This window comes from Nematolebias whitei, chromosome 20 (genome assembly GCF_014905685.2).
Source record: "Nematolebias whitei isolate Nwh7 chromosome 20, NemWhi1, whole genome shotgun sequence".
In the NCBI taxonomy this organism is placed as follows: Eukaryota; Metazoa; Chordata; class Actinopteri; order Cyprinodontiformes; family Rivulidae; genus Nematolebias; species Nematolebias whitei.
This window is the reverse complement of record NC_056517.1, coordinates 33,735,387-33,807,475: the sequence shown is the minus strand read 5'-3', so window position 1 is coordinate 33,807,475 and position 72,089 is coordinate 33,735,387. Positions and strand designations below refer to the sequence as shown.

General features: G+C 40.3%; 1 protein-coding gene across 1 annotated transcript; it reads right to left on the bottom strand.

Annotated features, from left to right (window-relative positions):
- Positions 1-24,373: 24,373 nt before the first annotated feature.
- On the bottom strand, positions 24,374-71,034 carry abca4a (ATP-binding cassette, sub-family A (ABC1), member 4a). The gene is made up of 51 exons (XM_037694156.1): positions 70,970-71,034; positions 70,678-70,792; positions 70,451-70,544; positions 69,187-69,328; positions 68,929-69,068; positions 66,666-66,793; positions 66,024-66,221; positions 60,263-60,352; positions 58,275-58,509; positions 58,059-58,198; positions 53,518-53,634; positions 52,173-52,370; positions 48,861-49,066; positions 48,606-48,782; positions 47,931-48,153; positions 46,890-47,111; positions 45,982-46,186; positions 45,810-45,887; positions 45,098-45,304; positions 44,545-44,722; positions 44,330-44,461; positions 42,440-42,579; positions 42,196-42,333; positions 41,878-42,056; positions 40,531-40,633; positions 40,087-40,292; positions 38,201-38,255; positions 37,990-38,070; positions 35,597-35,754; positions 35,350-35,474; positions 35,167-35,265; positions 34,898-35,087; positions 32,682-32,776; positions 32,564-32,596; positions 31,764-31,869; positions 31,602-31,676; positions 31,346-31,515; positions 31,064-31,241; positions 30,864-30,979; positions 30,639-30,786; positions 30,430-30,553; positions 30,195-30,324; positions 29,984-30,104; positions 29,364-29,426; positions 29,167-29,273; positions 28,770-28,911; positions 27,579-27,713; positions 27,370-27,473; positions 26,736-26,828; positions 26,397-26,646; positions 24,374-24,493 (listed from the first exon to the last, which is right to left on the bottom strand). Exons 2-51 carry the CDS (start codon positions 70,741-70,743, stop codon positions 24,374-24,376), a joined length of 6,960 nt encoding a protein of 2,319 aa, XP_037550084.1. The 5' UTR covers positions 70,744-70,792; positions 70,970-71,034.
- Between the last annotated feature and the right edge of the window lie 1,055 nt (positions 71,035-72,089).

Here is a 72,089-nt window from a genome sequence, read left to right as displayed (position 1 = left end):
ACACAGAAAGGTTTAAACACATTGTTGGTCACCTGCTGCTGACAAAGGTTTAAACTAAAAAAAAAAACATTAGGTTCAAAATGTGATTTATTAAGTGAACTAGCAAATGTTCAAAGGGATGATAGCAATACTAAATACAGCCCACTACTTACCAGGTAAGTACCATGTACAGACCTGTACCATCAAAGTACCTGGAACAAAAGGGGTGAATACCAGGTAAGTACAGAGACATACCAAGTAAGTACTAGGTAACAAGCTGGTAAATACCAAGAGAGCATCAATACTAACTCTTTAAGTAATAAGGAAGTACCTGGTATGCACCCGGAAGTGTCCAGTAAGTACACTCTGTACTTTTCTTGTATCTTGTAAGTACTGGCTACTTACCTAGTATTTACTAAGTATGTGTCTCGCACATGCCTAATATGTACCTGGTAAAACCTAGCTTTGCAGCCTTTCTGCATCTAGTACATAATAAGTACACACCATAGGCGAATACCAGTATGTACCCAGCAGCTGCTAGGAAAGGCATGGTATATAACGATTAAGTGCCCACATGATATATTTTTCATTCAACCTTTATTTATACAGGTTAGTCTCATTGAGCCACGAAGACTCATTTACAAGAGGGACCTGTTAGGTACCAGGTATAGACCTGGTTTTTATTTATTATTATTGTTAAGTCAGGTCATCTGGACAGATTCTTCTTGGTTGAAGAGTACCTACTGGATACATACCCAGTTTTTACTAGATATGTACCAGGTACAAACTGAGGACGTACCCAATATAAATCGGGTAAGTACCAGATAAGTACCCCGTACTTAACAACAAAATACTAGGTGAATACTAGGTACGGTAACTACCTGGAGAGTGCCAGTACATACCTGGTAGGTACTAAAGAAGTACCTGGTGTTTAATGAGTAAGTACAAAGTAAGTACCAAGTGAGTACCACTACATACCCGGAAAGTACTAGGAAGGTACCATGTATGCACCGGCTAAGTGCCCAGCAGTTGTAGTACAAAATGGGTACCAGGGATGTTTAATACTTACTGGGTACTTAGTATTACCAGGATGTATTATGCATTTCTACAAAAGTGTGTGTGTAAAAATAAAGACGGCAAAACTACCTCCAACTGAAAAAACAACAACTTCAAAGTTGTGCCACAACTCAAACTTTGTTTATTAGTCATGTTGTACTTCACAAAAACCCAAACTGAGGAATGGAATGAAACAGGAAGTAGCCTACAGATGACTGCTGTTCCATGCAGAAGTAATCCCAGTTCCTGTTTTCTCAAGTAAACGGTCACTTTAAGTACTACACATAATCCTAAATTAAAAACCTGAACTCTCTTTAACTAGGAACGGAGTGTAAGGTAATTCTGTGGAGCTGACCTGGGGTCAAAGGTCACATTCCAGTGTGGCTCATTTACCGTAAGTGTCTTAGCCTGTGGTGGAATTTACATCAGCTTTATGAACAATCCGACAGAATTATTAATTTAAAGGGTGGGGGATTAATCACCGACCGTTGTGGTTTAAGGTCAGACGATTTATTTTTAATTTGAGTTGCAGCTCTGCCTCGTTCGCAGCAGAGGCTACGCTCACGCTAAGTGCTGGAATTTTCTGTTTGAGACCCTCATTTCTGCAACGGTAATGTACCGAAGCTGCAAATGAGATTTTGAGAACCTGCAGAGTTTAATTTGTTTTTTAATCACCCGCCATCGTGAATGGCGTGCGTCGTGATGTCCTGTGTCTGTGGGTTCGTTTGAATTGAAGTATTATTGAAAATGTGAGCAATAAGGTTTTGCCTCTGTGTGTGTGTTTGTGTCTGTTAGCAAAATATCTAATGAACCAGTGGATGGATTTCAATGAAACTCTCAAGGTGATTATTGGAGGCTGCTTCAAGATGGTCACCACAGCTCTTCAATCTTAGCAAACACAAAAATGGCTACGACTGAGTCAGTTTCACAGATGTTGAGCTAAAGTTTGGTGTGATAGTAGCTGAGAGTTGTTCATAACTCGCGTCTGAGCACTGACAGATCAAGTCAAATATTTGTTTAAAACTTTCCCGTGAAATAAGGTGTGCGATGCATATTCTTTCAAAAAATACTATTTGCTGTATTAAAAAATTAAGTACCATAGTCGTAGCTGGAAAAGGGCGGACTGCCATCTCTGGGTTGGGAGTGAAGTTCTGCTTCAAGTGGAGGAGTTCAAGTATCTCAGGGTTTTGTTCACAGGCGAGGGAAGAATGCAGTGACATTGACAGATGCAATGGGACAGCTTCAGCAGTATTGTGGACTTTGTGCCGGTCCATTGGGGTGAAGAGGGAGTTGAGCTGCAAGGAGAAGCTCTGTTCACTGGGCAGTCTACATTCCTACTCTCACCTGTGGTCACAAACTCTGGGTAGTGACTGAAAGACCGAGATCTTGGAAACAGACTCCAAATGAGTTTTCTCTGTAGGGTAGAGGAAGAGTGAGAAGTCCAGTTATCCAGGAGAGACTCAGAGTAGAGCTGCTGATGTGGATCAGGCATCTGGTAAGGATGCCCCCTGGAAGCCTCTCTATAGGGAGGTTTTCTGGCATGTTCAATGAGGAGAACATGCTAGGGAGACGAATGGTACTCTTTCTTGGGGGTCATCAAGTAAAGCTAATGGATGGATAGATGGATGGATGGATGGATGGATGGATGGATGGATGGATGGATGGATGGATTAAACCCCTTGCATTTTATGAATGAATGCATATTCTCTGCCACCTTTCATGCAGAGTTTTAGACTCCAATCATTCTGAAGTCAAGGCTTTACAATAACGTGGTCTCACACAGTATCAGGCTCAGAATAGAGGATACGATTGACTCTCAGCTACTACCACATCACGGGTGTTCAGGAATTGTAACATTGACTGAGTTGTAGCCCTTTTGTTGATTACTGTCTGAAAAGTTGTAATAACAAAACAGACCACTTTTGCAAATGCTACATTCTCTCTTCATGTCTGATGATCTTTTTTTAATTAATTGTTTTATTATTATTATTATTGTGGTGCTCTATTTTAAGTGCTGTATCTTTGCCACAGTAAGCTCAAGTGGAGATGTGGCCTCGCTGACGGAGACCGTTCAAACAAGGGTGTGGCTGAAAGATGAGGACGAGGTCAGAACGGCTAATCGTTATCTGAAAGGGCCATTCGCCTCCTTCAGTGGGAGTCCTCCCCTCCCGGATCTTTATGGAGCACGATAAAGACCAAAGACTGCTCCTCGTCAGAAAATCTATATGCTCTGGATTTAAACAACCCAGAGACTCTGGCATTTTAAGGGTCAGCCATAAAAGAAACGGAACATCTGAGATGGAGGGCAATCCTTACTTCTCTGTTTTATGGCTGCTTATCGTCGTCCAACAGGCCTTACAGTCTGTAAAGAACACTCAGCCAGGAGGCAGGAGAATATTCAGGATGAGCAGTAAGAAGTAAATTATACCAAACATTTAGCAGCATTTTGATTTACCTCCGTTTGTTGTTTACATCTGACTGAACTGACGAGCTAACGGCTGGTCTGAGCAAGGCTGAGACTAAAGAGGACTGCTGCAATCCTAAATCAACTCCAAGCTCTAAAATCCATTCTCTTCATCAATGATTTCACATCACATGATTATTTATATGGATTTTATGTGTGTTTTGTTTTTTCCAGCTTAGATAGTGGGAGCAGCAGCTAGCTGTAGCACTTCCTGTGCAACCTGAACACATCATCGTATTTCTGCCTGAATAGCCATGTGAGGAAAAACTGTCTGCAATGTAATTTTCAAAACAGTGTTTAAAATATATATATTTTTTATTGCTTCACTTTAGAAAAACCCAGTTTTAAAATCAAAATATGCAGTTTAATTAAAATAGATAAAAAAATACATGTAAAACTTTATGCCTAAGCCACCAAGTGGTTTTGGTAGAAACAAAAATTATTTTTTTTTTTTTATTTTTTTTTTTTTTTTGTTCCACTTTGGAGTAAGCTGTTTGGGGGGAGAATCAGTTTTGTGTTGTGTGTTTCCTTGACTGATGAAGCCTTCTGGATGGAAGGTGAAACATTTCAGGAAAAAAAAAAGAAACTGTCCAGATGACCTGACTGAAAATTGTTGGATTGTATACCTGGATTATTGAGCATGGACTTTTTTGGTTTTAAAACAAATAAATCAAAAAAAAAAAATGAATGAAAAGGGTGCAGAAAGAAGAAAAAGATTCTTATAATATCTTCCCCTTATTAAAAAATAATAATAATAACTACCAACAAACAACAACCTACATTTGAACAATCTTCAAACTGAAAACAAAAAACATCTGGTATCCTTCACCAGGTACTAAACCTTTCCAACAACTTTAACTGAATCATCTTTTTAAACATATAAATTGTTTTAGAAATATTTATGGTGATATCGAGGTAATTCCATAATCCTATTCCCTGAATTACAACGCAGCTCCTTCAGACCAGTTCTAAACGGAGGTTATACAAACATTTCCATTCTCTTAAGGTAATAATGACTCTCTTTTTTAACAAATTTTAATTGAATATTTGGGGGTAATATTTTTATGAGCTTTATACACGACTTGTAAAGTACTATATTCAACCAAATCATAACATTTAATAGTTTCAATTGATGAAATACAAAGTAATATATTGGGTGACCATAGCACTTCCTACTAATAATTCTTATAGCTCCTTTTTGTAAAATAAAAATGGGATTTGTAATTGTTTTGAATGCTTTTCCCCAAACTTCAATACAATAGATTAAATATGGAACAATCATTACATCATACAATATATACAAAGCTTGTCATTCAAAAACTCTTTTACTTTATACAGTAATGCAATTGATTTTGCTATTTTTATTCTTAAGTAATTTACATGAGATTTCCATTTCAGCTTCTCATCAATAACGACACCCCAAAATTTTATTTTATTAACTCTATGAATTTCAATACTGTCAATTTTAAATGGGACTTCGGTCATTTTCTTTCTATTACTAAATATAATTTAGTTTTTTTTTTGTTCAAATTTAATGATACTGATAATGATAATGAATTATTGAGCATGCATCAGGAAATTTAACGATAACTCATTAAGTTGGAACCAAGTTTGTATTTTTACGAATTCTGCTTGTATCATCTTTAACATCCGTTCAATATCTTCACCCAAACAAAAAAAAAAAAAAACGTGGTATCATCTCAAATTCAAACACACTTCAAAAGCCCTGACGCATCAACCAGATAATTCGCATACAAAATAAACAACTTTTGTCCCAACACAGAGCCCTGAGGAACTCCACATCCATTAACACAAATTTTGACATCTTTGACAGCTTTTACGCGTTCGGTTTAGATTGTTTTTGGAGATTTTACTACAGACTGTTAAATCTAGAGCGTGATGATGTCATGCACTCTAATGTTTGAACTGTCTAAATGTTATAAAAATAAGTTTAAAAAAAAAATAACCTCCAGAGACTTCACAGTTCTCATCGTTTATGCATCAAAACGTGGATACTTCTGTCGTCTTCCATCGAGCGTGTCTCTGCTGTAGGTTTGATAAATGTTTCCAATGAACATGGAGATATTTGTCTTGGGCAAATGTACATGGGTGGTATAATGTTTGCTTAAATTTGTATTTTTTTCATTTGTATTTCAAAGTACAATAGTAGCAGGTTTTAGACTTTTTTGAGTCATTCCTTTTAACTAATTTGATGGATTATGAAAAAGCATACAAAAAACCCCGAATGAAAATCACTGACTGAGTATAAAGCATAAGAAATGGATCATTCTGGGATGTTTATTTTAATATAATATTTAGTAAATAAGTTGTTTTTGTAATAAATTGCTTACAATACCTCTTGGAGAGGTTGCTTATGAATAATTTTACAAACTACATCTGAAAACCAGGGTCTTTATATCTTCTTCTTTTGGCTGTTCCCTCTTCAAGGTTCTCCACAGCGAGTCCACCATCTCACTCTGGACCACTCTGAGCCCACACCGGTCCAAGAGGACCTTTGGTTGGATTCTGCAGAGCAGAGATTCGGGTTTCCCTTCCATCTTTCTTGAATCAAGCTGCATACACCTTAACAATCTTCAGGGGTTCATAATAAACTCCTCTGTGTAGACTCGCAGAGCAACAGCTGCACGAGGACAGCAGGTTATGATCAAATGTACCGGAGTGAGCGTTGCATCATTACGGATTCAGTCCATCTCGTTCCGAGTCTGCAGCAAACCCCAAACAGAACATGCGACAGTATGTGTTCCCGCTCTCCTCTCATTAGTTTCCACCATTAACGAAGGGATTAATATCTGAAGCACCAGGGACGAGTGTTCATTTGGAAGTCCTGCTGCTCTGCTCGGTAAAAAAAATAAAAAAAAAGATGGTTCAGGAAGGGGTTCCTCACTCTGCTGGATAACGATCACTTCTGGGACGCTCTCGGATCATTTGGCTCCAGGCGAGGTCACCTCCATTTTACGTAGCTGGAGTTTAAATCTGACTTCGCTGGGAGAGCAGCGGTCTCTGCTTCACCTCTGCTGTCAGACTCGCTTTATTTCTGGGATGATGTTGTCAGGAAGATGTCTTGATGAGACATCAAAGCACGCTAACTTTTATTTGAGGGATTGTCAAGACGCCTGAACCATCGTTTGTTACATGCAGTGTTTCCCCTCGCTTGACGGGGCGGGGGGTGGTGGACACCTTTGTGTTGCGTATTAGCTTAGCACCACGTTAGTGCGGGCAGTTGTTGACCGGGGTGGTGGGGGTTAGGATGCGTGAGAGAAGTGAAGCGCTACATTTGTAGCATTTTAGCTATCACATCTCTATTGTGCGCCACTAGCTAAACACTAGATTAGTACCGGAAGTTGCATGTTGCCATGCTGTAGATAAACATCCATGTTTAACAACTCGTCAAAATACACCAGAACGCAGGAAATGGCATCTACTTTATTCAAAAAATTCTGGAGGAGGCCCCCCCACCACCACCACCAGTGCGTCCCCCCACATTACAAATGTTTCTGACGCCACTGGAGGAGGTCCAACTCCAAATTCTTCAACTTCACTTGAGATCAACAGTCGGACACAATTGGGTCCAGCAGGGCAACGATCAGAACTTCTGACTGGATAGTTTGGATTAACATCAAGCTCCTTGAACGGCCTCCTCAAACCTTCAACTTCAACCCGATTGCAAGTTGGTGGACTCCCAGGTCAAAGGATTTTACCAACTCTGCCAAGAAGAAGAAAAGTGGTCAAGTAGAGACAAAAACCCTGTGAACACTCACCCAGGGACAATTTACCAAATATTAGTGAGGGTGTATGGATAAACTGGAGCCCACATGGATCAAAACTCATGTGTTCACTTCTTTGTTGTTTATAAGAACCATCAAAACCATATGCTGCATAATCATTCAAGCCTAATAAAAATCATGTTAAAATAAATCACTAAAAGACCCAAATTAAAGATATTCATGTCCATGAGGAGTGGATGAAACCTTTGACCAGAACTGTAGAGATTTTTACCTTTTATGAAGGAATGAAACTTTCCTTTCTTCCATCCTCATACAGCGTGAACTGTTAAAGCTTTGATGTTACCAAAAATAAAACTCCACTTCTCCGCAGGAGTTTAAATTCAACACCACGTCATGTTTGGAGCGCCGGTCTCAAACACTTTGACAGTTGTTGAACGCAGTTTGATGAACGCTCATCCCAAGGAGATATCAAGGTCCTCTCATCTTTTGAAAAAAGGTAAATCAATGCTGTGTGTGTTCTGTGTCTGAGGAGCTTGCTGAATAAACCGTGGACGGGCTGTTTTCCTGCGCGGTGAGGGACTTTGAAACAGTCCTGGCTCGTGGAGCAGCCTCGGGCGATCCTCGCTGTCGGCCCCAGAGGAGAAACCTTACTGACACCGGACACCCGGTCGTTTCCAATCAGACGCCCACATTGTAAAACCTGATGAGTATAACTAACTTTTGCTGCAGCGACAAAGGAGCGCTAACAATTAGCATGCTAATCAGCGCTGCCAACCCGAGCTCCACTTTTTGAAAACATTAGCAACATTGTCTCGGCTCAGCAGAATTTCAAAAGCGTTTCTTTTGGTCAGCGGCTCCTGAGCAGGAAGCACACTCAAACCAGATTTATGGATTTTTCCAATGACGTGAAACAGATTTTAAAGCAACTTGTCCTTTTTTTGAAGACGTGACGAAATCTGAAGTAACCTTAAGTTGTCTAAATCTTCTTTATAAAGTAGTAGAGTGTATTTTTTTATCAAGAGAAAAATCCATCCATTATTTTTTACTCATGCGGGGTCACTGGTGCTCATGTCCAGCCAGCACTGTGCAAGAGGCGGGGGACACCCTGGACATGTCTCCAGTCCATCACAGGGACATGCAAAGACAAACAAGACAAACAACCATTACCTGGAGAAAACCTGCGCATGCATGGAGAGAACATGCAAACTCCATCCAGAAAGCCCCCCCACCACCACCACCACCACCACTGGGATTTGATCTGGCGACCTTCTCGCTGAAAGGCGGCAGCTCTACCAACTGTGCCACCCAGAGAAAGTGAATTTCAAAATAATGTAAACAAACAACGTCGATGTCGCCCCGTTGTTGAGGTGTTTGAACAGTGAATGTTTGTAGTTTTGGAGATGGGTGTTTTTCTGGACTGGAGTTGAACTGGGACTGCAAGGAAACTTTAATGTTTTTTGGTGCAAGATACAGTATTCAGGTCTGGGCAGCACGGTGGCGCAACTGGTAGAGTTGATGCCTCTCAGCGAACAGGTCCCTGGTTCAAATCCCGGTCCTGGGGGCCTTTCTGAGTGGAGTTTGCATGTTCTTTCCGTGCATGCGTGGGTTTTCTCCAGGTACTCCAGTTTCCTCCCACAGATCATAAACATGCATGTTAGACTGATTGGTAACTCTAAATTGTCTCTAGGTGTGAGTGAGAGAGTGAATGATTGTTTTGTTTGTCTTGTTTGTCTCTATGTCTCCCTGTGATGGACTGGAGACCTGTCCAGGGTGTACCCCGTCCCTCGCACAGTGATTGCTGGACATGGGCACCAGTGACCCCCGTGACCCAAAATGGAAGAAGTGGGTAAAAGATCATGGATGGATGGATAGATATTTAGGTCTCTCTTGTACATGAGTCCCCGAGGCTCAATGGGATTAACCTGTATAAATAAAGGTTGAATGAAAAAGTGTGGGAGTTCCAGTTTCGTGCCTGTCTTTGGTCACCAGAGGGCGCCATACTTCCACACCTGCATACAATGTGTCCTGATGAGGCTCCAGGCGTAGAGGAGGCAGTTGATGACTCTCCTTCGACACTGGAGCATTAGCCTGCTTATGGTTCGTGCTCTTAGCCCTCTGTGTGCCTCTAAGCCTTGTGATTGACCTTTCTCCTGTGACCTTTCCAGTGAACCTCCTGAGACCTACCTGAATATTTGGATCTCCTAGTGAACCCCTGTAAACCCATGTGCCCTTCACCTCGCTCTCCTGAGCACATTGGATCTTCTCATGGTTGTACAGGATTTTGGAACCTGACAACTTTTTTCATGCTAAGAAAAAAAAAAAAAAACGCCCACTGGTTTAATAAAGACAGAGGTCAGCAAGTTGGATCTGAAATATTTTGCTTTTTATATTTTATAACAGATTGCCTCGTGTTTATCGGACTTGTGTCTGAACGAGCCGTTCTTAACCGGTTCTTAATCAGCCGGTCAACTTTAATTTCTCCGGCGCTCCAATACAGATGTTTATCCGTAATTTGTAAGTTTGTGTCTCTTCTCCATTCATTGTCCGCTAATAGAATACTGAAGTTCTCCATCTTGTTTTTCTGTCTCTTATCTGATGTTTGCCTCTCTACCTTTCAGTCTTTATAGAAACCTGCCTCTGTGGCGCTCTCAGCTGCCTGACTCCATGTAATCCACAGTTTTCTGCGTGTTCTTTCACTTTTCCTACATTTGTCTCAGCTGTTCCACCTCTCTGCCTCTGACCTTTACCAAACACTGCTGGTTATTACCTAGAAGGTCACTTCCATTTCCTGCTTTGGAATTGAAGCTCTCCCCCCCCCCCCCCCCCCTTGAAGTTTAACACCTAGATTTTTCTCCCAGTTGGCTCTTTGGTAACGAGGCAGAGAGAAAACAAAATCATCTTTTGCTTGTAAGCATGCACAATAAGCTCCTCAAGGTCAAGGTCTCGGACTTGATTGATTCCCACAGCCTCCCTGAGCACTGAGACACATTTTGCATCACAAATACAAAAATATGAACAGATGTATGTTTGGAAATATGTCATCGTTTCAGAGGCGGGTTGGAGAATACAGACGGGCGCAAGGAGATCAAAAGCGAAACAAACTTTATTTTAAAGAAAAACAAAAAGCAGTTGAGGCAGCACAACTTACAGATTCTAAGAAGCAGCACGAGGAAACGAGGCAAGAAAACCAATATGCAACTAAACATGCACATAGAAAGTTCCTGGAGAAACTTTGACGGGGACTGCCATGCTGCTGCCAATTTAAACTTTTGATTTCATGGTACTAAGTATTGGGGTTTGCTCTCAGCTACCATGATTCTAAATTTCAGCTCAGTGTGTCCAAAAATCAATAAGTTAAAGTTGTTGTTTTTTTTTAAATGGCCATCTTGGCTTTCTGATTTGGATTCAGTACGTGATGGGGAACGTTCTCAGCTATAACCTCACCAAATTTCAGCTCTATGTGTAAAAATAGCTGAGTTGAAGCCATTTAAATGTAGCTTTGGCTGCCATCTTGAATTTTTGATTTGAATTCAACATTTAATGGGCATTGTTCTCAGCTACTAACACATCAAATTTCAATTTTTTTTCAGCTGCTCTCTTCTTCAGGGGTTTCCAAAGCGAACTAACTCGCATGAAGACTTGGAGATTATTTTTATGCCCCGTGTCCTTCCAGAGGCAACCACAGAGCACCGAGCTACCACAGCCCTCTGTGTGGAGCAGAGAGCTGCTATCTAAGGTTCCGGGGGAGCAGATGGTGGGGGTTAAGGGCCTTGTTCAAGGGCCCAGAGTGGAGCAAATGAGGGTGGAGGCAGGTGTGGGTGCCTCACCTATCCCACCCACATTTTGATGTTGTCGGTACCGGGAGTTGAACCAGCCATCTTACTATCACAGGCCCACCTTCTCCAACCTCTGCACCACCACTCCCACAACACACCAAATTTCAGCTTAATATCTCTAAATTGCTGATTTATATTTTTCCTTTTTAGCTCAGGCGGCCATCTTGGATATTTGATTTGCATTAGGAATGTATCTATTCTCCGGTTTGGATCTAACTGTAATCATGCTGATGCTGCATGCTCAGTGCATGCAGCTGAGCTCTGCAGGGTTACCAGATAAACATAATTAATCGTTTGTCCCTCCTTTTCCGTGCACAGTTTCACCAAACAAAACACACACCTCATCTTACAACACCCACACTCAGCACAGATGACAGTTAGGGTCAAAATACTTTAATTTTAAAGCAACAGTAGGCAACAATAGTCTATCATTTTCTATCTGGCAACCCTGCCTGGCATGGAAACCAAAGTGTTACCATGTAAATGGGCTCTATTTTTGTTTATTCGCCCCAAAAAATGTTGATAAAACTAATTTCCAGAGGTCATTCTCATGTAAACTGGGCCCGAGGGAAACAAAGGCTGGTGGCACGAAACAAAACACAAGCAACAGAACTGAACACATAGACCATAATAATAAAAATTTAAATACTAACTGATAGCTGTAGTTTAACTCCAGCGTACGCGGGTGTTTTTGCTAAAAGCAGATGTTGTAAAACGCATGGCAGAGTGAAAAATGAGTGCTGGGAGCCACACATCTGCATCCTCCTGTAAAAAAAAAAAAAAAAAAGAGGAATTTGCGGCTGATTGGGATGAGACTCATCAATCTGCACCTGCAGCTGAGCAAACACATTAAAACCAGACAGGACTACTTACTGATCTAACTGAATCATTAATGTTTTAGTTGAACAAATAAATGAATTTATTATTATCAAAATGGTTGAAAATATGCATGAGGTGATGCATAAGACAAAACCTTTTATATTTGAGAAGCTCAAACCATTTTCAGCTCATTTTTAAATATTAGTTATATTTTTTTGTTAAGTATTCTGCTTTCACAGCCTTTAATTTTGTTAGTAATTAATCAAAATATATAGTATAAGCTGTAAATTAGAGTCTAAGAAGGATTTTGTCACTTTATGTGTTTAAATTAGATCAAACATTTAACCTTGATATCAACAAGCATTTTGCTAACCACTAACTCCGTTTTGTAATCCAGGACAACAACACAACAACTTGTTTGTTTATTTGGATTTTTCAAAAACAGAAAAAGGAACAAAATTGATGAAACTAAATACAGGGGCGATTCTAGAATCTGACCTTTAGGGGTGCTCGGCCCCCAGTTCTGACAGTGGCTCTTGGCTTGAACAATGCAGTGGCCATTGGTGTCAGAAGCATTTGAAATGGGGGGGGGGGGGGAGTCCTCTCCCAGAAATTTTGAATAAAGTAGATGCCATTTCCTGCATTCTGGTGTATTTTAATGGGTCGTTAAACAGCTATGTTTACCTACATGAGTAAACGCTTAATTCAACAACTATTTTAGTGAGCAACAAGAAGTAACCTGACCAACAGCTCTCCTTGTGTGAATAGAGCACGCTCCACTTCTCTCATGCACCCTAATACCGCCTTTCCACCCCGGGTCGACAACTGCCGACAACTGTATTGTGGTGCGCAATACAGACACACAAGCTACTGGACTGATTGACAGGTGGCATAGAGGATCAGACTCGTGCAAAAAAAGAAACAGATTTTACTGGCCTGTTTAACAGTGTCATCATTTATTCCATATTTATTCAAAATTTATTCAATATTTTGGTGAATCTAAGGTTAGAGAACTGAGTTTCCTTACAAAATCCTAATGACGGTTTTATTGTTCACGGGTGCTGAGTTAAAATTTAGGGGTGCTTGTCATCCTCAAAAAGAGGCTAAAATCGCCACTGACTAAATACATGTTTAACCCTTACTACTTACCAAATGTTACTGCAGGATCCAAGTCATAGGGTATGTACTTAATCTAACAGTTCTGATCTTTTAAAGTGGAGTTCTGTGGAAATGTCACGAACAATGAGAACGTATTTGAAGTCAACGAAATTTGAAAAACGTGTATAAATTTAAGAGAAATACTGTTGCTGAAGAATAAAAAAAGAGACTAGATCAAAAGAAATGTTAAAGCTGTGGCCAGAGGCTCAATAAGATCGTCATGGTAACCACATACAGCCGCCTGTCTCTCAATGACCACCTTAGTATGGAGAGGCAGACAGAAACGGACTGAAAAGTAAGCCTCAGACGAGCAGTTGCTGTGTAAACCTTGCAGGCGTGACAAACAAATTCTTCAACTATAAGTGTCAGACGACCCTGATTATCACAGATGTGAAGTTTTATCTTTCTACTGTGTTTTCTGTAGGAGACATGACATCCTTTCACTTCCTGTTTTGGGAGCTTGGGTGTGTGCACTCTTGAGGGATTCGAAAGAAAACCATAAGTCCTGTAACAAACTGGGTAAAAAAAGACAAAAATACTTATGGTTTGATGTATAACTTGGATGTGTCTAAAAGGGTTATGGGAATAAAGCACTTAAAAACGTGGGACAATTTAGATAATAGCGTGTGCTGTCGTCAACTGCAAATTGGGAAATTTTGTAAAAATTGTTAAACCTAAACTGTGATTGTGTAACAACTGTTTAGCTGTGACAGATGAAAACAGAGAACGTGTGTTTGGCATGACTGGGAAAGTGCTGACTATAGGCCTGTCACAATAAGCAATAAAGCAATTAATCGCATGATAAATGAAAATTATCAACCTCATTTTCATTTATCGCAGCACGGTGGCGCAACTGGTAGAGCTGCTGCCTCTCAGTGAGCAGGTCCCTGGTTCAAACCCCGGTCCAGGGGCCTTTCTGGGTGGAGTTTGCATGTTCTCTCCGTGCATGCGTGGGTTTTCTCCGGGTACTCCCGTTTCCTCCCACAGACCAAAAACATGCATGTTAGGCTGATTGGTAACTCTAAATTGTTCCTAGGTGAGAGTGAATGGTCGTTTGTCTTGTTTGTCTCTATGTGTCCCTGTGATGGACTTGCGACCTGTCCAGGGTGTACCCAGCCCTTCGCACAGTGATTGCTGGACATGGGCACCGGTGACCCCCGTGACCCAAAAATGGAATAAGCGGGTAAAGAAAATGGATGGATGGATTTTCATTTATCGACTTTATCGTTTCTTCGTGTCTCTCTCTTTCTACTGAAGACACTGGATGACAAAAGGCTCAACTCCGGTGCTCTTCACTGACCCCTCCCTTTCTCTTTTCTCATTAAAATCCATTTTAAATGTCCAAAATCCCGTTTTCATTCGTTAAAAGCAACTAAGCTGAGAAGCTAGAAGTGACAGGCCTAGCTGACTAATGAAAGCACAAGGAACAGAACTGAACACAATAATCACAGGAAACAAACACAAAATAACAAAAACTAACACTAAACACAAGGAGAACTGCCACGACATGACTAAAGACCCTGATCCTGACACAGTTATTGTCCGCTCGTGTGTTTGCACACCTCCCAAATGAAACCAGTTCCCACAGCTCACTGTGCAATTTCTCCTATTGTTCCCAACCTGTACACGAAGGAGGTAGAAAAGAGCCTTGGCGTCATTTTCAGGGACACCACCGAATCATTGGTTCAGGTATGTTGATGACACCTGGGTTAAAATGAATTCAGTTAAATTTAATTCAGTTTTTTATATAGTGCAAAATCACAAAATCTGACTACACGCAACATTTGGCTTCATGATGAAAAACAAGAGTCAAGAATTGTCAGGTTCAAATAGTTGAGTCCTAAACGACAAAAAAGGCAAGAATTCATTGCTCTTTAAGAAAAAGGCCCAAGCTAAAGGAGAGCAAACAGCCTGGAGACTTTGTTCGACCCAATAAAACCTTTATTATATCAGCCGGAGCGTCGGGCCACTCCACCATCTGTCCACACCGTGAAGACGACGCTCTGAGAGTAAAACTAATGAAAACAATGATGTGAGGGGTGCAGCGGCACATCGTAACGTGCTGAGTGATTACTCACAAACTGATGGTAATATAGCTCTGACAAACAACACAGCAGCACTGACTCCCCTCTCCGTCTAATTAATACAAACATTGACGCCATCTTTTTTCTGATGCTTTGCTGTTTATTAACGAAAGACAGACTACCTGTCAAACAAATGTTATTTGGGGTATTTGAGGCTGAGCGTATAACTTGGACCCTGAACCTCAGGTTCTTGTTCAACAACAAAACACAGGTCAGAAAATTAAAATCTGTGGAAGACAATCAGGTCAGGATTGATCAGATGTTTCAGGGATTTCACCTGTAACCTGGACCTGGTTCTGCAGATTAGAGTTACTGGGTCACCATCTTTATGGAAGCCATTATCTGAGCAGCAGGACCACACTTTCCACAGAGCAACTGTGTCAACTCTTGAAACTGTGCCTACAGTCAACCTACTTCACATAATGGGGGGCAACATTAAAGGCAGAAACATGGGTGCGCTATGGGTCTCCAGTTTCTCCTATTGTTCCCAACCTGTACACGAAGGAGGTAGAAAATAGCCTTGGCGTCCTTTTCAGGGACACCACCGAATCATTGGTTCAGGTATGTTGATGACACCTGGGTTAAAATGAATTCAGTTCAATTCAATTCAGTTTTTTATGTAGTGCCAAATCACAACAAGGTTGTCTCAGAGAATGAATGGCAACATTCACATACATAGAAAAGCCAATTAGTAAAGTTCTCTATCTAAGGAAGAAGCAGACTCATTGGATCTTCACTTCATTGCAGTCTTCCATCCTGAGCAAGCACAATGGCAACAGTGGAAATGAAAAACTCCCTTTTAAAAGGAAGAAACCTCCAGCAGAACTAGACTCAGGACAAGCGGCCATCTGCTTTGACCGGTTGGGTTTGAGAGGACAGGAAGTAGAAACAGACACACACAGGATGGCAGGTCCAGGTGCAGGTGCATCTGAAAGACAAAAACACATTTCAAGGATAGGAAAAATAATTACAAATACAAATCAGGTTGAGCAGAGTAAGTAAAAACAGTAGCATAGTGAAAAAATGTGGTTTGTTTGTCCTCCAGCAGTCTTAGCTTATAGCAGCATAACTAAAGGATAGCTCAGGAAATCCAAGACGACCCTAACTATAGGATTTATCAAAAAGGTAAGTCTTAAGCCTAGTTTTAAAACTGGACAATGTGTCAGCCTCACAGACAGAAACTGGAAGTTGGTTCCACAAGAGAGGAGCCTGATAACTGAAAGATCTTCCTCCCATTCTGCTTTTGGAAACTCTAGGAACCACAAGTAAGCCTGCAGTCTGAGAGCGAAGTGCTCCGTTAGGTAAATATAGAACAATAAGATCTGTAATAAAAGATGGACTAGGTTGTTGAGAGCTTTGTATATCAGAAGTAAGATTTTGAATTCAATTCTGGATTTGGCAGGGAGCCAATGGAGAGATATGATCTTTCCCACTAACTCCAGTTAAGACTCTGGTAGCAACATTCTGCCACTCTGACAGTGTCACATTTTTTTCTAAGCTTAGCTATAGCTACTGTTATTCTTCATTTAGCTTTTAGTAGCTGATTTGACACCTTTAGCTTTTAGCTACCGATTTGCTGCATTTAGCTATGATGTTAAACATGCATTTAGTCACATTATTTCCAAATTTAGCTAAAGCTACTATTTTTCTACATTTAGCTTTTAGTAGCTGATTTGATGCCTTTAACTTTTAACTACAGCGTTGCTGCATGTAGCACATGCTTTTAGTCACATTTTTCCCAAGTTTAGCTATAGCTACTGTTTTTCTACATTTAGCTTTTAGTAACTGATTTGAAACCTTTAGCTTATAGCTACATTTTTGCTGCATTTAGCATTTAGCTATGTAGTACGTAATTTTGATACTATGCTTTAGCAAATTTTAGCTATTGGCTACAGAATTTTTAAATTTGGCTTTTAACTCGACTTGCAAATTCTAGCTTCTACTGACATTTTATAAAAAGTTATATTTTAGCTACATTTTGGAAAAAACTAGTTTTCATCTAAGGTTTTAATGCTAGTTTGTAGCAGTTGTTTTGCTAATGTTGGCTTTTCAGTATCAAAACAAATGTTTATTCACCTCAAATGGAAGTTTGTTATTTTAGCTAATATGTTGCAAATTTTAGCTTTCAGCTACTGTTTTACCACATTTAGCATTTAGCTGTGCTGTAGCATATTTTAGCTTTAATCAGTTATTTGAAAATAGCTATTTTTCCTACGTTTAGCTTTTAGTAACTGATTTGACGCCTTTGGGTTTTAGCTGCTGTCTTGCTTGAATATGTTCAGCTCTTTTTCAAATTTACCTTTTAGTTATTAGAACATTTTAGCTTATTGCAAATGTTTTGCTAATGATAGTTTTTTAGTTAAAATAACTTTATTCACCCAAAAGGGAAATTAATAACTTTACTAAGTGTTGATTTATTTTACCTGTTTCGCTACATTCAGGATTTAGCTACAGTTTAGCTAATTTTAACAATTAGCTATACATTTGCTATAGTTACCTTTTAACCCCCCAAAAAAATAAAAATCAAGATATCTCTATGCTCACCCAACACCAGGAGAAGGAAATGGTTTTTACCGGGCATAAAATGTACATTTCAACCATTTGTACAATAAATCAAAGGTACTATAACTTGAGGGTCAAAGCATCAGTTTCGTAAACTGGAGATTCTGGGTTCAAATCCCAGTGGTGTCTGATTGACAATAACATTTGTTTTCCTGCTGAACCCACAAACCTATCATGTTTGAAAACTCCAAAACTTTGTAAAACCATAGTTTAACCTGACAAAAGTCAGTGTTTGTCTTTACGTGCATTCCTGTTGATGAGGCAGTAGAGGTGGTCTGTTTAAGGTTAAAATCAGACACCACTACATCTCCCCCTACTGGAGGAACACCAGAACATCAGACTGGTTTATATCTGGGTGATTTTGTGAACTGCCCCCACTGCTGTGTGTAAAGGAATAAAAACGCTGCAACATGAAGAAATAAAACTCCCTGCAGGAACTTCCTGCCTACATCAGGCCTGTTTTTCCCATTTCCTCCAGGTAGAGCTGTGGGTTTGTATCTTTTTGACCAACTTATCTCACCCCAACTGTTTTAATTTTGTGTCTGAGCGTCAGCTATGTGTCACATGACTCTGGATGGTACCATCGCATGGGTGATTACTGACCGTCAACTCTAACTAGTTAGTAAATGTTAGCATTTTTGTGCTTTTTTTCCCCGGCAGGCCTGGATGATTGTTTTACTTCTGGTCTCTAGTGAACATCTGGATTAGCATCACGCACATGATTTGTTCTGTGCAGATTTTCTTTGAGAAAACCAGCTTTTCATCTCTCAGACACCCAGCCAGAAACTTACTTGCCTGACCCACTCTCCAGCACTCCTCCATGATCACTCTCCTGGACTCTGCTTCATCATGAAAACCAATGAAAGACATAAAAATGAGATTAAACAATAACTTTTACAAGTTTGGGAGTAAGAACAAAGCAATTTCACTTGACTTGATGCTGTGGTTGATTTGGTCGAGCAGGTTACACACTAGGGCAGCACGGTGGCTCAGTTGGTAGAGATGCTGTCTCTCAGCAAGCAGGTTGCCAGTTCAAATCCCGGTTCGGGGGCCTTTCTGGGTGGAGTTTGCATGTTCTCTTCGTGCAAGCATGGGTTTTTCTCCAGGTACTCCGGCTCCCACAGACCAAAAACATGCACGTTAGGCTGCCCTGAGACGACTTTGTTGTGAATTGGTGCTATATAAATAAACTGAATTGAATTGAATCCGTTTACTCACAACTGATGAAGACTTCAGTGCTTGTGCCTTTGGACGGTTTGAAAGCTAGTTTGATGAAAATAGAGAAACTTATCTGCGCTGGAGGTGGATCCATGGTTCAGCTGGTCCTTCTGTCCATGACAAGTCGTTTCGTGGCCTGTAGTTCTGTGTCCTGGTCTAGGTTGGAACCTCTATCTCTATAAAAGATTCAATGTTGGAAATTCGACTTCATCCTGCTCATGCTGGCCCGCTCGCTCTCTCCAGTCTCGCCTGCTCCTCATCACTCATCTGGTTGTGGAACCTCCTGCCTCCTCCAAGCCGGAAACAAGGAGACGAATCAATAAGAGCCACAATCCAGCTCCAGCTATATGGCTCAAAATCTGTTCCCCCTCTCTTCACAGATAGATTCCAGTCCTGTTCCCTCTCCCCTGTAAATAAACCCATTTTAAATCTTGTGTGTACTGGTTTCTTGGTCCTCTGACTACCACAGTCCAGTTAAGCTATTAAACACAACATTATGACATCACCAAACAGTAGTAAGGTTGCTTCAATGCCTGGATGCACTGGCACCTGTAGAGAAGAGATAGACCAGGGGTGTCCAAATCCTGGTCCTCGCAGACCACTATTCTGCATATTTGTCTTCCTGCTCCAACACACCTGATTCAATCTCTGTCATGTGCAGAAGCCTGTTAATCACCCACTGAATCAAATCAGGTGTGTTGGAGCAGAAATGCATCTAACGGTATGCAGGGTAGTGGCCCTCAAAAATTTGGACACCCCTGGATTAGACAGACAGGGTTGCTAGCTTGGGGGCCGAGATAGGGTAGAGGCTGGGCAGCTAACTGGGGACCTGAAAGTTCCAGGTTCAATCCCCAGTCATTGCACTTCTTGTGGTGTCTCTGAGCAGCACACCCTATCTATTGCCCACTGCACCACCTGGGGGTGAATGGGTTAAATGCAGAGATCCAATTTCACCATTGCATGGGAACGTACAATGATAACACATTATTATTATTATATTATTAGAGCCCCTCAAGTTACTGTGTTCAGCATCTGCCACAAAGACAAAGGACCAGGAAAAATAAGGGTCAGGTCAAAGATTGTTCTGGAAAGCTGTACTTTAAGCATCAGAAGTGGGGAAAATGGCACGTTAATTTGAAATAATTGCATCAAAAGAATCTCCTAAATGTCAGTAAATTGTATAAATTTCAGGTTTCTGAGTCTTAGAAACTATGACTTCTTGCTGGTTTTTCTTTGACTGCAGTCTTGTCTCAAAGGCTCTGGGCACTAATGAAGAGGCAGACGTCAGTTTCTGTAAGAGCAGCTGAGGCTAATTACAGCTCGCTCTGAGAGATGTCGTTCACAGCCATGACAGCCAAAACTCCAGCATCAATTAGAAAATATTGAACTGGTCCATGACGATGTGGCATCTTTGACTTCAAGTCAGTCTTTCAATTTGTAACACTTTAACACTTTGTAATTAACAACGATTCTTGTTTTAATCCGATCAGGTTAGCATTTTTTATCATCAAACATGCCCCCTCCCCCCAATCATGAGCCCCTTCTTGTTTGCTCTGATTAACAGATGAGGTCAGACAGGAATCCCTGTGGACTGTGATGTTTGCAGATGATGTGATCTGTGGTGAGAACAGGGAACAGGTGGAAGAGAACTTGAAGAGGTGGAGGTATGCACTTGAAAGAAGAGGAATGTCAGCCATGGTAAGACAGAGTACATGTGTGTGAATGAGAGGGAGGAGGTGGAACAGTGAGGCTACAAGGAGCAGAGATCACAAAGGAGCAAGACTTCAAGGACTTGGGGTCCACTGTCCAGGAAAATGGGGGGTGTGGTAAAGAGGTGAAGAAGAGAGTCCAGACAGGATGGAGTGGATGGAGAAAAGTTTCAGGAGTGATGTGTGACAAAAGGGTGTCAACAAAGGTCAAAGGAAAAATTTACAAGACAATGGTGAGACCATATGTTGGTCTGGAGACAGTGTGCGGGTGTACAGTGTACTTTTTGAATAAAGTAGATGCAATTTCCTGCATTTTGTTGTATTTTAAGGAGTAAAACATCTATGTTTACCTACATTTGTAAACGCTCGGCTTATGTCAAGCATCCTACACCCACCCCACTTGGCAGTTCCGAGCCGACTCTTCTCTTCTGAATTCACAGTCCGACTCCACATGTGAAACCTCCAGGGGCCTCCTCCGTCTGTTCATTGCTGCTGCCTGTGGGCTCCTGCCTGCATATAGCTGCCTGGTTAGCTCGTTCAGCACTCACCCCTCACCGTCTTTTAGGAGTGGAGATATTTTTAAGGGTAGACGTGGAAATGCTGCTTGAAGAGGCAGCTCGTGTGTGATATAGAAGTCGTAAGTGGTTGCTGTGTTTAAAATGAGTGTTTATGTAATTTCAGTTTCAATATCCAATATAAGTTTTATTTGCTCAGGGCAGTCAAATTTGTTCATAACTTTATTATTAGGCCTGAGAGTTACTGGATCCAAGCAAACAGTTACTGGAACGCACCCTGTCAAAATAAGAGCGTTCCCAGATTCTGTTCTGGCAGGATCCGGTTCAAATTAAGCACCGCCTGTTCTGCCTCAGAGTGAACCATCCTGAGGCGACAAGATCTCCTCTTGGGACAGTCGTCTTGTTAAAAACTGTTTCCTCTTCATCCGTCCGGGTGGTTTCTGTCCTGTAAGCTTTTCTTTAGTCAGGAAAGTTGGTAAATCTTTGTGCAGCTCGAGGCCGTCGGTGTCGGTCACAGAAGCAGGGCTCAGCGTTGTTGAGTGGCGGTCAATTATATCAGGGCCTGGAGCCAAACGCTGCCAACTCCGACCAACCCTTCATCCTAGTTGTGATTTACTCAGATCCCCACAAGACGGCAGCTCAAGCCTGATCCCAGTAAGAGATAAATACTTACTGCTCGTATCCTGAGTGCTTAATAAACAGCATCCCAGCTGGAGAAAAGAATGTACCAAGTATCATTTGTGATGTTTAATATTTGTCATAGGTGTTTTTAAGGTGAAGAGCTGGAGGTTTTGTCTGCTTTCTCAGAGGGGAAATCACTGTGTTGATGAAATCTGGTATAATCTACGAAGTACGAATGGGAACCACGGCCACCATCTCTTCCAAAGATCTGGCTCCACAGGTTGATTGGACCTCGGTAAAAAAAAAAGGGTTGCTTTACTGTTAAAACAATATTTCAGCGCATGTTTTTTTTTTTTTTCATCCTAACACCAAAATGACTGACTGTGTCAAGGTAATGTGTATTATTTGCACTCAACATGCTCCATACGTTTCTGCTCCATGTGCTGTGGTTGTGAATGATATTAAAGTGTTCCATGTAATAATCATTCTTGGTGTGACAGGACAGTAAGGTACAGGAGAAGATACTTTTTATTATCCTCAAGGTATATGGTACACAGTAGTCCCTCGCTGCTTCACGGCTCGACTTCTAAGGACTCGCTCTATCGCGGTTTGTGGACGTAGAGTCCATAATATTGTACAAAAACATTGTACAGGACACATGACTGTTAACTTTAATATTACACACGTGATTGAGATATATATATATATATATATATAAAATTTCGAGCAAACACATAAATGTTTAGGTGCATTTCTTATTAAATTTCTCAGAAACGAGCCACGTTCCTCCTCCTTTTTTCCTCCCTCTGCGCTCCCGGGAGCTCCAAAGCAGCAAAACTATTGTTGAAATTCAGCTGATTTGACCATTAAAGTGCATTTATTAAGCAAACGTTAGACTGAAACACGCGTTTACTATAATTTTGAGCAAACAAATAATTGTTTTTAAGTGTTAATCTTGTTGAATTCTTGTTAAAGTCCTCCTGTGCATGCTCATGCAGCTGTCATTTGGCAACCCATCGATTTTTGGCACAACACCGTTCCACATTTCCGGGTTGTCAGCGGTGACGCATAATAGATGCGACGTATACGGCGAAGCGACATATTTATGGATTTTTCCACCTTTTTAGACATATTTGGACTGATGCGACTTATAGGGCAGAGCGACGTGTACGATGGAAAATATATTTGGCTGAAGTTTTGGAGGCGAGTGTGACATCTGCTGTCTCGTTGTAACTGTTGGAGATGAGTCGGTGACTCCATTTCTGAGAAATTAGATAAATTTTCCGTTTCAATCTTAATGAATTTTGAGTGTTTGTGACCAAGCGACCAGCGAACTGCGCGGCCACATTTAACAAACTCTTCTATTTCTCCACAATTCTGCGCTTACTCTGAGAGAAGACTTGTTGCACAAATTATTTTGGACGTTTAAAATATGAGCGGCAACATTGCAAAGACCTCCACAAACGCTTCAAGATGTTTTGGAAACTCTTTTGCAAATGTTTGCGGCTAATTGCAACCCACTGAGATACTGGTTTAAGTTGAACATTCAGTAGTAAAATCTATTTAAACCATACTTGTTTAAAAACTATTACTAACTTAAAAAAATAAACAGTTTTGTCATGTAAAGTAAAAGTTTTTGGTAGCCATTTAAATTGAATGAATACTGTGGCAAATGAGCTATCAAAGTGTTTTTTCTTGCATGTTTCGCCAAATCCCACTCACGTCTCTGGGTAATATTTTGCTGTTTATTGGTAATTTTGGCCCCGTTGTACTGGTGCAGTTATCCCAAAAGTCATAGCACATTATTTCCAATCAATCCCCAGAATTTTATGTATTTTTTGCATGTGTGTTTCAAAAGCGATGATAAAATTTGCTAATCTAAAATCATGACAAAAACAGAGGAATATTGAGGTCGTTCAATTAATTATCTACAACAGGTAAGATACTATTCATTCAAAAGTGTTCCACAGAATCCCACTTCGAAAAATCTTAACATCCATTTAAGTTGGTAAAAATTCAGGTGCTCAGGTTTTAATTAATTTATTGTTTAAGGTTATCTAAAGGTGCATGTTTTAAATTAAAAATAAACTTTATTAGGCGATACTTCTGTAAGGAACAATAACTTTGTGTCCTCCAGTATCACGAGTAGTGGAGAAATACAGGCAAATAATTAAAGTTGCACATGATAAAGCTCAAAGTATGAACAAAACAAGACATTTTTGTACAGAACTCTGAGTTTTAAAGCAGCAGAATGAGCAACTGGATTGCACTAAAATAGTCCCATAATAGATTTAGATAAAACTACGTTTCTCTGAGCTTTTTTGTTTGAAAAGGCCATTAGTTTAATTTTTGCTTGGCATCTGAAGCAAAAAATACAAAAATAATCTATGCATGCCCAAATAAACGCTTTGTGCATTTTCCAGGTTTGTAAATCTCCCTTCCTTCTATCTTTCAAGGCCTTAAATGTGAGCAGAACGTAGATCAAACAGCAGGCACACAAACGCTCGCCACTTCTCTTATTTAAAGCCACACTAAAGCAAGTGCAATGTGTCAAATTGTTCCGTTTTGGACGAGTTTTTTAAGAAGCGCCTGCTTTGGAAGTAAGATCACTTCCTCTGCGACTTGATGGGAGTTGTGTCGATGTAACGTTGTGCTCCCGCAGCTTTTGGATGCAGCACGATGACGTCGTCCTCCCTCGACTGCTGCTTGGCGAAATTCACAAACACCTGCAGAGACGGATGAAGAAAAAAATATATATATTGTGTGGTTTGGTAAAAGCTGATATGAAGCATAAGCAGTGGATTCTTTCTGTTTCATTGCCATATTTTAGGGGAAATTGAAGGGTTGTCTCTTTTAATGGGTTAAAAGTGTTTTGTTGTTAAAACAAAATTCAGCGTCAGGTGGAGGAGTTCAAGTATTTGGGCATCTTGTTCTTGAGAGATGGCAGGACAGAGCAAGGCCTTGTCCTCAGTAATGAGGGTGTTGCTTTGGTTGGTCGTGGTGTAGGGTTGTGAAAGATAAACCGATACGACCGGATATACAGTTTGACAAGCTATCGATATGGCTGCGTCTGTAGCAGCCGTATAAATCGATAGCAACCAGCCACAAATCCTGAGATGAATCGGTTGAAGAGACTATAGGTTGACAGTGCGTCTCTAAAACAACGCGAGAGCCAGGAATGCTCGCAAAGCTATTCTCACGCGTGCGCCGTAGCTCACCAAGACTGAAGACGAGAATGGATGTACGTAGTAGCAGCGCTAGCGAGTCACAGAGAAAGATTTTCAATACATCAGTCAGACAAAAATCTAAAGTTTGGAACGTTTTCGGATTTTACGATAAGGAAGGAAAACTCAACAAAAGCCACGCTATCTGTAAGCATCTCTGAAGTACACCCAACGAACCTTGACCAACATGCAACGAGAAAACACAGAGAGGAGTATGGCAATCTTCTCAAGCCCCATAACAACAAGCAGGAGCATGCACACAGCGGGCGATGGGTAACGTTATCACTAAATGACACGGTCAACTCGGCCACAATTCATCACTAGCTAAGGATATAATGACATCAATAACCCGTTTTATCACTAAAGACTTATGTCCGTACGATATAGTGGAGGGGAAAAATTTCAGGACTGGATTCATACGTTAGAGCCCAGATATAAGATTCCGTCATCGGTAAATGTTTGTTATTTCAGATGATAAACATCCTTGTAAAAAGAAGAAAATGTCAGCCCTGGACCAGCTAGATCTGTGAGGGACCAGGCCAACGAAGAAGTCAAGAGGTACAGAGAGCGTGATCCTTTGCCCCTGAAAAAAAACACTACAGTGGAGTAAAGAGCAACAGGACTTGCCACTGCTGTCACCTATGGTTAAAAGGTATAATCGAAAGTCAAATCGTATTGTATCGTATCGTATCGCATCGAATCGTATCATTCTGTTTTTAAAATATATCGCTTTTGAATCGAATCGTAACTTTTGGATCTAGATGCGGATCGAATCGTCTGTCACACAGAAATGTGCAACACTATCGTGGTGAAAGGTCAAAAGGTAAACCTGGATGTTTTCTGTAGCTTTTACACTTTTTAAAAATATTTACCTATATTTACAAACATTTCCCTATAAAATACGCCGTTATCTTTTCTATTTCTTCAGAAACATTGTTCTTTCAGCTACCAGCTCTTTTTCTTTACCTTTAGGTTTTAGCTAGCCATTTGCACCTTTTTATTTTTAGCCTTTTGCAACTTTGCACTAGCCTTTGTTTTTGTTTTTCAGCTCTTCAGCTAGCGTTTAGCTACTTTTAGCTTTATCTAGCCTTTGATTAAAGATTTAAAGCAAAAGGGGAGAATAAATACGCATGAAGCACTTTTAAGATTTTAAGATTTTAGAAATATTTTAAACGATTTCCCCCCTTTTCAGTCCATTAATGTGGAGTACTTTTGCAGAATCGTCACTCAAACTTAAAATCCATGTAAACTTCCGGCTGTAAGGCAACAAAATACAGAGGGACGCAAATTGTGCAGCCCATTGTGGAACTTTAACGTGTCAAACACTTAAAGGAGTTAAATGTAAAATGCAAAGTCAACCCTTCTGAACACTTTAAAAAACATTTTATATTGTTTTATGGTTGACCTGATCGAGCGTGGTCTGAGACAAAGAGTAATCCTCGATGTTCAACTTGTCCTTGTTAGCCAGGACCATCTGAAATATTCTCGCCAGGGAGGAGGAGGAGATCTTGTACTGCAGCGTGTTATGGTGTTTCTCTCTCTGGATGCAGCTGCGGAAAGTGCTCTTCATGAACGCTTCAGCGGGGTTCAGGTCTGGGGAGCAACCAGACTTGGCTGCTCCGATCTTCATGGTTAGTACGTAGCCGTCTCCAAACCTGCATCACAGAAAAGTGGTTATTTCGAGCACAATTCTTGGTATTTTAGATGATTTTTGTAAACTTAAACATGAGGGGGAAAGGCTAACTTGTATTTGAGATGCTGAATGGTTCCCAGACACTTGAAGGATCCATTGACCATGATGGCTAAGCGGGTGCACAGCGCCTCACATTCCTCCATGCTGTCAACAGGAAGTCATAACTGTTACATGCTGCACTCGTACCTACATTGAGTTTATTCATATCTTAACATGCTGCCAACGATACAATTCACACCTCAATATGGGATTTGATGTATAAAACAGCAAACAATGGATTTATTGAAATTAACAATTTACAACATACTAAAAATTAATTCTAGCCTGTGGTCGTCACACATATCCATTTTTATGTGTCTATAGTGTTTTATGTAGAAAACACAACAAATAAAAAGACCCTTAATGCTCAGTTTTCAAGAGATATATTTGAAAGGCAATGGAAGTCAATAAGAGTTTGAGAGAAAACCATAAATTCCACAGAGGTGATAAAAAAGTCAAACTATATAAGAAGTGTGAGGCGTGCGAGAGTAAAAACGTGGTTTGCGAAAATGTTTGGAAGGTTTAAACAGAACATCAGACAAAGTTGAACATTTTGTGGTAAGATCTACAAAAATCATCAAACTTTAACTTTAATCTTTACATCTCTAAGCCAAAAAGAAGTTTATTTAAACGGAACACGGTTTACCTGTGTGAGGTAAGGACCACTGCTCGATTATCCTGAATTACACTCATGATGGACTTCCACAGAAAGCGTCTGGAGAGTGGGTCCATACCTGTCGTAGGCTCATCCTGAAGTACAAAGGCAAACACTGACACTAATTTGGTCTGATTTAAGATGTTCGTATGATGAACAAAAACCTTGAATCCCAGCAGGATCAAAGGTTTCAGCCTCACCAGCAGCACCAGAGCAGGACAGCCAATCATAGCAATGGCGGTGGAGAGTTTCCTCCTGTTACCCCCACTGTAGGTCCCAGCACTTCGACCTGCGTACTCTGACAAGCCCAGTTTCTGGATGGCCCAATCTGCTACCTACAGTTGGGGGAAAGATGTGTCTTTTGTTATACTTTTAGATTCAGTGCCGGTCTGTACATGTACATCGTCCCAGAAGTGCCAGATCTAGGAGGCTGAAAAGGACAGAGTCTGCAGCTCTGGTACGGTTTTCTACCCAATCCATTAAAACATAGGTGATTTGTGGCAAGTCTGGAAAACCTCCTTCAGGTAACTGGAGACTGCCTGAAGGCAGACTGCTATGCTTTTTTCCTGCTATTTTCCACCTACTCAAGATGCTCCCTTGTGCCCTCACCATGCTGCACCTTCACATGACGATAATACACCGCAAGCCCACAATCACACCATATCCTGGCCCCCACTCTGGCAAGACTCTCTTAGAGGATGTTGAGATGCATCCCCATGCTAGTAAGAAAATCATGCTACACAACCATAATGGTAACGTCATGGCTATCACATTTAAGCTTTGTAATGATCACTGTCATAGTCTAGGCAAGAGGACAGTTTTGTCTCGACCACCAAGCGATGCTGGTGCACATAGATTCACCGTCACCTTGCTCCCCCACTTTCCATCCAAGACACCAACGCTCTACCACCAGAATGATAAACCAAAAGTTTTGTGTACGCTCAAAACCCTCCATAAACTACCTGCTCTATTAATGGGAAGCCAGCTGTCTTCCTAATATATACCATAAGACCTCGCCCAGACCCTACAAAGACCATCAGTATTTTGCCTAATATTTGTTACACTATCGCAAGGTTACCCGCCAAGGTGAAGAGGGGTCTATTGAGGAATAAAGTGCTGGTCCAACCATAAGGTTTTTTGAGTCATTGAAAACATTTTGTAACAGAAACAGACCCTTCTGTAGCAAAAGGTCTTCAGAAAACAATAAACAGATCCTAGTATTTTACGCATCCTGAATGGACCGACACCCCAAGAGCCAGAGCAAAAACATCAAGGTTTCATTTTTCTCTGCAACACTATGGTACAGATCTTTTCAGACAAATGGCCAGTCTTCAGTTAGATAATGCATCACTCTTAGCATCTGTTTATTAATAATGAGAGCTCCTCCTCACCCTGCTAATCTCAGATTCTGGAACCCCCCGGAGGCGGGCGTAGAGGTGCAGATGTTCTCTACCCGTCAGCAGCTCATCGATGGCGTCAAACTGTGGGCAGTAGCCCATGTTCTGATGAACGTCCAGGATTTGAGTCAAAATGCTGCAAGGATAACATAATGAAACATGAAAAATATTCTGTCAGACATATTTGACCAATAACCACGCCCATCTGAAGGGATATGACTCATTAGGCATGTATTAATAAAGAACTAAAAATTTGATCCCAGAGGTTTTGAGTTTATGGTAGTTTATGTGTTGTTGACAAAATATTATACATAAGATTTAGTATTCAAATTAAATGTTATTAATCTTTAAATTGAGATCAATGTAGCTGGGTAAAGTTGAAGTTATGAACCTGTAACCGGAGACCGATGCTTCTCCTGAAGTCACATCTATGTCTCCAGTCAGCATCTTAAATGTTGTGGTCTTCCCTGCTCCGTTTACCCCAACGAGACCAAAACACTGCAGATCAGAACAATAAAAACATTTAAATCAAAGGTCGATCTCTGCTGAACAACTTCCAAAAACCCGTGCATCAGAAATTGGACTGACCTCTCCAGGCGATACTCCGACACAGATTTGGTCCACTGCAGGGATCGCTGTCCCCCTGTATGTCTGGTAAGATAAAAATTTAACTGAAATATGTTTGGTTTGTTTTTATTTGTCTACTATTCAAGCTACATTGACATAAAGGGGCGGCTGTGGCTGAGTGGTTAGAACAGTTGTCCTCCAATGCAAGAGTTGGGGGTTTGATTCCACCAGCAGTCACATGCAGAGTCCCTGGGCAAGACACTGAACCCCTCATTGCCTCAGATGTGTGTTGTACCGTGTTGTAAAGAGCTTTGAGTATCTTGATAAGACAGAAAGGTGCTATATAAGTACAGTCCATTTACCATTTACCATAAATTCTTATAAAGGATTAAAGAGTTTCTTCTTCTTAGATGTGAGAAACAGCAAAGAATCATTTTCTGCACTGTCGTCATGATCCCGGATGAGCCCCCAAAAATGTTATTGCTAAAAATATCTCAAAGAATGCCTAAAAAGTCCGGACAAGTGCAACATTTTAAAATAAATGCGGGCACAGATTGTAGTGTAAGCACTTTTAGTATCTTGACAAGATAGAAAGGTGTTATATAAGTACAGTCCATTTACCATAAAGACCACCGTCTTACCTTAGACAGGCCTTTTATACGTAAAATGTCCTTTGTTTGTTCGCTCTTGTGGATTCTCTCTCTTTCCTCAGCCACATCTTTATCCTCGTCCAAAATGTGCGGCTTTGGTCCATCTGGAATCCTAAAAAAAAAGTAAAATTTTTACCCAGTCAACCTTCAGTTTATGTGAAAGTGACGTTAAATCTTATATAGTGATATTAGTTGTACTTGCCAGTGATCGAGGAAGAAGCGGTACTGAAAAAGTATGTTGAGGATAAAATAGACAAACCCCTCAGCTGCCATACAGAACAAGTTCTTCCCAATGAAGTCCCAGCTTAAGGGGTTGGGGCTGTAATCTTCACCTTGGGGCAACAAAACACATGCTTTGGCTTCCATCTGGCACGAGCAACGACTCAGCGTTTGTTGAGTTAAGATGCACGTTAGAAACTGGATTATTTCATGATTACCAAAGCGAGCATAGACATCCGTCACAGCCTGGTTCATGGCCATGTCGATGAGCCCCCTGCCCAGGCAGTAATGAGGAAAGATGAGCAGCGCCGTCTTTAACATCTGGTTGAACCTGTACAGAGCCTAGATAAGAAAACATCAAACTTTGACAAAAGAGAAGAAGGGATAGAATATGAATAAGTAGGTAACGATTCCACCCCGCACGTACTGTGGTGCTCTCAAAGAGGTCCAGGATGAAGGTGATGGCGCTGCTGTTGATGCCAATAAACAGGTTTATACAAGACAGAGAGACGTAGGCGGTGCTGGGGACACTGAAGACATAGGACATGGGGTACATCATGGGGGTCACAGACCAGCTAGGACAGAAAACAACACAAAAATATAGTTAAGTTACCTCATTGGTGAATATTCATCTTTAATTATTATTACTCACCCATAAAGCATAAGCAGGGCGATAAGTGGATGCAAGTTGGTTGGTGAGGTGTAACATCTCTTCTCAAAGAACATGAAGGTTTTCACCACCATGGCTGCACTGATGGAGTAATTCACCTGGAGGAAGAACCAGAAAATTATTTTTTTTTTTGTTTACCCGTCATACATTAAACCAGCACTGTCCAAACATGGTCACGGTACCATGTCCCACAGGAAGTTGGCCGTCCAGTACACCAGAGGACTGACTCCACTGACGAACTGCAGGTGCTTGGCCTGCGTGGCCCTCTCCTGGATGAGGTAGAGGACGAAGCTGGCTGGGACGAAGGACATGGCAAAGATGACACAGATGGCCACCACTGCGTCCACGGAGGTGGTCAGACTGGGAGAAGAAGAGAGTTATGGGTCAGTTTGTTTTACAGAAAGACGTGAAAATAATGCTTCTCTTTAAAAAGTCCCAACACGCTACACTGTAAACATGCTCACACGGTGATCTCAGAGAGCTGCTCCTTGGTGAGGTTCAGAGGATGGTTGATGGCAGTGATGCCATATTCATCCAGATTAGCTCCTTTGGGCAAATTAGCTCGGAGAATGGCATTGTTGGCAACATTCATAAACGCCACCTTGGCATGCCAGCCCTTGTTGTTATACCACACCTGGAACACCATCAAATAACATTTCTTCATCATCATCAGGACAAAAGATTTCATCCAGCGGATGAGATGAGCTCTGCAGGACTAACCTTGACGCTGTTTTGAGTCTCCATATACTTGAGGAATGTCCCAATGTCCCCAAGTGTTTGTTTGGCGTATTTGCCCTGAGAAGTTAGTAAATTAAGTGGATTGCAAGAGATGTTACTGAAGAGTAATGTTAAACTTAAAAACAAGTTGTTTCAAAGCCTCACCCCGGTAACATTAAGAAGTCGTCCGAGCTGAGCTGCTGCATCCAGGATGGTCTCTGGCTGAACTCCTAAAACAGGAAGCTGTCCACCCACTGATATACCCCCATACCTGGAACCACACACACAATCCTGATGAATCTCCAGGGTTCTCTGATCCTGCAGGTTTATAACTCCAACTGCAGAGCAAAGTTATAACCACCAGAGGGAGAACTGCACCACCGCATACAGTCGAGTCTGTCCTTCAAGAGTAGGCTTCTCACAATCTTAACAGAAATAAATGTTAAAGCTGTGAGTAAAACAAACTGGTTCCAGTCTCACTGCTTCTGCAGGATCTGAGAAGTTGTTCTGGAGCATACAAGTATGTGTTATTAACACAACACCAAGCTGGGAAGACATCAGCAATGATCTCAGGGAAGCGACTGCTCCTGCCTTTCAATCTGGAAAGGGTCAGAGGTCATTTATAATTATTCACGTCTTTTTTTTCTTCTGAGATGAAGATTATTTAAAAGTGGAAAACATATGACAGCTCACTATCTTCTCAGTAAATTCACCCTGAAGGTCAGACTGTGCAGTGCTCAGACGAATCAGCTCAGTCAGACTCTACAGGCCTCAGTGAGCTGGTTAAAAGTCAAAGGTCGTGGCCTTTTTTCTCTAAAATAAACATGTCAGAAGGATTTAGGTTTGAGCTGTTTCATCTGAAGGAACCACAAGACTTCTGGGACAAAACCAAACCAAAAGACAGATGTTTACCCAGAATGCACTGCTGTCAGCACAGTGGTGGAGGGGTGATGGTTTGGGCTTACCTTTGTTCGTTCACCCAGTATTTGCTTTTCAAGCTGGAGAGACACCACACACAAACAAAAATTATTTTACACACAGAAAATAAATAAATGTCAAAGTTTGCTTTTACAGCTGTGGTACCTGGTCCTGATGAGGCTGGGGTAGGTCTTCACCAGGTAGTCAGAGACGTTCCTACCAGTCAGGTCCACGAGGACGTCTCCTGTGGACTGGATCCTCTAAAAAAAAAAAAAAAAAAGAGCAGCACACAGGTCAGGTGGAACATCTGAACAAGTTCTGCTTCCATTTGAGATTTTATTTTAGTGCACGAAGCGTGGACTTGTTCAACACCGGGCCTCCAGAAGTTCTGAAACTTTTCAGCTTCCAAACCCACAAAATAGCTCCAGTGGAGGCTTGTGACCTCAAATATCAAAGAAACAAAACTTTGCTGATAACCGTAATAAATAACATCATAAAAACACAGAATCCTTACTACTTTTTATAATACAGTACTTTAAAGCAGGAGTGGTCAACATTTGTTTCCAGAGGACCATATCAAGATATTTAAAGCCATCAAAGAACTGCATAGAGAATTGGGGAAAAATGTATTTAAGACCTGGAAGACTTTTTTCTTCAGACTGTTTCTTGTAGCATAGTTAGCGTGCTTGACAAAACTATATTGCCCCATTAATCTTTAGGAATTAGACACACCTTCTGTAAAGTGGCTCATGTGACAGAATATTTTTTACCTTAAGATTGCAAAAAATGTTATTTGTTTGTTCTTCAGGGTTTTCAAAGTTCAGTATAATTTTCAAAACACAAATGACTTTAAAAAAAAAATGATTATCTTTTTAATCTAAAGATTTATTTATGATTTTGTCCAAGGTGTTTAATTTAGTCTTCCTTAAGTTTAGCTGATAAAATGCAGACTTTCATGAACTTATTTAAAAGTAGTTTTCTTTGTAGTTAAGGATATTAGGGCAGGATGAAGACTGTCCGAGGGACTCTTTTGTTGCCCACGCTTGCTGTAAATGCAGAGTCAGCAAATGAAATGTTTTTCCATTTACAGTTTCTTCCATATGTTTTTTAGACTTTAACAATCTGAACAATTTTTTTTTCAGCCATTCAAGTATTAAAAACCTTCAGCTCATTCAGAACGTTACAGCTACAACTTTTAGTTTTTATGCCTTTTATATTTATTGAATTGTTGAATTTTATTTCCATATTTTCCTCAAAAATAAGATAATGAAATGAGAGCCCAGTAATTAAAAAAAAAGTTGTACTCTTTGAGATATTTTTAGCTTAATTTTTATCACTTTGTGTGTGCGTGTGTATTTTTGCTCATTTTAGCTTTTAGCTACTGCTTTTCTGGTTTTAGCCTTTAGTAAGTGTTTGTTGGTTTTACATTTTAGATGCTGTTTTGGTCATTTTAGCTATTAGCTACTTTTCTGATCATTTTAGCTACTGTTTTGCTGGTTAGAGCTTTTAGCTATTGTTTTACCTGTTTTAACTTTTAACTACTGTTTTGCTAGCATTAGCTTTTAGCTACTATTTTGCTTGTTTTAACTTTCAGCTACTGTTTGTCAGCATTGGCTTTAAACTACTTTGAGCTGGTTTTAGCTTTAACTTACTGTTCTGTTGACCTTTGCCTTTAGCCATAGTTTTGACTGTTTTACATTTTAGCTACTGTTTTGATCATTTTCACTACTAGTTACTTTTCTGTTCATTTTAACTTTTAGCCACTGTTTTGATAATTTTAACTATTAGCTACCTTTCTAATAATTTTAGCTTTAAGCTATTGTTTTGCTAGTTTGTGTTTTTATCTATTGTTTTTACTGGTTTTAGCTTTTATCTACTGTTTTTCTGATTTTAGCTTTTCAATACCATTCTGCTAGTTTTAGTCTTTAGACACCTTTTTGTTGGTTTTACATGGTAGTTACTGTTTTGGTCATTTTAGCTAATAGCTACTATTCAGGACAGTTTAGCTTTAAGCTACTGTTTTGCTGGATTGAACTTTTACCTACTGGTTTGCTTCTCTTAGCAATTAGCAACTACTTTTCTGGTCCTAGCTTTTAGCTACTATTTTGCTAAATGTAACTTTTAGCTACTGTTTTGCTGATTTTACCTTAACTTTCATTTAGTTAGTTGTATTTTTGTTTTGATCTTTTTAACTTTAACATCTCAGTTTCAGCTTCTTCAACACACTTCGTTACTTTTTGTTGGAAATATGACTTGAGCAACATTTTTACATTTAATTTGAACTCTAAAGAACATTTTTGGACTCTATCTTGATGTTTCCTGACCCACAATAGAGTCCTGACCCACATTTTGGGAACCACTGATCGATGTAGCCTCCATACCTGAGGAGGTGGCAGGCCTCCAGCTCCCTCAGAGCACACAGGCAGCACGGTGAGTTTTTTAGGAGTGCTGCACTGACATTCTGGAGATGGTCTCAGGTCTGTCCACTCGGGACCTTCTAGTCTTTCTATCAGGGCAGGGTCAACCAGGGGCGTCTCCCACTCCGTGGTGATGTTGTTACACGGGAAATCCCTGCATAGTGGCAAATCTGTCAAACAAAACTATCCCTGCACCAAATTTAGAGAGGCCATAAATTGTGAAAGACATTTACTCAAGAGGTTCATCTGCCATGCAGCGTGTCCCAAAACCAGGCCTGTCCAACAAAACTTCACCAAAATATCTCGTGTCAGGGTCAGTGGGACGCTCGTTGCTGCAGTAGACAAAAAAAGTTTGGTTCATTTTCCACGTGTATGTTGTCTGATCAGTGTTAGAGTCCTTATTTAAAGTGTAATACCTGAAGAAGGTGTACTGTCGCCCATACATCCAGGGGCTGAGGGTCAGACTGGGATATTCTCCAAAAGGTGGAACTATCAACGTGAACATCAGCGCCAGGAAGACGAAGCTGGCTGGAAGCACAATCTGTCAAACACACAGAAACAACTCGGATTTAACAAGCCTGAAAAATCTCAAGCGTATTATTGTTGACCAACATGGTCCAAAACTACCAGCAGTTTAGTTAATAAAGAAATTAGAGAAGTAACCTGGGCAACAAAGTCTTTCCAGGAGCGTGAGGCGTGGTGCCACCTCTTGATCAGCAGAGCAAAGAACTGTTTGATAGTCAGGAATGGGCCTCGGACCTGGTAGGATCCCCGTCCCGCGCTGCCTTCTGGGGTCTCGCTCAGACCCTGACCATTGGACTCTGGAAGGAGAACTGATGTCTGGTTAGCATCGAGCAGCTTGCACCAGTGGTGGTAAATGAAATAAAGAAACCAGCCGGCTGCCTGAGGCACATAGACTTCCAGTATCTGCCACCAGAACGTCTTCGCCATCAGTGCTGTAACTGTCCTAATCTTTACGTGAAGCTGTTGCCACTGAAAGCTGGGTCTAATAAATCAGATGGTCATAAAAGCAGCAGCATGGGCTAACAGCTTGTTTAGAGGAGGGGCTAGAAGGCTAATAAATATATGAAGTTGTTCTATGAGGTTTTTTATATTTACTGCCCACTGCCATGTTTAGCAGGCGCTCATAGAAATGTGTTTTTTGTCTCTCTGTAGCAAAATATTTCCTGAACTACTGGACAGATGTTATTAAAACTCTCATCTAAGTAACAATAGCAACACAGACATGGCTATAAGTCAACCCATTCTACAAATATTGGGCTAAAATTGGTTGTGGTAGTAGCTGAAAGTCCCTCCCAACACATACTCTGAGCACTAGCAGACCATGTGAGACATTTGTTTAAAACATTGGTATATAAGACAGTGGGCGACATGCATTTCTTTCAGGCTTTATTGTGCGATGTTATTTGATGCTAACTCTCCTTTCTTAAAGAATGCTAGTTTATTTTTGTGAGGTAATACCGGTATTGTTCTTTCTATATTCTCCTACTGAAACTTTGTGTAAAACTTAACAAAATGAAAACGCATATTGTCCACCTACGATCAGTGAGCGTTCCAGCGCCAGTTAGCGCTCAGAGTAAGTGTTGGGGATGAGTCTCAGCTACTACATACCAAATTTGAGCTCGATATCTATAAAACTTGTCCAACTAAAGCCATTCTGTGCCTGCTAAGGTCAACAAGCTGTGTCTACCATCTTGAAATTGGCTGACACCAAACTTTAATTAGCTGTAGATTATCAAAGTTCATTCCAGGTAAAAAAAAAATCCAACAAAGCCAGGTCTTCTGGACGGTTCCTTTTTATTGAGCACAAGGCAGCGTAATTAGTTAGCATGCTGGAGTCTCATTCTTTATCGGAATTAACCAGACAAATCGCTCCACCAACTAACGTAAGGGCACCACCAGGAGTGGAGGCTGTGGCTTAATTTGACTCAACAAGAGAAACCTCACCCGGCCCGGACATGGAAAGGATTAACAGATTGATAGCTCTTTCTTCATTCTGTGGGTGGTGGTGCATGGTCGTTCTTAGTTGGTGCAGCGATTTGTCAGATTAATTCCAATAACGAATGAGAAGCTGGAATGCTAACTAGTTATGTGGTCTCATGCTCAACAAAAAGAAACCATCCAGAGGACCTGACTTAACTTTGCTGGGTTTTCTTTTTTTTTTCCATTTACCCTTTATTTTTCCAGGTAGTCTCATTGAGCCACAAGAACTCATTTTCAAGAGAGACCTGTTTAGGGAACAGATGGGGGGTTAAGGGCCTTGCTCATGGGCCCAGAGTGGGGCGAATGAGGGTGGGGGCAAGTGTGGGTGCTTCACCTACCCCACCCACAATTTTGATGTTGTCAGGGCTGGGGCGTGAACCGGCGATCTTCGGATCACAGGCCCACCTCTCTAGTTGTAGATTACTTTTTTCCATCCATCCATCCGTCATCTACTGCTTGTTCAGGACTGCTGTGGGGCAGCAGCTGAAGCAGAGAATTAGACATCTCTTTATCTGCTGTCTTTTCAGCTCATCTTAGAGAATCCAAGGCATTCTCAGGCCAGGTGTCCTGAGTCTTCCCCAGGGTCTCCTCCCAGTCGGACATGCCCAGAAAACCTTCCTAGGGAGGCGTCCAGGGCACCCTTACCAGATGACTGAACCACCTCAACTGGCTCCTCTGGATGTGGAGGAGCAGCGGCTCTATTCTGAGGCTCTCATGGAGAACTGAATTTCTTACACTGTCTCTTAAGAGAGTCCGGCTACCCCGCAGAGAAAACTGATTTCCATCGCTTGTGTTTACAATTTTGTTCTTTCAGTCACTACCAAAAGTTTGACACCTCAGCTGGCTCCCTTCGATGTGGAGGAGCAGTGGCTCTCTTTTTAAGAATTTCTTTAAAATCATCCACTGGCTCATGAGATATTTTGCTAAGAGAGAGACAAATGAATACACTGGCCACCTGCCTTTTATCGTGGCAGGCAATGAAAACTGCCACACTGCGTTTGTCCAACATTAGCAGCAGTTCTCTAGAGCTGTGAACTGAAAGCCTCTGTCACCTTGTTGTGCTTCCACATCAACAGCCACCCTGTTGAATCCACAGAGACTAGCTCGAGAGATCTGCTGCAAAGGTTTCTTATCTGAGAGTTAAAAACATGGATGCAAAAAAAATATTAACACACAACAGCACAGACAGAAAAACAACGAAGGAGCTACGACCCATTCAAACACAAAACAAAGGTATGAGTTCTACACACCCTCAACTTTTACCTTGTTTACACTTCCTGCTGGTTGTATTCCCATCTGCAGTGACCTTCAGAAAAATCTACAAGAAAACAGACGTTATCCGGACCCAAGAGAATTTGGAAATACTTTAAAATACATAAATGATAATTATCTACATTCATACAGAGCATTTTAAACTTGTTTTAGTGTCTACTAAGTTCTTTACTTATTCATAATTGCACTTTATATACTGTAAGCTAAACCCATGAACATGTAGGGGGAAAATTAGATTTAGTCTTGCCAAGAAGCCTTCAACACCAAGAAGATGTTTGGGATCCAAATGGCAACTTTTAGTTGGAACACACTAATCTTACGCAACTTCTTAATCAACACAACCAAATCCATTATTGTTACCCACTTCTTCCTTTTCTGGTCTTTTTTTAATTCATTTTTATCAAAATTGACTTTTTTTTTCATCCATCCATTATTTTCTTCCGCCTATCTGAGGTCAGGTTGAAGAGGTTACAGGTCCTGGAGGGAAACCTAGGCTTCCCAGTGACACTTTCCAACTCCTCCCAGGGGATCCCAAATTCTTCTCAGGTCAGAGAAGGTATACAATGCCTCCAGTGAGTTGTGGTACTGGCCCAGGGTTTCTGCCTATTTGGATGTACATCCAGTACTCCAGCAGGCATCTTAATCAGATGCTTGAACCACCACAGCTGATTCCTTTGGATGTAGAGAATCAGCTGCTATACTTCAAGTTCTGGATGGTGGAGCTCCTCACCTTATTTTTAAGGATGAGCCCGACCAACCTATAGTTTCACACCTATCAGGAATTCCAACCATGTGACCAGAGTGGCCCCTCTGTGGGTGGAACTAACAAAGACCCTAACGATCCTCTATTGTGAAGAGTGAGAGGTCACTGTGTGTGTCAATCTGCATTACGCAAGCTTACAGAACACCAAAGCTTTATAACTTGAATCCCACACTCCTTTTTTTTTTTTTTTTTATTGAGAAAGCTCCTCGGATGAGAAGCAAAGCATCTTCAGTTACAAATAAAGTCCAGTTGTTTTGTTTTCAACTTTTTTTGGGATCTACAGAGGAAGCTCATTTCAGCCACTTGTATCCAAAATCTTGCGCTTTCAGTCATGAACCATACCTCGTGAGGTTTGGAACACAACTAGACAGACCAGTGAATCAAGCCTTTTCAAATTATTCACCACAATAGACCGGGGCAACACACTCATTACTGCAGGTGAGCCCCTGATCTGTTGATCCTGCCATCACTCATTAACAAGACTCTGAGCTACTTGAACTTCTTCGCTTGAGGCACAGACTAAGGCACAACCCAAAGGGAGCTCTCCACCCTTTTCTAATTGAGAACCATTCTTCTCATCCTGGTTGTGAACCACCATTATGGGCTAAAAACACCATTAGAACTATATTATCTGCACAAAGTTCTTGGGGTTACAAAAACAGACACCTTTCTCTCCAGGACTTCTGATGAACACCATAAACAGGATAAAGGGACAGCCATACTGGGAAAAACTTGACTATGTGCAGCGACTGAAGACACAGCTCTTATTTTGGTTGTACAAGGACCAGAAAGCCCTTAAAAGAGACACTGGCCCCACCTAATCACAGAATACATATGCATCTATAAAGCACATGTGAACTGGATATGACCACTTAACAACTCTGCAAGGGTGAGAATCTAATCACTGTTCAACGACCTGGAGGAAATCCAAACTACCACTCCTGAATCAGAGGTTCGGACCAGTCTGAGCCTCCTCTCCTGTTTATTTCATTACTCAATTGTCATTCAAGCTAAGTTATATTTATTTCCTTTTCATTTCTGTCTTGGGATCTTAAATATAATTACTGGTGATTATACTGTAATAATCCACTTCTTTCATTCATGGTTTCCACACCTCCTCCAGCGATGTGTCTGACACACCAAAGCTGCTGAGGCCGATGTCCACAAGAGTTTCCTCCAGTTCCCTGAAGAGGCTGGCATAGGCTCTGGGCTGGAAGTTCTGATTCGGCAGCAGAAAGGTGAGTTCCTGGCCGATGGCCTCAATAAGACGGGCCTGAGGAACGTGATGATGAACCAGGGCTGTGATGCTTTCCACATTACCTGAAAAGAGGGGTCCAGTTGAGATATAAAGGCAAAACACAACTGGGTTTGGATTTGATGTCCTCACGTTTACAGGTGTGTCAATAGCAAGTACAGAAAGTCAACCAACTACAATCCACTGCAAAGGCAGTGCTGAGCATTAAAGTTATGTCCAACCTAAAACAGGTTCAGGGAGACTGACAATAAAGTTGGCAGATCACACCAGCACCTACAGTAATGGGAGTGAGGATGATCTTACCATCCAGCTGTCTGTCTGGGGCCTGACTTTCCTCCAGCTTGGATTTAAGTCTTGAACACTTGGAGCATTTACAGGAGCAATTTTGTGTGCAGTCACAGCTGGCCTGTAGGAAGGATAATACCACAAACTAATGCTCAAAAAAATTCCAAAACATAAAAAGAGTTTTCATCCGAAAGACTTCTTCTCAAAAGAGTTTGTTCAACATAGATGCATCTACAACTACAGCTGTGGTAAGAGTTTCCATTCACTCATTGTGGGCAAGAATGTTATAAGGTTTGGTGGCTTTTGTTAGTTGTTTTTTTTTTAACAGCTCTTGTTCCAGGGTAAAAATAAAAAAATTGGAAGGACACGTTTAAATTTATTGTAGATTATTTTATTCCATGCAGGATCAAAACCTGCAGCTGTCTACATCGACGAGCCAAATGTCCTCTGGAGGAAAGTTTGATGGTCAGATTAGACAATGTTGGACACAATGACAAGTAGGATGTTTGAAGGAGAAAAGGTGAGGCTTTTAAACCCAAGAACACTGTGCTAACGGTCAAACTGACAATCTGTCAAAGGTGATGGTGTCATACTGTGGCAAAAAGTGGATATAATGAAGAAGGACCATATTCAAATTCTTCAATTTCCCCTCAAACCAACAGCTGGATGGTTAACACTTGGACACAGTTGGGTGTTTAAATGATCTCAATTCAAAACTGGTTTCTAATTGGATACATCTGGCTTGCATTAAGCTTCTAGAATGGTTCTCAAAAAGCCCCAACCTCAACTCAAATGAAAATTGGTGAACTCTGCCTTAAAGTTGAGTCCATACCAACCAATATAAATGAACTCTACCAATTTTGCGAAGAAGGGTTGTCAAATATCAGCCAGAATTCTACCAGAAGCTTTTTGATGGATACAAAACCCTGAGATCCAGGAGACATTCACTCAGGGACAAATAACCTAATATTTGTGGAGGTGTATGGATACATTGGAGCCTGCGTGGATCAGATCAACTCCACTTGTGCGTGCAATTCTATTTTTTTTTTATATAACTGAAGCTGTATGTTGTATAAACCTTACACGATTGGCAAAAAATGGTTCAAATAAATTCTAAAAAGCCCCAAATTATGGTGACATTTGTGGCCAGGTTGGGTGCATGGAAACTTCTGACCACATCTATCCTCTTGTTTTTGCAAAAATCATCTTCCTCTCAGTTTTTTGTCATCCTTTTTCACAAAGAACATAAACTTTTTATATATATAAATTGTACTTGTTTCTTCCAGGAAAATATGTCTTTTAAGTATCTGGCTCCAAAACAACAGTCACAGAAGCATACAGAAAATTTCACTTTAACCTTCTTACCTTGAGAAGGTTGAGATTCATTTGGCGCACAAGAGTGAGGTAGAAGCCGGTGCCGAAACAGTTCTTGAGGAAGATGGGGGAACCACAACAGTGAAGACGACCCTGGGAGATGATAGCTACCCGATCACTCAGCAGGTCTGCCTCATCCATGTGGTGGGTGGACATGATCACTGTGCGTCCTTTAAAACCAGACATGAGGGGACACTTAAAGCGGTGTTTGTCTCAGCTGTAGTTCAACAAAAACTGATGAATGTGAAGTAAATCTGCTGTATACCAATCTACGGTTTTTATGTAATTTGAAGGCTTTCTGCAGAATACCTGTACGATATTTGAGCAGCAGGTCCCAAATCGATCGTCTGGAGTAAGGGTCCACTCCAGAAGTGGGCTCATCCAGGATCACCACCTTGGCTCCACCAACAAAAGCTAGGGCGACTGACAACTTCCTCTGCATGCCCCCTGGATTACAACACAAAAAGTGCCCAAAGTGCATGGATTGGTGTGTTTAAGGGTTTGATTTGAACAGTACATGTTCATTTGTATGTAAACATGTTTCCTAATAGACCTGAGAGGTTCTGGATCAGTTCAGCCCTCTTGTGGGGAAGACCCAGATCCTGTACCATGTTCTCTACCTCTTCCTCGGCCTCGGTGATCAAACGGCCTTTCATCAGCGAGTAGAAGAGAATATGCTCTGCCACAGTCATACTGAGAAGAAACACAAGGTTCTCACAATGACGACAGTATCCAGAACCACACTAACATTGAAGAATTTTAGTTATCTTGGAGAGATAGCCAGCTAGCTTATAAAAAAGCTCTCCATAAAGCTAGAACTTTATATTATTCATCTTTAATTAGTGAGAATTAGTTGATGTTTTTCTTAGTTCATATCTTAGATGTTATTACTGTTTTTCTTATACATTTTATTGTTGGATGTAACTGGGACCCTGTGTACATAATTTCGCTCCACCACATGTACCACATGAGGTGCGAATGACAATAAAGAATCTCTGACTCTGACTCTGAATAAAAATAACCCCAGGTTCCTTTTCAGCACCATATCTAGTTTAATGAACAATCCCATCTCTGTTTAACCATGTATCCCAACAACTATAAGTAGTGATGAGTTCATGAGATTCTTTATAAATAAAATAATTTCAGTTAGGGAGAAAACTCAAACCATCCTTCCTACTATTGCCTCTGGTTCCCTATCAGTTGAGGCAACTTTAAAAATGTCATGAGAACCGGATTTATGTTTGGACCGGTTTCGTCCTGTCGAGATCTCTGAATTGTCAAAAATAATAGCTTCATCCAAGCCATCAACATGACTGCTAGATCCCATCCCAACCAGACTGTTTAAATAGATATTTCCCTTAATTAATATCCACATTTTGTATCTGCTTAATTTATCTCTAATGAATGGTTACCTACTTCAGTGCTTGTTCAATAATTTCCTGCAGGATCAATCTTATCTTATCTTATCTTGTCTTATCTTAAAAACAGCTGTAATTAAACCTTTATTCAAGCAATAAAATACCGACTCAGAAATCCTGGCCAATTTTAAACCTGTATCTAATCTAACTTTCATCTAAAAAAATTCTAGAGAAAATAGTTGTAGGTCAGTTGCGTGAACATCTACAAAGAACTAATCTGTTTGAGGAGTTTCCATCAGGGTTTAGAGCTCATCGTAGCACAGAAACAGCACTTGTGAAAGTTACCAAGATATTCTCATGGCCTCAGACAATGGACTTGTGTCTACACTGGTCCTGTTAGACCTCAGTGCTACATTTGATACAGTTGATCACAATATTCTGTTACAGAGGCTTTAATATGATGTTGGGATTACATGAACCATTCTAAAATGGTTCGAATCATATTTATCTGATAGATTCCAAATTGTAAATGCAAATAATGAATCTTCTTCATACACGAAAGTTAGTCATGGAGTTCCTTGGGGTTCAGTGCTTGGACCAATACTCTTTAACTTATATATGCTTGCATTAGGTAATGTTATTACACAGTATGGGATGAATTTTCATTGTTATGCTGATGATACACAGTTATATTTGTCTATGAAACCGAATGAATCCAATCAGTTACTTAGACTACAAGCATGTCTTAAAGACATAAAAACCTGGATGACCCTAAATTTTCTGCTTTTGAATACAGACAAGACTGAGGTTTTGCTTTTGGACCTTTCCATTGTTACGACCACCCAACCTCAGCAAATCCTCAATGACCACTATCAGACCCCTTTAACATCTGATAATGTTGTCTAGTGGGTCTATGAGACGTCCTCTCTGTCTTGTAGTCTCAGCTTCTCACAAATAAAATTAATATACTCATTGTTGGTCTGTGTGTAGACCAAACTACATCCAAATTACACAATTCCTCTTTAGTATTTATCTTTTTTTTGTCAGTGAGTGTGCTTAGATTAAATGTATTAAAAGGTTCATACTACTGAAAAAGGATGTTATGTTGAGGGCACATTCCCAGAGAAGTACGAATGTCATCCATGTTCGTGCGGATGTCCTTGCCATAAATGGTGGCTGTCCCAGTGGTGGGAGGATACATTCCTGTCAAGATGGACCTGAGAGAACGAGAAGATAGACCTTAAGGTGTTCAGCATATATGTGTACCCTTGTAAACATGGCATCCATCTAACACACATACATAGTGGTGGTTTTTCCAGCTCCATTGTGGCCAAGAAATGAAGTAATCTGGCTCTCATAGAAGTTTATGCTGAGACTATCAACAGCTGGTCTGGAGGAACCTCCGAACACTTTGACCAGATTTTGGATACAAACTCCCTTCACCAGATCTGTTGGCTCTGCCTCAAATAATGACTGTTCTGTTGAAAGTGAAAACACTTTTTGTTAATAGTCCATCTGAATCACTCTGAATACGTTTAGACATGAAGTTCCAAGAGGATGAAGCAGAAATACATTTTGTTTCCTAAATGTGATGAGAAAGGAACAATTGGGCTACTGGAATGTCAACAAAGGTTCCATTGATTAACAAACTAGGCATGAAGTTGAGAGACAGGCAATTCACATAAACCGCCAAGTGCAAATACACACAAGGATGATGAGTTTCCACAGAACTGAATCCTGGGATCAGCCCATTGCTTGTACTAATATTTACCGTACTTGTATGTAAAATAAGTTATGATTTGTTCATCTATTCTAAGTGTCATGTGGGGAAATTGTGAACAAACTCATTATACCATGGTCCTCCGGGTTCTCCTCAGGCTCAGTCTGGTTCTCCTTCCCAAGCGTCCGATCCTGGTGCTCACATGAAGATGACTTGAGGATGTCCTCCTCTGTTTTGGGTTGGGTCTGGTTTTCCCCCTCTGCTTTGTTCTGAAGCTCTCCTTGTTCCTTGTTCACCAGGTTATCAAAGCCTTTTTTCTTCAACTCCATCTTGTCATTGCCTGTTAGAAATGGGGCAAACATTTTGCCAGGTGACAAATGTTTAGCAGTCTTGTTAAAAGTGATTCCCCATTTTTAATGTTTGGGGATTATTTTTCTATTTTTGTCATCGTTTTTGACCACGCTGAAGTTTTATAACTGTTTTTTTAATTAACCAAAGTGTGACTCTTCATATTAAATAGAGCTGTCTAAAGCTTTCAAACAATATTTTACTTGTACAATCTGTGCATTTCTTATACAGTTTATACATAAAACGTAGGCATTTTTGTCTTCTTCCACCCAGTGTCTGCCTCACTGCTACAGAATGGATGGTTTTCTCTGAAATCCTCCAGAATCCAGAGTGCACACCTAAACTCTCAATGACTCACATTGTATCTGAGTTCAGCGTTTGTCTTTTTAAAACCTGCTATATCTCCTATCAAATGCACAATGTATTAATTACATTTAAGCACATGGACTCCTGAACATCCAACACATAGTTTGAACAAAAGTACATTTTTTTTGTACCTGAAGATGGAGTGATGCTGTTGAGCCAATAACAGGGCAGGAAGGGAAAATAAAACGGACGACCAATTCCATACTGTCCTAGGATGACAAGCAATTGAAGAAAATACATTAGCATATTTTAAATGTTGTGTTTTCATAAAGTAACATCTTGATTTCTCCCCAGTGCACTGACCAGGGAAGACATTGTCCAGGTACCAGGCTAGGACAGCGTATAGCGCCGTGTCCAGACACATCATGCAGATGGAGGTGAGGAAGGAGAACTCGTCTCCCTCCAGGGGGCTGGTCTGGATGTTGTCCCACTGCAGACCCATGCCTTGCTCCTCGTAGCGGGATAGATACTCTGTACCGAAGCCAAACGCCACTTGGGACAGCAGGCTCTGAGTGAGGAAGGAAGGGAAAAAACAACTTAAAATGAAACTAATCTTTATTGAAGGAATGTATATCCTCTGCCACTTTTCAAGATAATGTATTAAGATCTTAGTTGACCCATTAGTACTCTGAGTACGCTTTAGCGATGATGCTCAGCTACTACCACACCATATTAGAGCTCAAGTTTTATAAAACGGGATGTGTTAAAGATATTTTTGTATTTGCTAAGGTTGGTTGTGCAGCAGTCTTGCAGCACATATGTTTACAGTAAAGATATTCAGGAAATGGATAATGATTTTGGGGAGGAGTTTTTAGCATAACACTCATATTCTGACAAGAAAAATACCAAGTTCTCAATAGCTATCTCTTAATTTACTCATCCTATTCAAAATAAGGGATGAATAATAATGCTTTTCTTATAAAATTACCATATTTTTCGCCGTACAGTTCACAACGCCCTATAAGTCGATACTGCTCGAGTGCCATCTAGTGACTGAAAATGGTAGTGTTCAATATTTTTCGTCAGAATGAATGAAAACGGTCGTAACTCAGCCAAAAATTGGTTTATAAATATGGGAATGAAATCCATAAATACGTCGCTTTGGCATATAAGTCGTAGGGCATGCAAATTATGGAAAAAAAAGTGACTTATAGGACGAAGAATACTGTAAGCAGATTTGTTCAAAACATTGAATAAGTGTAGCCACCCACCACTAAGATCTTGGTGTCTTTGGTGATGCTGTCCTGCCAAGCGAAACAGAAGATGTGGGGCAGGTAGAGGCTGAAATAGACGATGCCGCTGCAGGCTGCCGCTAAGTTAGCCTGGTTGAAGAACACGCTCAGGAGGAAGCATTGCATGATGGTAGCTGTAGTGAAGGTGAGCAGAAACAGGAACAGAATGACAGGGTTGCTGTAGTTCAGAACCCTTCCTCCCTGGAGACAAAAATAATACATTTTATTTATTATTATTAAATGTTAAGCAATTCAATTTTCTTTTATCTCCATGTAAAGGTCTGTGCAAAAGTTTTACACCACCACTAATCTCTTTATTGCAAATGCGAAAATAGAGTGATAATGTTTTGTAAGTGCAAGAATTATATAACTCTACAACTCATTAAATTTTGGAGTCAACCTGATTTAAAAATTAATTCACGTTTGTTATTTGCACTGTATCTAATGCTTTTGAGTAAAGAGCACAACTTTACTGTATTTGTATTTTTGTTCACAAACTGTGGGTATTTTCATGAAAAATGTTGTTTTGCACAAAATGCCCACAAGTAGTCGAATGAGCCCACCGTGCTACAGGGCCTGATGTCTCAGAGGTACTGTTACTGATTTCTGTTAATCACTGACAAGCCTGTTCCTGCAAGTCCTACAGAACTCTGCAGTCGTTCTCATGATGTCATGGTATCCACATTTTCTTCCCTTAATCATTTACAGAGAAAGTTTCCACTAAGTTAGCTATTAATATCAGTACAATTTCAATGAAAAAGAGGAATGATTTACTGCAACACAGGCTATTTATTGACGTTCACAGTTTATCTAGCTTGAACAATGGTGGACAGAAACAAAGACTAGGTGTTTCTGGTGAAGTAATGAATAATTTATCAGTGTATAAATGAGGAGAGGTGATAAAGAACAGATGAAGCCTTCCGGATCGAAGGCAAAACGTTTCAGCACAAAAAAAGAAACTGTCCAGATGACCTGACTGAAAAATGTTGGATAAAGAACAGAGTTTTGTAAATTTCTCACCATGATGATGGCTGTTAGGAGGGCCGTGCTGATGCCCATCATGAAGAAGCTGTCAATGAACCAAGTGGACCAAAGGACACCGCTGGTGACCCCCATGGTCTTCAAAGTCTCCTTCAAGCGGAGCTCCTTCTCCAGAACGATGCTCTTCACGATCATGGACGCGGAGTAGACCCAGGCCAGGACCATGAAGATGGGGAAACAGCGGTTCAGTGTCAGCATGAAGCTGGAGAAAGACAAAAATATACAATAACCATCATTTTTCATTGTAATTTTTTAAATTAACGCAGACACTAATTAACTCTTTAAGTTTGTGCTTTGACTTTACTCTTAAAACTGAAAGCTTCTTTAACGTGTCATATTGTCAACAGGAATCATTGTACAAACATCAAAATGCACACTTATACCCACCAAAACATTCTCCTATTCCAAATTTAAAAATATGTTCAATACAACTCGTCATTTTCTCGCAGCAGCTGTTTGTTTGAGGGTTTATTTCCCCCTCCTCTCAATACCACGGAAAAGGTGGGAATCACCATGGCAACCAGTGACTCAGCAGATTCTGCATCATGGAATTTTATATTATTCAGTTTTTTTTTTCTACAATTTCTTCCCTTGAATCTTGTATATTTTGAGTGATTTTGTCCAGATTAGAACGTTTATTAGAACATCACTCACAGATCGTCCACGTAACAAGGATAGGGCATCTGCTGAAGGTAAACACCCAAAGGCCACTCTTTTCCTGTCTGCGTCCTGATGACCCCATGCTCTACGATGTCCTGAAGGTAAGCAAAGCCACCCCACACATAGCGGAGGTCGTCCAAAGGATCAGCTCTAGGGCCTGGGTCCCAGTACCTAAAAAACAGACATGTTCAGTAAAAACACGCTTCATCTTTGAGCTAAACATCATTTTCTCTAGAGGTGGTTTCTAACCTGTCTTTGACTTTATTGGTGCGTTCCACTGTGTCGATATCCATACGGATCTTGAACTTGACATGAGGCGGGACACTGCTACTCCAAGGGTACATGTTGATGAAAACAAGACCTGCCCAGAACTTGCCTTCTTCCAACAGGCCCAAGGCCTGATGGGTAACAGCGTCTTCATCGGGCAGAGCCACAAATTTATCAAGAATCAAACACTAGAAGAAGGAATAAAAAAAGACAGAGGAAAACAGATGAACAAGTTAAATTAAAGAGTAACATTTATTTATCAGTGAAATTATAACATTTTCTAATGGCAATGACAAGGCTAGCTCATTTAGCATGTAGGCACTTTGGCTTTTTACATCTAAAATGGAAAACAAGTAAAAATTTTGAGGTGATTTCAATTAATTTTGGGAAAAACTTTCTACTTTCAACTAAGTTAAAATTTGGGAAATGTCAAGTTTGATTCAGTAATGGTCAGTCAGGTCACCTGGACCGTTTTTTTTTTTTTTTTTTTTTTGTGGATAGATGTTTCCCCCTCTATCCGGAGGGCTTCATCAGTCTGAGGAGTCCCAAGTAAACTGTTTTCCCCACCAACCAGTACACTCCTTTAGTGGACCAACAAGTTTGCTGATGATAAGATGGTTTCTGGGGGCTGTCCTGTCCCCTGTTGACTCCTTCCAGGCATGCAGTCACATCCAAAGTGGTTCAAGACATCAAAGTGCATGCGCAATCATCCAAAATCCAGTAATGGTCATTCAGGTCATCTGGACAATTTCTTTTTTGTGGAAAGACATTTCGCCCTCTATCCAGAGGGCTTCATCAGTCTGAGGAGAAACCAGACTGAAACCAGAAACCATCTTTTCACCAGCGTGCTTGGTCCACTAAAGGCGTGTAATACTTGGTGGGGAAAACAGTTTACTTGGGACTCCTCAGACTGACGAAGCCATTCGGATAGAGGGCGAAACACCTTTCCACAAAAAAAAAAAAAACTGTCCAGGTGACCTGACTGACCATTATTGGATTTTGTACCTGGATGATTGAGCATGAAGTTTGATATCAAGTTTGATTCTGGCCCAAATGACAAGCTAACTGCTAATCTAAGTAGGGTCATGTCCAAGGTGGATTCAAACAACAATTAGCAAGCAGAAATAGTAGCAGCAGCAGCAGTTAGTTGTAGCACTTCCTTTCTATTCAAGAGCACTTTCTGCTAGAATATTATATCTGCTAGGTAGAACAGCAATTTTCTGCCTTTAACAACTCTATTCTTCAAAATTTCATAGTAATTATACAAACACTATTATTAAACTTTTACACCAACATCATATTTATCTTACATTGATTTGTATGCATAAATATAACATAATATTCCTGCAATAAGTGGCCCAAAGCTGCACAGGAAGTGCTCCAACCAGCTGTTGCTTCCTCTATTTAAGCTTGCAGCTTATGTTTAAATGACCATGAACTGCAAAAGTGATAGTAGATTATAAGTTTTCATGAACCACTGTGAATTTTTGAAAATTAAAGGTGTTTTAAGTTGGAAGCAGTGCACTTGTCCTTGGATTGACCAGATTTTGTCAGTCCTGTCAGGCTCAAATTCCTTTTCTCCCAATTCCAAAGGTCCAAACTTTCTTTTTAAGTTTCCCAGACAATGTTCATGGAAACGGTTCAGAAAAACAACCAAATATTAATGAAACCGTCTTGGGTTTATCCTTTAGGTGACATGAACATGTGAATATTTCATAAGAAACTGTGATTGGTGAGGTATTTTAGTTTGGGTAGAAGCCTTGGACAGACTGACAACCTAAGAAAAGCCCAGAACCACCAGCGTTGGCCCACGACTCAAAGAACCTTGCACATTTGCAGCGGTGTTTGTCCCTTCCCTGAAAAGCGTATCTGATAAAGCCATTCACAGAAAGCTCATGCAAATAAGGAGGGCTGTGATCCAAAAGAAATCAGTCCAAAAGAGCTTTTTACCACCGCTGACACCCTCCAAAATCCAAAACACACACAAACACAATTTGCTATGCAAACACAGTTTAGCGTAGAAAACAAAGGCCATGATGCACTTTAACAATTTCACACTTAACGTGTCCAATAAATGCTTTACATCTAAAAGACTATCTTTTAGTCCACCTAGGTGAACACTGACAACCATGCTGGGTGGTGTGATATGCATTGCTGCCACCAACACGAGGCAGCCAACCATTCGCTCAGAGTCATTGTTGTCTCTTTATAAAGAATATCCAATGGAATGACAGCTGTATCTAATCAGCCTTGGTGGTTCCCTCTCTCCCTGTCAAACTCAAGTGTAAGCTTCAACTGGGACGAAAACAACTCTTACCAACCCTTTATCCAGCCTAGTGCCCAGGTACGCCCCATGCCAACCCACCACCCCTTCAGTGCAGCAAGCCCTTCATTTTGATCAGCCTCCATGGAGAAAGAACCAAAGAGGCAGTTTTACCTTTGTTTTAAATGTTTAAAATGTACAAACCAGCAGAAAAGTGGACAGCCCTCACAAGAAACTGTATTCTTTGTTTTGGTTTTAATCTCCAATCAATCATCAGCCTTCTAACTCTTGCTTAAACCCAACTGAGTGGATTTTCACTTATCTGGACAGGGGGACAAATTATAGAGACAAAAGCACAGTTTAAGTACTTCAATACTCTGGTACCAGGAAAAAGAGCTAAAAAAAAATAGTGTGCTTAATTGGATTATTTCATGAATAACCCAGTGCTGGAGCTTGACATTTTAAAGCAAAACAGTCCACATTCTTACTGTCAAAGTTTAAAAAGAGAAAAGGTAAACACTTTTGGCATAAAACTAGCCTTTCTTAAAAAATGTATATCAACTGCCACCTTGCATGCCAGTTTTAAACAAAAATCTCAGATTATCTGTTATAACTTGGAGTATGTGTTGGGGAGCACTCATTACCCAAACATCAGATTTCAACTTCATATCTGTAAAATTGATAGAAATAGCTATTTTTGTGTTTAATAGGGTTGATCAGCTGTGGCGATTAAAGAAGGCATGTAACCAAAACTAATTAAGGCATTTAAACCATTTAGGGGAAAGTACCCTGGAATATCTTGACATTCAAGTTTGAGCTCATCTCATCCAAAGAGCACCTCAACTGGACCCACACTGAATCCAGGAGGGGCCACAAATATTTGGTTTAGAGAAGCTGTCTAAATCTCTGGCATGAAAGGCAGCAAGATTTTATCAGAGAATTGTACAAAGTATGAGTGAAACTGTGGCGGTGTGTCCAAACCTAAATGAAAGATCGAAGAACCATAAAAAGGATATCTAAATGCCACTCACATCCCCATACTGGTTGAGCATCCGGATAACTCGGTCCGTGAGGTTGAAGAGGTCTCGCCAGTCAAAATCAGGCATGTCGTTCTGACGGTCCTCTGGTGGTCCGTTGTGCAGGAAGTTGAGAATGTGTTTGGAGGAAAATGGCGTCTCTTCCAGACTCCTGTCGATGAAATCCATCACAGATGGATTGTGGATAATGTCCTGAAGGAAAGATCACCAGTGAGGAGTGAAAACTTCTGCAACCCACTGTAAATAGCCAAGGTTTGCAACAGTCAGAACAAGCAATAAAAGATGGGCAGTGGTATAAATGAAGTTGGGCTGGAAAGAAGGGGGCTGCGGTAGCTTGACCATCAGTGCTGTGGTTATGTAACCCTGAGGTTGTGGGTTTGAGCCCAGGCTGCGTCAGGAAGGGTATCCGATGTAAAACAAATTGCCAAATCTTTCTTGTGAGTTTGCTCGCTGTGGCAACCGCTGAAGAAGGGAGCAGCCAAAAGAAACTTACTTAGTGGTAAAAATGAAGTGGGTAAAATACAAAGGTATATGAAGATAAGATAAACCTCCACATATAACCAAAAATTATCTTCAGAAAATGTAAAAATATAAAAGCTTAGGATAAAATAACTTTATTTATCACCCAACAAAGTTCAGTCAGGTCATCTGGATGGTTTCTGTTTTTTGTTGAGACGTTTTGTCCTTCATCCAAAGGACTTCATCAGTCCAAGGAGCCACAAACAAACTCAGTCCCACAAGCAGCACGCTCATAGCGGACCAACCAGTTTGTTGGTGATAAGATGGCCTCTGGGGCCTGCCCTCTCCCCTGTCGACTCCTCTGAGGCAGCCATAGCCAAAGTGGTTCAAAACATCAAAGTTCATGCTCAATAATCCAGGTAAAAAAATCCAAAAATGTTCAATCATGTCATTTTTTTACCTGGACGATTTCTTTTGTTGTTGTTGTTGTTGAGAGGTTTTGTCCTTCATCCAAAGGACTTCATCAGTCCAAGGAGTCACAAACCAACTCAGTCCCCAGTCAAGTGGGCTGCTTGTGGGACTGAGTTTGTTTCTGGCTCCTCAGAATGATGAAGTTCTTTGGATGAAGGATGAAATGTCTCAACAAAAAATAAACTGTCCAGATGACCTGACTCAACTTTGCTGGATTATTTTTTTAACCTGGATTATTGAGCATGAACTTTGATGTTCATTTATCACCATTTTGTATTAAATATCTTCTGGGTGGCAGCCACAAGACAGATCATCATCTTTCACCACTCATGTCTCGTGAAATTATTGTTTGTGCTGCAAAATGACAAAACTACTATTTTCATTCAACCAAACTGCGCTGTTGTCCCACCCGAATCATCTTGACTTGGACTCCATCTTGAAAAAAAGCCCAGATCTGGGGAGCCACTTCCTCCCAGGCTTTCCCCATCGTCCTCAGCCTTTCCAGCTCCTCAAATGTGGTGTTTGCCTAAGAACAGAAATAAAAGATGTGAAGTCAAATATGGAACAATTTCACTCGCACTGAGTTTACGGAAGAGGTTGTTGGCAGGTGGACACCAAAGGGGAACCCAGGGGAGGCAATGGCCCTCCCTTGGATTGTGCTATACCTCAACTAGTTTTACAGATACTTAACTAAAATTTGGTGTCGTAGTAGCTGAAAGTGATTCCCCTCTCATACTTTGAGCGCTAACATGTCAGTGCTATCAGGTGTTTGCTTAAGACTTGGGCATAAAAGACAGCCAGTGATACGCATTCCTTCAAAAACTGTTAGTTTCTTTTTGTCCCCTGTTGCAAAGAGAAGAGGCAAATTTTAAATCCTGCTTTTCGTGCTCTCCATCCTGTGAGCTAGGTAACTTGAAAAATAATTGAAATTCTGATTTTCGTTTTGGTGTGTGTCTGCATCTAGATCACTATCAAAAGTTGGGTTGCCACATCAAAATTAAAACTGGCCGCTACCATATATATGTAATCCAGCCACCCTAATCATCTGAGGAAACTATGCTTTCTAGTTTTTATATTGCTTAGAAGTATAGCTGTCTCAAATGATTTGGGTAGCCAAAGATTGATCTGTGGTGGTCAAGGCCACCATTGGCCACCTCCTGGCTCCACCATTGCACCAGATGGGGGATAAAATTGCTTGAATATCTTGCACCAATCCCCATTCTGCAGTATTTTTGTAATAGCCAATTTGGTTTAGCCAATGGGCAGCACGGTGGCGCAACTGGTAGAGCTGCTGCCTCTCAGCGAGCAGGTCCTTGGTTCAAACCTCGGTCCAGGGACCCTTCTGGGTGGAGTTTGCATGTTCTCTCCGTGCATGTGTGGGTTTCCTCCGAGTACTCCAGTTTCTTCCCACAGACCAAAAACATGCATGTTAGGCTGATTGATAACTCTAAATTGTCCCTAGGTGTGAGTGAGAGAGTGAATGGTTGTTTGTCTCGTTTGTCTCTATGTGGCCCTGTGATGGACTTGCGACCCGTCCAGGGTGCACCCCGCCCCTCGCACAGTGATTGCTGGACATGGGCACCGGCGACCCCCGTGACCCAAAATGGAATAAGCGGGTAAAGAAAATGGATGGATGGATGGTTTAGCCAATTTGGTTTTGTTGTTCCATCCAAATGTTATCAACAACCCCATAGAAAAGTTTCCAGAGATGCCAGAGAGGCAGGGGCGGGGGGTGGGAGAGAGACACACACCCAATCCAAACGTCAAACACACACACAGTCAGCCACACAACTCCTAACCTCCTGCTTACATACCATTCCCACATTAGACTTTGTGAAAACCAGCTTTGCAAAAACAACACGCGCATTCACACACAAAACATTCCCTCGAGCCTTTACAGATAACCTGAAACACATGCTTTCAGTGCCAAATCGTCAAATATTTACTGCACGCTTATCGCTCAAACCCTGGGATGTGTACAGTGCTTTGTGTGGCGCGGGCCCAAGGTTGGCTCTTTCAGCATTCAGCCATGTGCAGTGGGGGATGAAAGCACTCAAGAGTACACCCAATTAAACGCCTTCCTCTTGTGTGTGTCTGATTCCGGGTGACAATGGGGACAATGGAGCTGGGGTGACAATGGAGGCCGTTGGTGACAACCGGCTGAATGAGTTTGGTGAATCCCAGAGAGGTTCCCACAAATGAGAGCTTCCTCGTTCCTTGAGGCGGTTGCAAACAGCGAGCAACTGGAGCATTCTGAGAGAGGTTTCGTCAGAGAGAGTCAGACCTGAGATGCTGGTTATGAATCAGTTTAAGTAAGAATTAATTAATTAAGGGTGCCACAGTATAAACTTTGAGGTACTAATTAATAGATCAGAAAATGTACCTATTTACAACAATGGGATTTTGACTATTCGAGTGATAAAAGCTTGAAGCTCTGTAGCTCAGACAGACCTCAGCAGAAATATCATTTAAAATTTAAACGAGACTCAGAAAGTTGGACTTTTCATGGCTGAACTGGTATTTTGACATCAATGATTTTGACACAATCAAAGTTACAGTTTTATAATTTTGCAACCATTTATTATAGAATGTTCACCTTAAAGTTTGATGATTTGATGACTTCGGAGCAAACAAATTCCTCTTACGTCCACAAAATTTACATTTGTTTTTTACAGTTTAGACAATAAAATATAGGTACCTTCGTTTAACCATTGTGTCTCCGATATACTGCAGCAAAAGACTTCCTAAATCTGAAATCTTTGTTTTCCACTTGATTTTCTTACATGTTTGAGGAATAGTTTGAATGCAGTGTATTTAGTTGTATGCAATCTACCACTTCACCACTAGATGTCACTAAACCTCGCAACACGGTACACCCTGGACAGGTCGCAAGTCCATCACAGGGACTCCTTTAGAAGTTTTTTTTATTTATTTACTAGCACACCAATAATGAAAAATTGTTTAACCACATAGGACAAACTGTAGCTGTCAACTGTGATAAAAACAGGTGTCGACAGGACACAGATAAGATCTGGCTGCAGGGATCAGTATTCTACCGGAGCGGTCACATGAGACCACAACGTACCTTTCAAATGGTTCCTCGATAAACTCTGATGGATGACATGAGAGCAGACAGAAGCTGTGATTCTTCTAAAGTAATGGATTAACCTTATGCTCATTACTTTCTCAGTGCAATTAAGATTCTTTCTAAGAAGAGGAAGACAAAGGGGTTATTAAAGGCGAGTTTGGAGGATGTGTGTCTCGTCTTTGAGGAGAGACTTTGGTGGAAGTCCTCGGCGCCAGTGGACTGTGCTGCAGCCGCCACAGTCGAACCGCTTGCGTTCATCCATTATGACCAACCCATCCATGACTGCTCCCCCAACCCACCTCGCATCTTTAAGGCTTTGACGAACACTTATCTCCGTCTAGATACAAAAGGCTGGACACGACATGAAGAAAGCTGATCCCATTGTTCACTGTGTCAGAGTCTCTGCTCCAAAGAAAACCAAAGATATGGACGTCACCAAGGAGCAGAATAGATGTACGGTGGTCATTCATCTAAACCAGACGTGGGCAACATACAGCCTGAGGACCAAAAGTGGCTCTTGGACAATCTCCATCTGGGTCCCAAAACTCTTAATTGAAAAGAAAACAACTTTTGTAAAGGTCCATGAAAACATAAGGAAGTTTAAATTAAACAATACATAAAAACCTTTGGAATAAGGCTTTTTTTGTGTGTGTTTCCAGAACTAGACTGAACCTTGAAGACTCCAGAACTCAAAGATATTACTTTTCCCCATATTTAGGCTAATATATCCTCACAAGAGCTATTTTACAGAAAGTATATCTTTTATATCTACAGTGTATTGTGGGGACATATTTTATTAAGCAAGCTATGCTATGCTACGCTACAACAAGAAAATGCTAGAAAACCTTTTTTTTTTAAAGATATTGCGTCTTAATAAAAATGTATTTTGCAACTCTCTATGCTGCCTTTCTATTGCTTTACATATTTTGATTTGGCCTTTTGGAAAAAATAGTTGCCCACCCCTGATCATAATTGAGTATTTTTTTTTTTAAATACTGTTTTTGCTCCTCAGTCCTGGGGAAACTTGGCTCTCCAAGTTCTACCAAGAATTTAGCCCCACCACATTTTGCCAATCAGCGATGAAGGCGTATTAGACACATTTAACAGCTTAATTCAGATTTTCTGAAGTGAAGTTCAATGGAGTGGTTCTTATCAATTAACATCTTACCTGTTCTAGACAGCTCAAAGTGGATTGCTGCTCCAATCTCTCTTAAAGTGTTTTATAATCATTTTCACTGCAGGCACTCAAATTATAATGATATTACTTACATTATTTCAAATTATACAAAGCATAAATAGCAGCAGCAGCCACTAGCTGTAGCACTTCCCACAGAAATATCATATTTTTTTCTTGGAATAGCAATTTGTAAAATAGATAGTGTAAAATTAAAATAAAATAGAAAACTGTCACCTTCACTAAATGCTTATTAATACAAATTGGTATTTTGTGTTTTTAAGCAATTTATAAAACAGCAGCCAAAAAAAAACTTTTAAAGAATGCATGTAAACAATGCAAAGCAGGAGTACAGATAAGCATTTTTGTGCTCTTTTGGTGTTTAAGGCCTAGTCGACTATTTTTTTTAACTGTTATGTTGTCTATAGGACAATGTTTCCATTGACTGCTATAAAATATTTTGGATTTAAGTTATTTTAAGATGGCTGACATAGCCTTTGAATCAATCCCAGCTGGACCTAGCCATTATTAGCTTGTCACTTCCTGCAGAAACATTAAATATTCTTGCTGGAATGTAAAATTGACGGTAATGCAATAGTTTAAAACACAGCAATTTTATGAATTATGAAATTTTAGATATCAGAGTTGTTTCAAGACAGTGGCGATCCATTTTGATCCAGTTGCTTACATTTCGTACAATCTGCCTGGCAGCCGGTGAGTCCGGAGCATAGAGGATGCGTCCCATCAGCATCGGCTTCACAGACTTCCAAATGATCCTGGTGGCGGGGTTGGACTCCAGCTCTTTCATCAAGTCATTGCAGAAAGGAGCTGGGAAGGAAAGAAGATGTTAAAAACATTATTTCAGCACAAAACTAAACATCTCTCTGAGGGATAATGAACTCACTGGTGCTGTTGTCGTACGTGTAGTCGCCCTCAGCCCCGCCGCTGCTGATACCCAGGAAGGCTTTGTAGTTGTTGTCCTCGTACCAGTTGAAGGACGTGACCCGGGAGAAGGCCCCCTCTGTGTAGCCGCACACCAGGCTGGAGGCGGCGGACATCACCTGCCTGAAGGACAGGTTCTTCTGGAGGAGAGGAGTCACCACCTGGATCAGCTCCTCGAAGCTGCTCCTGCAGAACAACTGAGGAGAAAACAGGCGTAAAGATCAAATCCTCTGAAGCGGGGCTCTGCGGGAAGGTTGTGAACAATTAACATCTTACCTGCTGCAGTTAGCTCTTTGGACGACCTCAGTTTGGAGACATAGACATTCTGACCAGGCTGACAGACTTACAGCTAGTCTGAGCAGGGCTAGTCTTGGAAACAGCCATATAATTCTAAGTGAACAACCACGTAAAGTGAAGTTTATAAAATAACTCTTTCATGAACGGCTGGGAACATTTAAACACACTCAGACTAGCCTTTAGCTCTTCAAACAAGCAAAATGAAACTATGTTTTTCCAAACTGAGGCCGTCTTAAACAGGTAAGATATAAGTTGTCCACAGAACTCTACTTTAAAAGATCTGAACTACTGCTTTAATTAAGAGAATATAATGTAGTGACCTTTAAAGCTAAAGACATTCTGGTAAATTTAAATCCAGTCCAGCTACTGAGGGCCAAACTGGGATTTATCTGAAAGTGGATGAATCACAACTTAATTAACGTAAAATTTTCCTTATGTAAATTCCCAAAGAAACTATATTAAGATCAAGAAGAAGATGAAGGAAAGGAAGGAGAGAAACAAGAAGAAGGAAAACTGTGTCAAAAAGACTAAAGATCCTCGTCATTAGATTAAACAGAGCCGTCAGCCGTACACAAGCCATGAAGCCAGAAGAAGATAAAGGTGAAAGAGCAAAAAAGTATAAAAAGAGAAGGTGAAGAACCAGAAGAAAAAAATGGGAAAAGAAGAAGGAAGAATAGAAGAGGAAGGAGGAAGAGTAAAAGAAGAAGAACAAAAAACAAGAACAAGAAGAACAAGAACAACAAAAAGAACAAGAAGAACAACAACAAGAACAACAACAAAAAGAAGAAGAACAACAACAACAAGAAGAAGAACAACAACGAAAAGAAGAAGAACAAGAAGAAGATATGGTATGCACTCATTTTTGGATCCTGAAAAAATGAAAGTGGGCCAAACATCAAATTCATTTAGAAATCAACTTCTTGTAGCATTTTAGCCCTAACTATTACATAAACATAAAAACATGGATAAAAATAATATAATTACTGACAAAGTTCTTAAATATGTAACAGTCCAGATTTGAACCAGTAACAGATTTGAACCAGTAACATGGAGGACATGAGCTTTTATTTTGTTGGTTTTAATGATGAAAAACGTGTATTGCCCTCTCTTCTTTGAAGAATTTGACCTCCTTCCTGCTCTGCTTTATGAAAAAGAACCGAGTTGAATAGATCTTCTGCTTCAAGTCCTGGCAGAGATAAGCATCTGAACAACAGGATGTCTCACTAATGTCTCATGGAAACAGTTACATCTAGAATAAATGTAAAACTAGACGGCAGCTGCAGAAAAACTCAAATCCTGATATTTACCCACCATTCGCAGCTGGTAGATGGGACTACACTGACCCTGGCATTAATGCTTAAGAATGCAGATGCAGAAAATGTGCATAGGCAGAAAAAAACGATTAGTTTAAACAGATAAACCTGTCGCTGCAGAGTGGGTCATTCAGTGATGAGATATCCGTCTTATTTTATGTTCAACGAGTCTTCCTCTTACTCGCAGGAAAATATCTCCCCACTGTCTGTTTACGTAAAAACTCAGGCAAGAGGAAGCAACTGTTTCCTGCCAGCTAAAATTAGGAAGCGGTGAACTTTTGAATGGGAGCTACCAAAAAAATAACAATAATTAAAATAATCACAATAACGTCTCTTTTACCTCTTGCAGTTTGTCTGAGGCGTCAGAGACAACCCGGACCCAGAAGCGAATGTTGATGCCATCGGAAGACTCGTCTAGAACGCGAGGGAGCTACGAGGAAACACAAATTTGAGTTAAATTAGTTACGTTTTGCTAATTTTCCTTCGCATTTAAGTGAAAATATTTAAATTTTAACAGTGAATCGGCAGCAGTGCCTCAATTTTCACAAACCGAAAGGTCTTCCAAACAAAAATGTAAGGATTGAAACAATGTTTAAACATGCGAGTTGTAAAATTTGGTTAAAACTGCATCCAGTAGAGTCACCATGGTAACCACACACCCGTGTCTCTCACTCCCTGATTGTACTCGAGAGAGGCAGACGAGTCGAAAGACCCTTCACTTCTTGTTTTGAAGAAGAACGAGCTAAGACAGACGTTTGTGGCTTTTGATGGGATTTGAGAGAAAACCACCAGTTTCATAGCAGTGAGAGACGTACGGTAGGTGATAAAGGACAAAACTGTTTATGTCTGGATTTATAACTTGTATATGAACTAAAGAAAAGTGGTGAGAAGCAAATGGCATGACATCCTAGATGCTAATAAGTTGAGCATTCGATGGAAAAATCTCCATCTATCCATCTTGTTCTGGAGTTGGGAGGTCCAGACATCTCTTTCCGATGACACCTTCTCCAGCTATTCTGACCAGCTGAGAGACATAGTTGCTTCAGCATGTCCTGAGCCATCTCCGGGGTTTCCTCCTAGTCAGACATGCCTGTAGAACCTCCCTAGGGACATGTCCAGGGTCCATCCTTACCAGATGCCTGAACCACCGCAACTGGCACCTCTGGATGTGGAGGGGCAGCAGCTATACTTTGAGTCTCTCCTGGAGAACTAAACTTCTCATCCTGTCTCTAAGGAAGAGTCCAGCTTTCCAGTGGAGAAAACTTATTTAGACCACTTTTATCCACGATCTAGTTCTTTTGGTCACTACTCAAAGTTTGTGACCATAGGTGATGGTAGGAACATAGACAGGTAAACAAAGAGCTTCTCCTTGCAGCTCTGCTCCCTCTTCACCACAACGGACCATTACAGAGTACGCAATACTGCTGAAGCTGCACTGATAATGATCTGTCTGTCGATCTGACACTCCATTCTTCCCTCCCTCATGAACAAAACCTCGAGCTGACAGGCCAGAGTAAGAGCGAATCAGAAAAATACTATGGTGGACAGAGGATAACAAGGAGCTCAGTGTCCAACATCCAGACAAAGTTTTTGAGAGCCCCACCATTGAGCAACTGGTGACTGGACCTCTACCCAAGGAGTCAGGCTCAGTCTGAATGAGTTACATGGGTTTGCCTTCCTGAGGGCCCACCACCTGCAGTAGGGGTCATACGGGTCATGTGCCATGGATGGTAGCTGAAGGTAGGGGCCTTGGAGCTTTGACCCTGGCAAAGCTAGCTCTCCAAAAACCCTCTTAAAGTGTGATTGTATGGGGAAAATTCTCAAAGTTTGTTGCAAATATTGTTAACGTTTGAGTCGCAAAATGTATTTGCTACCAAAAGTCATGTTACGCTATTCCCGATCAAACCACGTTTAGATTTATAATTTGTATATTGTACAGAATAGTCGTGAGGGTGCTTTGGCGTTTTTGAATGAATAAACATGACAAGGTGGAAAACATCTGGAAAAATGACCCAATTGTGTGTTCCTTATCGCTTTCCCATATCTCGAGGACCACTTTGGTTTTCCAAAAAAGCTCCCAGAAAGCTCAGAAGACAATGGGATGAAGGTTCAGGAAGCTGCGCGAGGCTGAGACGCTCCGTTTTCATCGGAAACATCCTTCCTCCCTTCTATCTCAGCGAGTCGGCGGGAAACTTCTTCCATTAATAATATTTGAAGCCAGAGCGCTCTGTGGCCACAGCTGTTCTGAACCTAGAACCTCTCAATGGAAAGAAAAACACAAGACATGCTGGTGCTGAAGGGTTTAGCTGCTACAGGGTTACTGAGGCACCCTGGGCCGGGTCCATGGTCCTGGTTGAGGACGAGGTAGACTCTTGATGTCTGACTCATCGAGGCTTTTGTTTATTCATTTCTAAACACAGCAGCTAATAATAGAAAGAGGTCTAAACTGTTTGTTCAGCTCGTTGTCTCTGCTTATTGAAGCAGAAGCACTTTCCCAGTTGAGTCTTTTGGTCGTTCCTAAAGTGGTTAGAGACTGATTTTTTATTAAAACAATCCAATTTAAAAATAAAATATGAATTCACTGTGATTCCTGAAATCATTTGATGAAGTTTAATGAAAAAGCTGAAAGTGTGTTAAGCAAAAAAAAAAAAAAACTAACCAAAAAAAAAAACAATAGGCGAGCTAATGGTTAATAAAAGTAGCTAAATACTAGCTAAAAGCATAAAAAGCTTAGCTAAAAAAATTTAAAGCAGCAAGAGGCTAGCTAAAACCTAGAAGTACCAAATTGTTAGTTAAAAAATAAAATATCAAAAGTCTAAATAGAAGCATAAAAAGTCTACATAAAAACTAAAGGTAGTAACACTAGCTAAAATCAGCATATGTTAGCTAAAAGCTAAAAATAATAAAAGGCTGGCTAAAAAAATAATAATAATTAAATGCTTAAAGTTGCTACATGTTGGAAAACAGCTAAAAGTAAAAAATGCTAGCTAAAACTTAAAAGTACCAAAAGACTGGCTAAAAACTAAAAGTAGCTAAATACAAGCTAAAAGCAGCATAGTTTAACTAAAAGCTAAAGGCAATAAAAGTCTGATAAAAATAACAAGAAGCCAAGTAAAACTAAAAGTAGCTCAATGCTAGCAAACAGTCTAAATCAGCTACATGCTAAGTAAAGTAGCAAAACACTTGATAAAAGCAGCAAAAAGATGCACAAAAGTGCAAAAAATTTAAAGCAGCAGGAGGCTAACTAAAACCTAAAAGCAGGCTAAAAAGTAAGAAAAGCCTAGCTAAAAGTAACAAAATACTAGCTAGATGCTAAAAGTAGCAGAAGGGTAACAAAACACCAGCTAAATGCAGCATAGGTTAGGTAAAACTAATAAAAGGTTAGCTAACAACAAATAAGACGCCAGCTAAAAATAACAAAACATTAGCAAAAATCAAATGTGCAAAATGCTAGCAAAAGAAAAAATGCAAGCAAACTAATTACAGGTCGCAAAATGTTAGCAAATAGCTGAAAGTATCAAAAGGCTGGCTAAAAGCTAAAATAATGTTCAATTCCCAACTCCTACTACAGTTTTGAAAATAATAGCATAAAAAAACACTAAAGCATGAAGCTCCACTGGGTCTAATGGGTATACCCTTCAGCATTTACTCTGAAAGTTTCTAGTTGTGCCCCACCATGCTGGTTTTTAAATGGTATGAACATAATGCCTTGTTTACACGTGCGGCATTTCCTTGAAAACATCTGCTCCACCCTCTGAGTCAGAGGTCTAAAAAAGCTTAAAAATAAAAGCTCCTGTTTATCCGTTCTGTCAGCTGATTTAAACCTGCTGTGTGTCTGATAACAGGACGAATAACAAGATGTGTGACAGGATGAGTTTTCACTCAACTTGTGAAGGAGTATTCATTGTGTGAATCCTTATAAATCATTCCCACAATTGAGATCTGTTTTTCTTCAGTATATTTTTCGGCACGTAACTCGTTCCGCAGATTTTGTAATATTTCAACAATTAATTTATCCAATTGTTCAACTCATTCAGGACATTCCTGCTATGACCTTTGGTAATTGTGCAATTTTTATTCTTTGAAACTTTTGGCCATGTTTTTCTCATTGAAAATGAATGGAGCCCTGTTCAAATCATGTAAAACCTGCTTTTGCTTCCTACTTCAGCACTTTTATGCTAATAAGACTACTAAGAATAATTCTGCCATGTTTTTTGATGATATAGGCTACTGCTCTTCTAATGCAAATTTTGCTTTGTTAATGCTAATTCAGCCCTGGTAATGCAAATTTTTATATGGTAAAGCTAATTCTGCCCTGTTTTTTATTTATTTATTTATTTATTTTTTCTTTTTTTTTTTCTATTGTTTTAATTTTTTTAATTGTTTCCTGCCAGTGCTACATTTACCCTGTTTTGTGCTAGCAATCTTCCCTGCTAATATTAATGCTACTTAGCTTATGTTAATTCTATATAATGTTTTTTGGTAATTCTACCCTGTTCTTTACTACTTCTGCCTTGTTTTCATGCAAATCTTGCTCTGTTTTATGCTAATTCTGCCCTTCTCTTTGTTAATTCTACCCTGCTTTATGCTAATTCAACCCTGCTTTTTGCTCATTCTGCCCTGTTTTATGCTTCTTCTGCCCTGTTCTTTGCTATTTCTACCCTGCTTTATGCTAATTCTACCCTGCTTTTTGCTCATTCTGCCCTGTTTTATGCTTCTTCTGCCCTGTTCTTTGCTAATTCTGCATGGTTTTCATGCAAATCCTGCTGTTTTTTGCTAATTCTGCCCTGCTCTTTGTTAATTCTACCCTGCTTTATGCTAATTCTACCCTGCTTTATGCTAATTCTACCCTGCTTTTTGCTCATTCTTCCCTGTTTTATGCTTCTTCTGCCTTGCTATTTGCTAATCCTGCCCTGCTTTATGCTACTTCTACCCTGCTTTATGCTAATTATACCCTGCTTTATGCTAATTCTACCCTGCTTTTTGCTCATTCTTCCCTGTTTTATGCTTCTTCTGCCTTACTATTTGCTAATCCTGCCCTGCTTTATGCTACTTCTACCCTGCTTTATACTAATTCTACCCTGTTTTATGCTAATTCTTCCCTGTTTTATGCTTCTTCTGCCTCGCTATTTGCTAATCCTGCCCTGCTTTATGCTACTTCTACCCTGCTTTATACTAATTCTACCCTGCTTTATGCTAATTCTACCCTGCTTTTTGCTCATTCTTCCCTGTTTTATGCTTCTTCTGCCTTGCTATTTGCTAATCCTGCCCTGCTTTATGCTACTTCTACCCTGCTTTATGCTAATTCTACCCTGTTTTATGCTAATTCTTCCCTGTTTTATGCTTCTTCTGCCTTGCTATTTGCTAATCCTGCCCTGCTTTATGCTACTTCTACCCTGCTTTATACTAATCCTACCCTGTTTTATGTTAATTCTTCCCTGTTTTATGCTTCTTCTGCCCTGTCCTTTGCTAATCCTAACATGTTTTTTTGCTAATTCTGCCCTACTTTTTGCTAATGTGCTACGTTTAACATTTATCTAGGTTATTTTAGTGTTCTACTAGCTTTTTACTACTTTTACTTCATAGCAAGTGTTGCTCTGCTTACTAGTAATGGTTTGTTACTTCTCGCTCTTAGCTAGTATTTTCTTGCCCCTTTTTTTGGCTACGTTTCGCTACTTCGGCTTTTTCTTTTTTCAAACAAACTTTTTACTGCATCTTTTTTTGTCATTTTTCTGCTGTTTTAGTTTTTTGTTGATCTTTCAGTTTCATCTTACCAGTTTTCAGCTATTGATGTATTTCAAGTAAGCTTTAGTTTTTTTATAATAGCATTCAGCTAAATCAATCAGCAATTAGTCTACACACTGCATTTCTGAGGGAAATACAAATTTCTTTTGTTGATTTTTGTGACAGAGGTAGAGCCAGACAAAAAATTTAAACAAATATGATTAATTTTCTTTCCTGAAACTATTGTATTTATCATAATAATCAATTTAATAATCATAATTATCAATTTCAGATGTTTTGAAATCTGAGTTGGTAAATTATTTTTATCCTCATTGCTGATTCAAAATGAACATATATCCGAACAGATGAGGGCTGACCAGTCGGAGGAGTTTGAAGAAGTCCACGTTGGCGTAGAACCGGTCCTCGATGACCTGCAGCCTCTGCGGTTTCAGGACGCACATGGCGTTCCGGACAGCGTAGAGCCCTCTGTGGCTGGAGAATACCAGGAATCGCTCCAGGAGGTCGAGGCTGCAGGCGATGTCCTTCAAACGCAAGTCTGGGACACCGAAGGCGAACTGAAGACAGAGGACAAGGGTCGGCTTTAAACAGGGACATGAGTGTTCAGGTCTGGATACTTTGAGCTTGTTAATCAAAAACTGTTTAGTTGATAAAACTCAACTGGGTACAAAAAATATTTATAGGAGTTTCTCAGTCCCAGCTGATGAAAATATCCCCACCCCATGATGCTGCCGCCACCGTGCTCCAGTGGGGATGGTGTCAGCTGTTGTTTTTGATGGACAAAATGTCCAATTTTCTTCTCATTTGACCACAGTAAGAAATTCCAAATGATCAAATTTATATTTTATCACCTGCCACCAAAACATAAGGTGATCATGTTTTTACTGGTGTCTTGGCGTGTGCATCGCCCACCTTTCGTCTCTTGGCAGCAAGCACCAAAAGCATTTATTCTTGTTTGTTCCATTCTCAGGTCCCCTCGGGGCCTTCTCGGGTGTTTCTACCTGTTCAGGCCTGATCCGGGCTTTAAGGAGCTGATCCACAACAGACTCCGTCAGAGGAACGTCTCGCAGCAGGAATGACGTAAGGGTTTCGTCGTCCTTCAGGATCGTCTCCACCTCCACCCCTCCACCTGCCAAAACACACGGGGGCGGATATGTTTAACGGGAACTGTGAACGCTGCCAAGTTTCCCACTGGAACCACGAAGAGGAACAACTGGTCAAGTGGGGAGTAAACTGGATTCTTATGAACATTCAGGACAAGTCATAACAAGAGGGGTTTAGATGGAACTCACTGCAGTATCGAGAAGAGTATGGAGTGCCATTTGTAAAGTTACACAGTCAAAAATTAACTGAAATATTTTGGTTTATTTAGACTTCATAAGAATTTTTTTTTCAAAATCATATGTATTTTCACCATGTTATTCATACATTTATAAATATCATAGTTTCAAAATAAATGTTTAATTTACAAGCTAAATATTTAAATTACAAACCAAATACTTAACATGCAAGTTGAATATTTAGTTATTAAACTAAATATTTAGGCGTAAATTAAATATTTAGGTGTAAATTAAAAATTTAGGCGTAAATTAAATATTTAGGCGTAAATTAAATATTTAATTTCAAAGCTAAATATTTATTTTCAAAACTAAACAGTTAATTTCCAAACTAAATATATATTGTTCATGCTAAATATTTAGTTTCCGAACTAAACATTTAAGTTATATGCTAAACATTTAATTCCTAAACTAAATATTTAATTGGTTAACTAAATATTTAGCTCAAACCTAAATATTTATTTTCCAAGCTAAACATTTACTTTCCAAAATAAATATTTGATTTACTAACTAAATATTTAGCTAGGACATAAATATTTAACTTGCAAGCTAAATGTTTAGCTAGTAAGTTAAATATTTAGGTCAGAGCTAAATATTTAACTTGCAAGCTGAATATTTAGCTAAATTTAGCTAGCAAGTTAAATATTTGGGTCCGAGCTAAATATTAGTTAGAAATTTAAATATTTATTTTGGGAATTAAATGTTTAGTTTGGAAAATAAATATTTAGGTCCAAGCTAAATATTTAGTTAGCAAATTAAATATTTATTTTAGAAATTAAATGTTTAGCTTGGAAAATAAATATTTAGGTTTGAGAACATGTTACTAATTAGTTAATAAGGTCTTTATAACTTTGCATGGTGTACCTTTAATATATCTGGAAAACTGCCAGAATAAACTCTTCCAAATCTTTTATTACAGTTCAGGAGAACCTTTTATTTGTTTGTTTTTATTTCCAATGAGTCTCTGTAAGTTGGAACAACCGGATTTGTATGAACCTGTATTGTTGACGTGTTGTAACAAGCTGGGTTCAATGAAGGAATTTGAAAGAAGGCTACGGCTATTAAAGAAAACTTCCCCACTTGACTCAGTTTTATCCTTCCCTCTGGCCTGCCCGCGCTTGAGTCTGGTTTACTTTGCAGGACAAAGTGAACATCTGGCCTGTGTCCAGGTTCTGCACCCCGCTGATCCCGCCTGGAGCGGCCCAACAAACGAGCTGGGTTGTAAAAACTGGGAGCGAGTTGGATTTTAACGACCGGGAGATCATCGCTGAAGCTAACGGAGCTCTGCGATCCATCCTGGATCCTAAACTGATTCAGTACTCTGGACTCAGGAGGAATAGTGTTCTCTAATCTGTCTGTTAGCAAAATATCTCATTAACCACTAGTTGGATTTTAATGAAATGGTCAGAATGGAGTCACTTGATAAGCATCTACAAATAATTGATCTTATGAATCAACCTGATTAAAGATGGCTGCCATAGTTAATAATAAAAAAAATACTGTAGTTAATTTTACATCTATTTATTTAAAATTAGGTGGTAGTAGCTGAGAATCATCCCCAACACATAGTGTGAGTGCTAACATATCATGCTTGATAGCAGTACCAACAAAAATAAGCAAATGCTTTTATTTTGGCGAGCAGTTTTAGTGGAAGTTGGGTTATTTTCAAGATTTGACCAAAACTACGATCTTTTAGAGTTCTTTACAAAAGTTGTGAACAGTTAATATCTTACCTGTTGTGGATAACTACATAAATGATTTGCATTTTGTAAAGCATGTCACCTGCTACCTTCTAACTAAACTCATCATAGGTTTGGGTCAAACTTTAATAAAATAACACATACTTCCTCTATGATGGCTCACCAAAATAAAAGCATTAGCCTGTGTTTGTTGTAGCAGGATGCTAATGAAAGCCTGGAGCACTGACCTGAGACCTGTTCGGGGCGGGTGCGCAGCGTCTCCATGAAGTCGCTCATGGTGCTCAATTCCCTCCAGAGGCGGCCGACCTGCAGGAACTCCGGGTCACTGAGAAGAAGCTCCTGAGCATCCGAGTAGAACCGAGCCAAGCTGAGGGCAAAGGTCAGGAAAAGGTCACACCAGACACCTGTGGCTCTTTGATTCTCTAATCTACCTTTAAATGTTTAATGATAATTTACGACCTCGGGTCTAAAGTTCTGAGGCTTACATGGAGTTGTTGTAGTTGGACACCAGGCCAGGAGACTCTCCTCGGGTCTGGAACTGGAAGCAGGGGTTGTTGGCGTTACAGAAGATCCCCTGGATCCACGGCAGGACTCCAGCTGACGGCATGGCCTTGTTCGGGAAGTGACCTGAGAGAGCAGATGCTGTCAAAGGGATAGTTCAGATCTTTTAATGTGAGGTGGTTGTAGGCAGCTCTTTGATGAACCTCATATTGGAGGAACAGAGTTCAACGATGAGTCAGCAAGAATCACACTTTTATTTTCCTGAACCTTTTCCTACTTTTCAAAGTATTTATTTACAAATATTTTAGCGTTTAGCTAGCCTTTTTCTACTTTGACTTTTAGCTACTGTTCTGAGACTTTTAGCTGGGCTTTTGCTTATTTTAGGATTTCAGCTAACCTTTGTAAATTTTAGCTTTGAGCTATCCTTTACTACTTTTAGCTTTTTGTTAGCCTTTTGCTTTTTTAGTTTCTGGTCAACATTTAGCAGGTTTTAGTTTTTAACTAGCCTTTTGTTACTAGCTTTTAGGTAGGCTTTTGTCATTTTTAGCTTTTAGTGAGGCTTCTTGTAATTTTAGCTAGTGATGCACCACTTTTAACTTTAGCTGCACTTTATCTACTTGAGCTTAGAGTTAACCTTTTGGTGCATTTAGCTAGACTTGCCGTTTTCAGCTAGTATTTACTTCTTTGAGTTTTTTTTAACCCTTTTGCTACTTTTAGCTTCTAGGTAGCTTCTGATACTTTCAGCTAACCTTTTGTTGCGTCTAGCCATAGTTTGCTACTTTAGGCTTTGAGCTTGCCTTCTGTATCTTTTAGCTTTTAGTTAGGCTTCTTTTAATTTTAGCTTCTAGCTAGCATTATGCTACTTTTCTCTTTTACCTACATTTTACTCCTTTACTTCAGAGCTAACCTTTTGTTGCCTTTAGCTAATTTTTTCCGATTTTAGCGTTTGCTTATTTGAGCTTTTCACGACCCTTTGCTACTTTTATCTTTTAGGTATTTTCTGATACTTTTAGCTAACCGGTTGAGGCAATTATGTAGCTCAATGCTACTTTCAGGATATAGCTAGTTTTTATTTTTTAGCTTTAAAGAAATCTGTTTCTTCAGCATATTTCTGCAGCAATCATTCAGCCCGAGCTACAGCTACAGCTAGCTGTGTTAGCTCGTTAATCTGGTCAGAAATAAACTCTTTCTCCAAACTGAGTTTTTTTCAAAGAGCCATCTACAACAGGTAAGATGTTAACGGCTCACATTCGTGTTGACGGTAGAGCGGGTTGACTCTCCTCAGCCACACCAGACCCATGAACAGAACCACGGGCCACATGATCTCCACGAGGAAGCGGATCTGGTAGAACAACAAGCAGGGGGGGCATCTGATGATGACTATTTTCACTAAAATCTTTCTATTAGTTCATGAGATATTTTGCTAACAGACACAAACATGATGGCCCGCCTTACAGCGGCGATGATGATTTTACCCTTTGTCTCCTGCGGATGGTCCAGTTCTTCCACAGCAGGAGTCTCACCTGTCTTCCTGACCCCATGACACCTCCCTTTCCACCCCCTCAGGGGGCCCGGCTCCGGCCCGCAAACCTGCGTTCAACCAGTCACAGACCCGGGGGCCCGTCACGGATCCGTCTTACCTTCTGTTACACAAACTTCTATTTCATTAATAAGCTGCTGTAACAATTAGCCATGGATACCTTCACGCACAATGTCGGTATCCATGGCAACTGCCTCACTAGATCTACATCAGTTTGGATCACTCACCTCAGACGGACGTGGATAAACTCTGGGTGAATAAAACCATCGTAACAGCAGGATTTCTCCGGAGCGTGGCTGCTAACGCAGCTTGTTCTCAGACCTCGTGAATGGATAATCCGATTGATTTAATCCATTTTCTCAGGGCTGGGAGGAGGCTCGCAGACCTCCTCCGTTTCTCCTGAACCCAACAGGATGCTGTAATCCAGCCTCATTCATGAACATTAAATTAAAACTTTTATTGTCGCCAACACTTTTTCCTGTGTCTGTTGGCATAATATCTCACAAACCACTAGACAAATTTCAATCAACTTTTCAGGAAATAATCATTGGATGAACATGTACAAATAATTAACATTTTGAGTCATTCTGAGTCAAGATGGCCACCACAGCCAAGTGATGCTAAAAAAAATGGCTAGAACAGCCAAATTTTAGATATTGAGCTAAAAATACTTGTGGTAGTAGCCGAGAGTCATTCACAAAACATACTCTAAGGGTGACAACTTGCTATTTGATTTAATTTTTATGACATTGTCAGTTTTCTTTGTAAGATAGTCTGAGTAGTTAGGCTTGATTAGGCTGTACATAGAACTGATCCTGGGTTTGTTCGAAAGAGTTTGGACTTGTGTTTTCGTTGTATCGTGTCCTCAGACAACGTTTATTGTGAATCGGTGCTTGATGAAACAACAGAACTGAAAATGTTATTTAAATAGTTCTACTCACAGGTCCCTGTTGCATAACTGAGAATAAATGGCACTTCGTTCATTTTCTTTGATATTTCATCAAGTTTTCCTTTTTTTAAAAAGGTTACACACAACTGGCTGATTGATGGATGAGCTGCACCATCGGCATGGAATTTTTATTTTAAATGAACTATTTACAATTATTTAGCACCTCCTGCACCTTTGTACAGCTCACACTGCTGGATAAGCTTCATTCTGCAGCTGATCAGCTGTTCTCCATGCAGAGCTGAGAAGTGGGCGTGGCCAAGAGTGCTTGCAGTGCCAGGTGGCAAAGAGCAGACGAGGACGGGAGCTAAAATCATGACATTCTGTGCTCTTTTAGCGCGTTTAGTTTAGAAACATTGTTTAGAAACGTTGTTTAGAATATTGCAAAAGTGTGGGAAGGG

What these genes read in the sequence shown, in the direction of transcription:
- abca4a (XM_037694156.1), bottom strand. Translation starts at nt 70,743, where the DNA reads ATGGGGTCAGGAAGACAGGTGAGACTCCTGCTGTGGAAGAACTGGACC. An exon ending in CATAACATCCTTTTTCAGTA is followed by an intron (nt 42,580 to 44,329) that starts GTATGAACCTTT and finishes GTTTCTTCTCAG; the next exon opens with TATGACTGTGGCAGAGCATA. An exon ending in CCCAGCCTCATCAGGACCAG is followed by an intron (nt 32,597 to 32,681) that starts GTACCACAGCTG and finishes GTGTCTCTCCAG; the next exon opens with CTTGAAAAGCAAATACTGGG.